At 33.0% G+C, this 65,546-nt stretch overlaps 2 protein-coding genes and 3 pseudogenes across 3 annotated transcripts; 4 read left to right on the forward strand and 1 right to left on the reverse strand.

Moving 5' to 3' along the window:
- Positions 1 to 452: 452 nt before the first annotated feature.
- Positions 453 to 1,326, forward strand: LOC120210854 (small heat shock protein, chloroplastic-like). Of its 2 annotated transcripts, XM_039209518.1 has the most exons (3): positions 453 to 742; positions 822 to 1,077; positions 1,108 to 1,326. In XM_039209518.1, the coding sequence occupies exons 1-3, from the start codon at positions 526 to 528 to the stop codon at positions 1,286 to 1,288; spliced, it is 654 nt and encodes a 217-aa protein (XP_039065449.1). In that variant the 5' UTR covers positions 453 to 525; the 3' UTR covers positions 1,289 to 1,326. The 2 variants fall into 2 exon arrangements, with proteins under 2 accessions (XP_039065449.1, XP_039065448.1); XM_039209517.1 differs by having other exon boundaries at positions 456 to 742; positions 822 to 1,326.
- A 29,472-nt stretch (positions 1,327 to 30,798) lies between these two features.
- LOC120210876 lies at positions 30,799 to 35,448 on the forward strand (annotated as a pseudogene).
- Positions 35,449 to 35,606: 158 nt separating this feature from the next.
- LOC120210858 (GDSL esterase/lipase At3g48460-like) lies at positions 35,607 to 36,224 on the reverse strand. Its single transcript, XM_039209521.1, has one exon. The coding sequence runs from the start codon at positions 36,222 to 36,224 to the stop codon at positions 35,607 to 35,609; it is 618 nt and encodes a 205-aa protein (XP_039065452.1).
- Positions 36,225 to 48,117: 11,893 nt separating this feature from the next.
- On the forward strand, positions 48,118 to 51,207 carry LOC120210877 (annotated as a pseudogene).
- A 1,252-nt stretch (positions 51,208 to 52,459) lies between these two features.
- Positions 52,460 to 60,347, forward strand: LOC120210878 (annotated as a pseudogene).
- The last annotated feature ends 5,199 nt before the right edge of the window (positions 60,348 to 65,546 follow it).

The following is a 65,546-nucleotide window of genomic DNA, read 5'->3' on the forward strand; positions in this document are numbered from 1 at the left end:
TACCAATAATTAGTACTGTGCTATAGATGTAAAAATTACCTTAATTTTTTAGTTAATAAAATCATCTTTAAAAAAATTGAGATTTAAAGGCGTCTTTTTAAGAATTTGCACAGGACTTCTAACGTCCTAGCCCCGACCCTGACCTAAGTGTCATCAACGTATTTTTATATGTTAGAATGAATTTGTGGTCGTTTATACAAATGTGATGGATTTTGAATTGGGCATATCAATTGAATATTCAGCGGAGTTATTGGGCTTGAATTTTGTTCTTATTATTGTTATTGGTACTGTTTTCAGGATTATTGAACTTTGGACCCAGAAATAAAATACACCTATTTTGGGCAATTTAATCAAGGGGCCGAAGCTAGCTTGGTTTCTGGAGAAATCTGGAAATTAAAAGACTCAACTGGATCTTTAATTTCTCCAGAAAGTCTACTCTTCCTTTAAAACATAACCCTCCATTTTATCATCTGTACTTGTATGAGCTAAGCAAGGGGAGACGAAAGTAAAAGCTGTAGAAGAAAAATGTCTGGAGCAATTTCAAATATCACCATTTCTTTCCCTTTACACTCTTCAAACCCACGCAGAAATCCTTGCCACTTCCCCTTTACAAACAACCGAATCTTCAAATGTAAGAACTGCATCGGAGCCATGGCAGCACAAAACAGAGGCAACCTCGACCACTTGCAAAGAGCTACTACCAGACCCGACAAGAAAAGAGTTGACCCGCTTGCACCGACAGGTTAGTAACATGACCCAAAGCTTAATTTCTTCTCTCTTGTTCTAGGATGCTGATCGAATCTCGAACTCGTGTGAAACAGGGTCATGGGACAGGTTCCCAACAGAGAGAACAATGCAACAGATGATGGAAACAATGGAGAGGATAATGGAAGACCCATTTGCATACTCGACGCCGTTGCCGTCCTCACCCGAGGACAGCAGAGGAAGGAGGACGCCATGGGAGATCAAGGAAAGAGAAGGGGAGTATAAGGTGAGATTTGATGTGCCCGGGATGAACAAAGACGATGTCAAGGTTTGGGTTGAAGAAAACACTTTGGTTTTCAAGGCGGAGAAAGTAGTTGGTAAAGAGAAGATTAATGGGGACGAAGACGAAGACGAAGACGAAGAATGGGATGCTAAGAGCTTCGGAAGATATGGTAGCAGAGTTATACTGCCTGAAAATGTTGAATTTGAGAAGATTAAAGCCCAAGTGAAAGACGGGGTTTTGTATATTACGGTTCCAAAGGCAAGTCGTGATGGTAGGATCTTGAACATAAATGTTAATTGACAATTTTGAACATTCGTTGTAATTATGCTATTATTATATAAGATAATTTAAAATTAATTTTACTTCTATAATATTATTGTTTCACTTTTTTTAACCATAAGGGTCATCATTAAATCATAGTTAAAAGTTACTTTGGTAATGATGATTTGTTTCTATCGAACCATTCAATTATTTAAATGATTCATTTAAGTTATTTTCTTTCATTGTTAAAAGAGATGATTTGTGTTGATTAATAAAATTAACATAATTATATATTTAATGTTTAATATTTATATCAATTAAATTTTAATTTTAATTTAGTTTAAAAAATTAACTCTACTACATGTTAACATGTTAGATTTAATTATAGTTTAATTTAAAAAATTAACCTTGTTATATGTCAACATGTTAGATTTAATTTAAAAAATTAACTTTCCTATTATGTCAATTGTTATTTCGACACATATATTATATTATTGGAGGTTAATTTAATTAATTTCATTATTTTAATTAAATAAATTTTATCACTTATTAGTGAGGATTAACCCGTGTAATAACCTATGTAAAAATAAAATAAATTAGAATAGAAATATTACATGGGATAATTAAACCAGAGCAAATCACCTTTTTGATTTTAAATTGTATAAATTTTATATTTTTTATTTAAAATTATAAGATAACAAAAGAAAATAATAAGGAATTTATAAGATTTAAACTCCAAAATTTTCAATCGGATTGAAAAACTTTAATCAACTAATAACATAATTAAAGTATATATATATATATATATTTGTACAATAACGTTTGAATCATGGATGGTTCTTTCCGTTCGGATTAGAGTATCTCTCCTTTCGAATTAAAGTATATTTAAGATCCAATTAGAATTTATATAAGAATTTACAGATTACTTATTAAGAGTGACGATAATAGGATTTAAATTTAATTTTATAAACTTAAATTTTTGAATCTCAACTATTTATACTAATATTAGTTGGCATATATAATATTTGTTAATGGAAAAATAAATTTTTGAAAAAATTTCATAAATAAATTATATATTATATATATATATATATTAAATTATAGTTAATGAAAGTTTTTTTTAAAATGAATATGATATTTTTTATTCTTTAAATTAAATTAAAATTTTATTTTTCATAATTTTTTGAATAATTGTAAATTTAAAGTAACTAAGAATTAATTAAAAAGGTTTTGAAGACGAAAATTTAAGATTCAGATTATAAATATTTTTTATGATTTATGTTATTTTGTGACTTTGAATTTTCTAATAATTTTCTATATAATTTTAATTTTTAATATAGTTTATTTATTATTATTTAAAAATAATTTAATTTAAAAATATAATATTTAATTTTTAAAAAAAATCTTTCATTAACTATATATATATATATATATATATATATATATATATGAAAGAATCTCAAACAAAATATATAAACAATTGTGCAAATTGGAATCAAAAGGGTGGTTTGCCCCAGCGGCAAAGGCATGGCCATGGGGCTTCGTTAGTCCTTGGTTTGACTCTTTCTTTACATAAGGGGTTATGTGTGTCAATTTGATTGGTAAGAAATTTTATTTAATTAATATATTAAAATTAATTAAATTAACCCTTCAATACTATAGTGATATGTGTCATTTAAAAATGTCATAATAATATGTTGACATGGAGTACCTTAAAATTGGAGAGTTAATTTTTTAAATTAATTAAAATTAAGACTAAATTAAGATAATGTGAAAGTGTTGAGGATAAAATGTATAATTATGTCAGATTCATTAACAAACATGTTATCATTCCTGCTAAAAATTAACCTAGAGTGGTTTGAATGAACCATTTAAATAGTTGAGTGGTATGTTGATCGAAACGAAACGTTGGTGGTAAAAGTGATTTTTGACCATAGTTTAGTGGTCTCCCATATAGTTTATCTTCTTTTTATTAATTTGAGTAAGTACAATGTAGTATCTGTCTAAACATATCTTTCAATAATTTGATATTGAACGTTCACATCTATGATATTCTTAGTATTTCAAGTCTTCAAGGAATAACAATAATTTATTTATCACTGAGACTGATTGGTTTGCGTTTGTCTTACTTTCTATGAATTTAAATTTTAACAATTATCTTTAAATATAATATTTTTATTTAATAAAAAATATAAATTTTAGTTAAGAGGTTAAAAGTTTAATAAGTTATCATGATTCATGTGACGAATTATACCTTAAAAGTGAAAAGTATAATAAAAATATATTTGTTTAAGAAATAAAAAGGAATTAATTTTAAATTTTAATTATTGATCGGATAGTTAATCATGTTTATATTATTTTAAAAGTGTAGTTTGTAATTTTTCTTTAGTGCCAAATTCCACTTAAGTCCTAGTCCTAGGCACAATTTTGTAAAGAACCTTAGCTATCTTTCTGCACTTCTGGCTGGTTATGTGGTTTGGATTACGTTAGCTGTCTATGCTAAATCTAAGAGGAGTTTATACGAGCACGTTAATACATCAGTTATATATGCATAGTACAGGTCAGAAAACATGTAGCAGTGTACAAGTATTATGTTTTAATGTTTTATCACCATTTGTATTATGCATGTTTTTCAACATCCAAGTCCAAACTGTTTATGGAAATGGCATACAAATTGAAGTAACTGATATAGAAAAGGATGGTTTCTTCAATCGAAAATCAGCCCCGATCATTTGGATTATGTTTGTTTACCTCTTAATGGAACCATTCAGCGTTGAATGCTGAACTGTTCAACATTCAGCGCGTTTGTTTCGCACCTCTGACTGATTCAACAAAACAGTGTTGAATGATTCAGCACATAAGTACATTCTGAATGATTCAGAGTCATTATCAAACAACATGTCACATTCATATCTAATTCATACAGAGCATCCAAATAATTCAGTATTTGAATCATTCAACGCTTTATAGTCATTCAACCGAATGATGACATGTGACATCATTTAATTGGAGGGCTGAATTTATTTTAATTTATTAGAAGTATGACTAAATTAAAAGAGTATATAAATATAACAGGGATCAAATTAGTGGTTATAAGGAAATATCAGGTCACCTAATCAGTTAATATTTAACTTCAGTTAACCTGTAGTGACCACATATCAATTAAATAAAATCGAAAGTGACCATGTCTTAATTAAATAAGAACGAAAATGACAATATATTATGGTTTTAGAAACTAATGAGAAAAAATGAACAAAACACAAACATGAGTGATCAATCATGTAATTAACCATTTGATATATAATTATAGTAATGAACTTATTGTAAGCACAATTTAGACCATTGTTAGGCGATTTTAAAGTCATATACTAATGGACCCTTTCCCTATATTGGACCTTGTGGCCTAAGATGAACCAGAAATAAGAAAATATAAAAGCAGAGCAGCTAAGCATAATGTCACGCCCTTAGAACTTTGACGTCTCGGAACGTGCTGCCTTAGTGGTATATCAATAACAACTAGTTCTCTTTGTCAAATCGGATGAGTAGTCCATATTAAATTGACGTTAACATCCTTTGAGTTGCATTTCAATTCAGGTCCATTTTAACAATTTAGTGGTAAATGTCTTTAGTTTGAATTTGAGACGCTTTTCCCACTTCCAACTATTCGAATGTGAAGGCATCAACCCTCACGAGCGGCCGCCTTGTGTCGTTCACACTACCATCTCCTCATTAAAACCAAACTTGTCTTTATTCTTTGACAGAGACAACGCGGTCTCGAAGCTCATGCATCCGCCTCATCGTTAATTGATTGCTTTATTTGTGGGGACCCTTAGATATTGCACCGTAACACAACTTAAAGATCCCCCTTTCAAGTTTTCGAAGCTCCCTGTAACGTTGAACACTTCTATCCTTGCAATAATTTGTCATTTTCCAAGAAATTTCTCTCCTCATTTGCTTTACTATTAATTGTTCGTAACACTTTATGATAGCTATTGATGATGTAAGATTTTGATTAATTTTATAGTTTGGGAAAATAAAGAACACTAAGAATTTGAATCACTTTAAATGCACATTTCTCTTTTAATATCTAAAGATGCATATATATATACATATACATATACATATACATATAAGGACGTGCATGAGGTGGGACGGTTGTATAAGATCGAAAGTGAAAAAGTTAACTTTAGATTTAGAGAATTTGATGAATTTCTTAGAAAGTCTAATCTCATACTGTTGATGGACAATGAGCAATAGTTCATGGTGTTTCAAAAGGTCAAAAATGAGGAGGTTAAGTCAATAATTGGTAGTTTAAAATTTTAATTTGGATAAAGAATCATTGATTAGCGGATCTTTAAGTGAGAAGAAGAACTTGATTCTACTATGGAAGTAATAAACTATGATATTTAAGGAAGAAGAGAGAATAGAGAAGAACGCATTTTATAATGCACAGATACACATGCAGCCAGTTTTACTTAACAGCCTAACCGACCGCCTAACCACCTTAGCTAATAATCAAGAGACACGTGCATGCCTAGCTGTCAACGCTACTATGTTTCAACATCCCCCAAACTTTTTCTTATACTTGTTGAATGTTAATCCACTCTCGAAACACTTCAAACGCGGCTCGAGCAAGTGGTTTTGTGAACCCATCCGCTATTTGGTGGTTGACAGGAACATAACTAACCTGGAGTTGTTTTGTAGTAATTTTTTCACGAACGAAATGGATATCCAAATCAACGTGTTTGGACTAAGCATGGTAAACCGGGTTTCATTGCAATCGCTCTAGAATTGTCACACCACATGATCGGTCGGTCAACTTGTTCCTCACCAAGGTCAGAAAGTAGAGTATTAACCCAGGTTATCTCAGCTGCCACGTCGGCGAGGCTCTTGTATTCTGCTTCCATAGTTGAACGAGAGACTGTCTTTTGCTTTTTAGCTAACCAAAACACCATGCAATTCCCTACAAAAACACAATTGCCTGACATGGACCTCCGATCATCCAAGTTGCCACCCCAATCATCATCCACGAATGCTACAATCCGAAGACCCGTGTTAGTAGGAGAAAAAAACTAAACCATAATCTAATATCCCTGCTAGATATTGCAATATCCTTTTGACTACAATCAAGTTAGACTCTCTTGGTGCTTGCATGTATTGAGCGACCTAGCTCACACTATAAACAACATCTGATCTCATATAAGTAACATAGAGAAGTTCTCCCACAATACTACGATACTCATAAGAATTTACTAAGGGATCACCTTCATTCTGAGACAGTTTCGAGGACACTACCATGGGAGTAGTAGTTAGCGTTACCCTAGCTAGATTTGTTTTGTGTAAAAGGTCGATAATGAACTTCTTTTGATTGAGGACAAGAGACTGTTCACACCTTCTGACCTCTATCCACAGGAAATATGTAAGTTATCCAAGATCTTTTACCGAGAACTACTCATTTAGAGACTTTATAACCCTCTCAACTTCTGCTAAAAACTACCCTGTAACGATAATATCGTCTACATACACCAGAATATATGTTCGTATGTCATCACTGTTCACAACAAAGAGAGAGCAATCTGCTTTGGATTCCTGAAATCCTAGCTGAACCAAACTATCCTTCAGCCTCGTATGCCAATTTCGAGGGGTCTGCCGCAGTCCGTAAAGAGCTCTCTGCAACTTGCACACAAGTTTAGTGCCATCAGTAGCTTTTTCCTCGAATCCAAGTGGTTGTTCCATAAAGACAATTTCACACAACCCACCGTTAAGAAACGTTTTGTTCACGTCCACCTGTCTTAAAGCCTATTTCCTTGTGACAGCTAACGACAATAGGACATTCAACGTTGAGAACTTAACCACAAGGCTGTAGGTATCCTGAAAATCTTGGCCAGGAATCGCGAGTAGGCCTTTGCTACTAACCTAGCCTTGTAACGTTGTATCTTGCCATCAATATTTCATTTTAGTTTGAACAACCATTTGCATCCCACGACAGTCCTTCCTTTTCCACCAAAGTCCAAGTCTTATTTTTCTTCAAGGCATGCATCTAGCTCCTTATGCACGACTTTCTTGCAATTGTCTAACTGCAAAGCTTCATGAACTATCACTGGGGTCGAGTCATTAATACCACTGATGTAGATTTTTTGGTTTGTACATGCCACTTTTGCTTCGAGTACACATTGGATGATAATTCACAATAGAAGGTACAAATTGGAAAGCTGAGTGTTGTTTTGTGGTTCAACAGTCTCGTCATCCAGAGAAAGTAAAGAAATCTGTGGACCGTCAACCGCACCGTTATTGGGAATACACCCAGTATCATGAACATGTACATGGCTTAAGGTACGAGAATTTATCACTTTTGGTGACACTTGGCCTTGCACAATATTATTTGACAACTGTTGATGAGTAGGTGTGCAGGCTACAGCTGGTAAAGGTCCATCTATTGGTTGTATGACTGAGAGTGAAGGAGTCCCATACACACGTAAACTACGAATGTTGATGACTATATTAAGGGGAGCAGACCTTTGACCACATGTAGGTGACTGTTGATTACAGACGGAGCTTGGATTTTGCTCATTCCTCATATCAGTAAATGGAAACGCAACCTCATCAAATTTAATGTGTCTTGAAATTTAAACAAGACCATCTGGTGCCAGGTATTGAAAGCCTTTATGATGGGGGCTATAACCCAAGAATGTGCATGCATGCGATCGAAACATCAACTTATGCTTCTAAAACAATCAGAGATGTGGGAAACATCAACAACCGAAGACACAGATTAAAGAGTAATCAGGCTTCTTGGCAAACAGTTTTTCTAAGGGTGAAATACCATTCAACACTCTTGTTGGAAGGAGATTTATCAGATGAACTGTAGCAATTACTACATAATACCAAAAACCCATAGGAAGAGAAGCTTGTGCCCAAGAAAACCAACGTGTCCAAGAAAACTCCTAAAGCCCTTGTTAGAGGTCGGCGAAGGCAATTTCTCAATCACGTCAATTTTGGCTTTATCCACCTCAATGCCCTTGTGCGAGATCTTATGGCCTAACACAATGCATTCAGTCACCATGAAGTGACATTTCTCCCGATTAAGCACAAGGTCAACCTCCTCACATCTCTTGAGCACTCATGCCAGATTGCCAAGGCATTTCTCAAAGTTATCTCTAGAAATGGAGAAGTCATCTAAAAAAAATTCTAGAAAATCCTCAACCATGTCGGAGAAGATAGCTTGCATGCAGCGTTGAAAAGTTATCGGGGCATTGCAGAGTCCTAAAAGCATCCTCCTAAAGGTATAAGTACCATAGAGCCAAGTGAAGTTTGTCTTCTCTTGGTCTTTTAGCGCTATGGCAGTTTGGTTATACCCATAATAACCATCTAAGAAGCAATAGCATGCATTGCCTGCCAATCGATCCAGCATTTGATCAATGAAAGGTAGAGGAAAATGGTCATTCTTGGTAGCTTTGTTTAGTTTGTGATAGTCCATGCATATCCTCTATCATGTGACGGTGCGAGAGGGAGGAGGTTATTGTCCTTATTACTCACCACAGTTGTGCCTCCTTTCTTGGAGACGCATTGCACCGGGCTCACCCATGAACTATTGGATATAGGGTAGATCACCCTAACATCAAGCCATTTAATGATCTCTTTCATCGCCACCTTCTTCATAACAGGGGGTTGAGCCTTCTTTGTGGCTCAATGAATTTGCCATGGCATTTTTCTAGCATAATTTTGTACATGTAAATGGTGGGACTTATCCCCTTCAAGTCAGCCATAGTCCAGCCTAATGATTTCTTATGATGCGAAAAAACACTTAGAAAACTATGTTCCTGGTCAAAAGTAAGGTTAGAGGAGATAATCACAGGTAAAGTGTCATCACCACATAAGTAAACATATTTAAGATGCTTTGTCAAACTCTTTAGCTCTAGGATAAGTGCATCTTGGAATGATGGCTTAGGTGGAACAAATTCATCAAAATCAATAGGTTCAAAGTGTGTACCTGGTCTAGCGTGAGTAAGCTAGACTACTCCACCTCCAATGGAAACTCCTTGGGCTCCTTGATGCTTTATTCTTCAATGAGACTCTCATAATTTGCCAGCTGTATGAAATTGTTGTGGCAAAATTGATCAACTTCCCCTTCTATCAATGAATCCACTTCAATAATGCTCTGGCATTCTTTCAAGTCATCAAAAAATTTGAAAGTATTAATTACATTCACAGTCACACATTGGTCGACCACTCTCATGGTGAGTTCACCCTTTTCACGGATGCGACCAATGACTAGGAAAAGCCTCCCAAAAATTATGAGTACGTTAGTATCAACCTTGCAATCAAGTATAAGGAAGTCCACTGGGAACACAAATTTGTTCACCCACACAATGGCATCTTTGACTCCACCTCCAATGGAATTTCCTTGGGCTCCTTGATGCTTTATTCTTTAATGAGACTCTCATAATTTGCCATCTGTATGAAATTGTTGTGGCAAAATTGATCAACTTCCCCTTCTATCAATGAATCCACTTCAACAATGCTCTGGCATTCTTTCGAGTCATCAAAAAATTTGAGAGTATTAATGACATTCACAGTCACACATTGGTCGACCATTCTCATGGTGAGTTCACCTTTTTCACGGATGCGACCAATGACTAGGAAAAACCTCCCAAAAATTATGAGTACATTAGTATCAACCTCGCAATCAAGTATAAGGAAGTCCACTGGGAACACAAATTTGTTCACCCACAAAATGGCATCTTCGACTCTTCCTTTGGGACGAACATGGGAATGGTCGACTAGTTACAAAATAACGGAGGTAAGTCTTGCATTTCCTATTCCAAGCTTAAAAGATATTAACTTGGACATTAAGTTCACACTAGAGCCAAGATTAAAAATTGCCTTCCCAACATAGTTGTCTCCTGTAGAACATGAAACAATAAAGTTTCCCGAATCTTTTTGCTTTGGTGGCAGCTTGTTCAATACTGACCAAAATTCTTTTGTCGTGGAAAATGTCTCGTACTTCTCAACTTTCTTCTTCTTGGTGACAATTTCCTTGAGAAATTTAACATAAGTGGGCATTTGTTCTATGGCTTTAAGAAAGGGACGTTAATATAATGTTGGTCAAGAATGTCAACAAACTTCTTGAATTGGATATCATCATTGTGCTTTTTCAATCTTTGCGGGAAAGATGATGGGGGTCTAACTACTTCTATTACGATGGTAAATGATCAAATCAGAACTATAATAATGATAGATAAAATCATATCATAAAAGAGGGCGAACAAATCAATATGAAGATGATGTTTATTTAGATTTAAATCAAAAGAAAATTAAGTAAAAAGAAAAAAAATATTAAAAATAAGATAGACGCCTAAAATATCACTTTGAAAAAAATAAGAACCCTTTCAATGAAAAAAACTAGGGTTTAAAGTTTATTTTAGTTGCTATTATTTTTATTGTTATAGCATTTACCAAGAAAAAGATTTAAACGTATTTAAGTATATAATAATTATTAGGTTTAATAATACATATTTTATATTTAGGTGTTTAAATTCTGTTGATTAATGTATATATCTAATACTACAAATCTTATATTCTAAGTACTTACATTAAATGCTTCAAATCAAATGTACTAATGAATTAACGTAAATTTTGGTTAATTTACCCATGTTTTCATCAAATGTTTGACTTACCCTCCAAATTTAAATGAAATTGAATATCAGCTTCAAGTTGCGTTTAACAACAAATAAATAGTTGACAAAGATAAAGGAAAGGGTGGTACTGAGGAAGGATTAGGAGTTGTGTATAAGAATTTTAAAGATTTTGGAGATTAAGATGATAATAAGAGTAATGGTTGATCAGTGGGTGGTTGATAATAAATGGATTGCCGTTTAATGGTGGCGGTGATTATCGATAATGGTGGATCGATGTTCGATAATGACAGTAGTGAGCAACAATGGCCGACGAAGATAATTGGGCGGAATTAAACATAACTGGAATCGGCTGCTTACTTAGCGAACTAGTTGTATTAGCTATCCTCGAGAGCAAATAACACAGAGTAGAGACCTTCACAATCTTCATTCTGACTTAAGGATTATGTGACTCTATGTCTTGCACTCACTATCACTTACCACCACTAAGCTATTCGATGATGGCTAATGCCAATCAATCGAAACTTAAAGTACTTGGCCTCCTTTAGCCTTAAGCACTAAGATCTATGGTATTGTATAATGTTGTATACCCTACGCGTTATATATAGATCACACTCATATACCAACACAAAGGCAAGACGGATAAGGCTTGGCTTACCTAGCTAAATCACTTAATGGTCATGCACAAATACATCAAGAAAAAATATGAGGGTTCTCTACACCTCGAGACTCGCTACTCGTTATCTTACCTATAGTACCCTTAGTACTTAGGGTGAGATATGAGACTGTTGTATCGGAAACGTACACCTGATTAACTTACTCTTTATGAGTACATAGGGCATCTACACCCAGTTAGCAACTAAAGTGTCTTGGAACTAGCTGAGGTATATCCTAATATTTCCAACAACAAGGTGATCATTATATTGGCTAGGGTGATTTGGGTATTCTCAACACTATCATAGAGATCTTCATCTCCAATGTTAAAATTAAGATTATTAAATCTCTACGGTCGGTCACACGAACCCTTTATTGAATGCAAAAACATCCTTAAATTCTCATATCTAAATTTGACAACCCACACGGATTTTCCCTTAGGGAACATGCAAGGGTGGAGGATCCTGGGACTAAACATTTTCTTACTTTAAATCAACAAGGAACAATCATTTATTCTTATAATATCCTCATACGTAGTGTAACACCCCCAATCCGTATCCGACCCGGATACTAGTCCGAGGTGTCACATTATTATTTTTTTAAAACACTTTTCTTACCAAAATCATAACATTTGAACTTATATTAAGAAAATACGATCATATACATATATTAATACACTTTACCAAAATACTCAGAGCATACACAACTTAACCATTTAGTTACATGCCAACCTCCATTTACATAACAAAATGACCTACTGATTAAGTTGTTTCTGATCTGATAGTTGCAGGAGTAAGGTTGTCCAGCCGCTTAACCTCGACCGTCTATTTTATCGGATCCTAGGTGTGAAACACTCACACGCTAAGTCATCGACTTAGTGAGACAATATAATAATAATGATAACAAAGAAATGTACTGGAGATGCTATAATTAAATGGAATGATATGAAAATCAAATACTTAACCATGCAATTTATATCATCATGTTCTTTACCTGTCATCATAATATCTTGACATTCATGAATTTATATTAATAAGATTGTTTGCCCATGATACCATACTGAGAACCTAAGGTATGTGAGTACTGTGAGGTTGTACACTATGTTGTCACCACAGCTCGTATAAATGCACTGAAGTCCCACGTAGAATTGCACCATAGTGCCGCATAGAAATGCACCGAAGTGCCATATAAAGTTGTCCCTAAGGACCACATATCATTCCTTAAGAATCATATACATATGCCAAAGATCAAGTATGAGTCTCAACAGACCTCACACCTGTTCCAAAGAATACATATATGTCCCGAAGGACCACATATCATTCCTTAAGAATCATATACATATGCCAAATATCAAGTATGTGTCTCAACAGACCTCACACATGTTCCAAAGAATACATATATATCCCGAAGGACCACATATCATTCCTTAAGAATCATATACATATGCCAAAGATCAAGTATGTGTCTCAACAGACCTCACACCTGTTCCAAAGAATACATATATGTCCCGAAGGACCACATAGACCCTCTACCCTTGGCATGCCAACTATACCTATAGTTATCATCTACATAACATGGGCTTTCACCATTCACATAATTTATATCACATAGGCATATTATTTTCATATATTTATCACATAACTCATATAACTTTTCTTGCATATTCAGGTCACATAATGCATATGGTATGAGTTCATGTCAAGTATCATAATATTGAATCTAGACTTATCACAAGTCTAGAACGGAATAGAATACATATTTTTGCTATGCATATGCACTCACCTAGATTTCTTTGTCTTTCTCTCGATTGATCCTACTGGTCGATGGTTCCAGAACTCGTTTAGGCTCGGTATCTATAGTAATTCATTGATACTTATCAGTATACTAGTTAGTATATTCTAAGCTATCATTCTTAGGCTAAAAGAAAAGTCATTTTCATCTTTTAATGGAGGTATCCATCGATGCATTACACCATGCATCGATTCATAAATCTTATTCGATGTTTGTATTTAATGGGGTGCATCGATGCACTCCTCATGCATCGATGCATCATGGCATTCGATGTTTTCTTTTTAAATTAATGCATCGATGCACTTCATGTGCATCGATGCACCTTAAACAATTTCTGGGATTTATCATTGATGATCGGTGCACAATGAATGTGCATCGGTGCATGTGTGCATCGATGCACATTGCCCAGAATTGTCATTTTAGCACGAAATCTCTTCTTAGTCTACTTAACACTTTATATTACCCCTCTTTTTATATCCTTAACTTACATACTCTTACTTAAACTACTTATTATTCATTCCATACTTTCAAAACTTAGAAATCCGATTCTCCATGTAGAGTTTAAGAATCTAACCCAAATTCCAACATGTTCTAATTTGAATTCTAACACTTCATACCTCTTAGTTAGCTTAATGACAAGTCAAATTTCACTTCTAATTCTTATTAAGAACCCTATTCCAAAATTTCACTTTTCTACTTCCTTTCTTTAATTCTTCATACACTTCTCATCTTATGGTTTTATGATAATCTAAGCTTTCCTTAAGCTTAGTTATTAACTAAGGATCAATAAGAAACCTTAAATTCATCAAGAATTTGATCACAAGAAAACTCACCTTTAGCTTGGCTTCACGGCAGAGAAGGAGAAGGAAGAAGAAAGAAATATCCAGAACCTTGTTTCTCTCATAAGCTTACCACATGGATTTAAATATCCTTAAAAAACATTTAATTTATTTCCTTGCCAAAAGACTCATTTGCCCCTTTAGTTCCCCATGCTTTGCTAATTGATCCTACACCAAATATTTCAATTAATTCCTTTAACTTTAAATTTATCTACTTTGATCAATAACTTTTAAAATTTCACAATTTAATCACTGAACCGGTATAGAGGATGTTACAAATCTCCCTCTTTTAAGAAAATTCGTCCTCAAATTTTCATTGTACGAACCAGGGTTTTAAATAGCGTTCGCGGCCGCGTTTTCGGTCGCGTTGCGTTTATCGCGGTTGCGGACATAACGGCTGCCATCGTGGTCACTGCAGGTGTCGCGGTCGTGAATTTTTTAAAATTTCGCACAACTTATACTAAAACATATAATTATAATTATAATGAGTCATTTTCAATATCTTTAGAATGTTTTCTAAACGAAAATGACATATATATAATATAGTTTAATCAAATAGAAGACTTTAAAAATCCGATGATAGGGTAAGATAATTAATAATGAGTTGATGACATTGTGAATATATTATTATTTAAAAGAAATAAGCTATTCAATCATTAATGTAAGAACATAAAACTATGACGTATAATAATTAAAGCCGCAACACGACTAAATTGAATAGAACACGACTAAATTGAATAGAATTAAAATAAAAAGTATAAACTTAAAGAACACAAACTTAGGATTAAATTAAATAAAAATTAAAGTTTATATTCTAAAATAAGGATTAAATTATAAATTCTAAAAGATTGGAGGGATGATAAATTAATATATCCCTTAAAATATTTAAGAATTTATTTAAAAAATTAAAAAAATAGAAAATAGGAAATAGAAGTAAACGGCCCAAAAACAATATACTTATTGTTTTTTGAATTAAAAATCAAACATAAAAACAAAAGAACTTACCAGAAGCTATTTAATATTTTAATATAATTTTAAGTCTTATATCTCTATTCTCTTCTCACTTTTAAGTTTAACCTTTCGTTTTTCATAGGAGCTGAGGAGCATACTCTAGCATATTTTTCACCGGCGAAGCTCATAAGACTTCAGATTTTCCTCAAAATAGCTTTGTTTTGTCGGCTTGTTCTCTTTTAGGTTTGATCTTTGCCTTGATGACCTGTAACCGGTGAGTCTTCCTGATGATGTGTTTTCTATTTTTTCTAGAGTTTAAGAGTTTTTTTGAGTGATAATTTCAGCTTTTTTACGTTTTATTCCTATAGTGAGTCTTTTCCGGTTAGATCTTTGCGTTTTTGGGTGAGAATTCTATTTTTTTCCAGTAACGGTTGAAAACGGTGATAGCGCTCCGTTATTGGCGCTATCCACCGTTATCCCATTAAATTACGGGCGTGACGGACCGTTACCGACGTGAATCTGTTACCTACCGCTAAACTCAACAATATCAGTTTCGGACGACGGCGCGACCGCGAAATAGCGGACGCGATCGCGTTTGCGTCCCGCTATTTGAATCCCTGGTACGAACAGATGGGGATATTGAAGTCGTATATCTTCTTCACGTTCCTACGTGGCTTCTTCTACCTTGTGATTTCTCCAAAGAACCTTGACCAACGGAACTGTCTTACTTCTTAACTATTTGACTTCATAAGCCAATATTCTCACTGGTTCTTCTTCATATGTCAGATCCGATTGGACTTCTACTTGTTCTGATGCAATGATGTACAAGGGATCGAACCTATATCTTCGTAACATGGACACATGGAAGATGTTATGGATCTTCTCCATTTCCGGTGGCAAGGATAACTGATATGCCACGGGTCCTATCCTCTTAACAACTTCATATGGCCCAATGAATCTAGGACTTAACTTTCCTTTCCGACCAAAATGTAATACTTTCTTCTAGGGAGATACTTTAAGGAAAACTTTATCTCCAACCTCGAACTCAATCTCTTTTCTTTTAAGATCAGAATATGACTTTTGCCGATCATAGTCCACTTTGAGGTTATGCTGAAATTCTCGAACTTTGTTTTCTACATCTTGAATTAAATCCGAACCAAGAACACTTCTATCTTTGAGTTCATACCAATTTAATGGAGTACGACATTTCCTCCCATATAATGCCTCATAAGGTGCCATTTTAATACTGGATTGATAACTATTGTTGTAAGCGAACTCCGTCAGTGGTAAATATTTCTCCCACGACCCTTTAAACTCAATAACACATGCTCGCAACATATCTTCCAATATTTGAATAGTTATCTCTGATTGCCCATCCGTCTGAGGGTGAAAGGCCGTACTAAAGTTAAGGCGAGTTCCAAACGCTCCATGCAAAGCTTTCCAGAATTTAGAAGTGAATCGAGGGTCTCGATCAGAGACTATGGAAATAGACACTCCGTGCAATCTAATAATTTCTCTAATATACAGCTCAGCGTACTTTTCCATAGAGAAATTTGTTCTAACCGGAAGGAAATGTGCTGACTTAGTCAATCGATAAACAACTACCCATATTGATTCTCTTTTGTTCGGAGTCAAAGGTAATCCCGAAACAAAATCCATCGTGACATTTTCCCATTTCCATTGAGGAACGTAAAGCGGTTGTAATAATCCTGACGGAACTTGATGCTCTGCTTTGACTTGGTGACATGTTAAGCACTTGGACACAAAATCAGTAATGCTTCGTTTCATCCCTGGCCACCAAAATCGATCCTTCAAATCCATATACATCTTGGTTCCACCCGGGTGCATCGTCAATGTACTGCAATGAGCCTCTGCCAATAAATCTTTCTTCAACTCTTCATCGTCTGGTATCACAATTCTTTCTTTATAATACAATTTCCCATCAAACTTCACCTCAAAATCCTTAATCTCTTTATTCTTTACTTGCTCTATTCTTTTCAAACATATTTCATCTTGGCTTTGCAATTCTCCTATTCAATCCAACCATGCTAGTTTAAGTTTTAACTCTGCACATAGACCACCGTCTCCAGTTAAAGATAATCTTGCATCCATAGCTCGCAAGGCTGCAAACGTTTTTTCTACTCAAAGCATCTGCTACCACGTTAGCCTTTCCGGGATGATAGTCAATTATCACATCATAATCCTTTAAGAACTCTACCCATCTACGTTGCCTCAAATTCAATTCTTTTTGAGTCATCAAATACTTCAGGCTCTTATGATCCGTATATAAGTAACAACACTCCCCATATAGATAATGACGCCAAATCTTGAGAGCGAATACTACAGCAGTCATTTTTAAATCATGGGTGGGGTAATTCTTTTCATGTGGTTTCAACTGTCTCGATGCATACGCTACCACTTTCCAATTCTTGCATTAACACACACCCTAATCCATTATATGACGCGTCACTGAACACTATGAACTTCTTGCCAGTTTCAGGTTGAACTAATACAAGAGCTTCTGTTAGAATTTCCTTTAAAACTTCAAAACTTCCTTGACATTCAGGAGTCCAACTAAACGGTACGTTCTTTCTCATTAGCTTTGTTAGAGGCAGCACAATCATCGAAAAATTCTTAACGAATCTTCGATAGTAACCGCAAGTCCAAGAAAACTCGAACTTCAGACACATTCTTAGGAACTTCCCAATCCATTATAGCTTTAATCTTTTGAGGGTCCACCCTAATCCCGTCTGCGGAGACCACATACCCCAAGAAAATTACTTCATTTAACCAAAATTCACATTTGGACAATTTGGCATACAACTTCTTATCTCTTAAAATTTGCAGTACGATCTTCAGATGTGCTATGCTCTTCATGAGATTTCGAGTACACCAGTATATCATCAATAAAGACAACAACAAACTGATCCAAGAAAGGCTGAAAAATCCTGTTCATGAATCCATGAAAGCAGGTGCATTCGTTATTCCAAATGGCATTACAATGAACTCATAATGACCATATCTCGTTCTAAAAGCTGTCTTCGGAATGTCTTTCTCTTGAATCTTCAATTGGTGATAGCCGAACGTAAGTCAATCTTCGAGAATACCGAAGCTCCTTTTAACTGATCAAACAAATCGTCGATGCGTGGAAGAGGATACTTATTCTTGATTATCATTTTATTGAGTTGTCGATAGTCAATGCAGAGATGCATTGATCCATCATTCTTTTTAACAAATAACAGAGGAGCTCCCCAAGGTGACACACTAGGTCGAACAAATCCTCTTTTTAACAACTCATGCAATTGATTCTTTAACTCTTGCAATTCTTTCGGAGCCATCCGATAAGGTGTCATTGCAATTGGAGCGGTTCCTGGCATTACTTCAATTTGAAATTCGACCTCTCTATCTGGAGGTAATCCTGACAACTCAGCCGGGAAAACATCAGGGAATTCTCGAACTATTAAAATCTCATTCAATCCTTTCTCTGTAGATCGTAAATCTATCACATTTGCAAGAAATCCTTGACCATCCTTATAGCAACAGCTTCTTAGCTGACATTCTAATATTACATTTACTAAAGGGTTAAACCTTTCACTACTCACACTTATCTCTATTCCTCCTGGACTTTTCAGGGCTACCTTTTTCGATCTGCAATCAACATCTCCATAATAACGGAACAACCAATCCATTCCCAGAATCACTTCAAACTCGTCAAAGGGTAATTCCATCAGATTAGCAGGGAATTCAATTCCCTGAATCTTTATGGGACACCCCGTACAGACTTTGTTCACCCAAGCACTATGGCCTAAAGGATTTGTTACTATAATCTCATTACTCGTAGTTTCTAAGGGAATCCTTAATTCTTTACTAACTTACTTGTAATATAAGAATAATTAGAACCTGGATCAATCAGTACCAATACTAATTTATCGTATAGCTGAAAAGTACCTGCTATAATATCCGGATCATCACGGTCTTCACTTGTCTTTAGATTGTACACCCGTGCGGTTGACCGAACTTCAGGTTGAGTAGAGGATTCAGACTGGTTCCTTCTTCTGCCTCTTCCTCGTCCTTTTTGTGAGGTAGAACCAATTCTTTCAGGTGGTGTAGGCTCACCAACCCTCAATGGACAATCCCAGATAAAATGTCCAACATCTCCGCATCGAAAACAAGTTCCAGCAACCATCCGACAAGCCCCAAAATGATTTTTCCCATAGTACTGACACTGTCTCGCTTGACTCAGAGTAGATCTCCCAACACCAGATCCCACTAACTGCGTTTGTCTAGGTCTTGTCTGACTTGCTCCCCTAGCAGACGATGCAACTGATTCTGATCTAGCTTGAGATCGAAATCCGGAGTCTCTTCCTCTTTTTGAGGGTGGAGCTAGAAGTGCCCGTTCTTTTTGATGTCTGAACTCTAAAATCCCCAAATCTCTCATTCTGAACTCTTTCAAAGCCTTGGCGCGATTGATCACCTCTTGGAATGAGGACAAATTCAACACTATCAGCATCTCTTTCAATCTAGGGCGTAAGCCCTCCACAAACCATTCGCAAGCCTCTTTTTCAGTAGACACAAGCTCGGATGCAAACCTACTCAGCTTGTTGAACTCACATTCATACTCATATACAGAGCGGTTCATCTGTTTCAAATTCAAAAACTCCTCCTTCATATGCCGAATGAACTGTTCTCCTATGTACTTGTTCTTAAATTATCTAAGAACAAAGACCAAGTCAACTGGTCACTGGGCATCCTTATGGTGACGTTCGTCCATCATATCCTCACCTGACCCCTCAATAAAGATACAATTCCATCTAACTTCTCCACTTCAGAACAGTGGAGACCATCTAGCATGATTTTCAAATCATTCAACCAAATATTCGCTGACACTGGACCTTCTTCAGCTTCTCCCTTAAATTCAGGAGCTCCTAAGCCTCTCAACTCTTTTACTACATTCATTCTTTGAGTTAGTGGAGCAGAAGGTTGAAGACGCGTCAGAATAGCGTCTAACATTCTGAAGAACGTATCCTGATCTTGCACAGGCACTCCTTGAGATATCTGTTCTTCACCTTGCCTACCAGGGCAGGTGAATTACTGCTTTCAGTAGACCTATCTTCTCCTGCATCACTTCGGGAGCTATTATGTTCCGACATCTAATAAGAATAAACATATTATTCTATTAGCAAAACAACATACTCATACTATACCATATCAGAAGTTCTACCTATTTGTTGGCATGTATTCCATTTAAAGACTCTATAGACTCTGGTTTATGCCTAGAATCGACTAAACCATAGCTCTGATAACATTAAATGTAACACCCCCAACCCGTATCGACCCGGATACTAGTCCGAGGTGTCACATTTTTTTAAAACACTTTTCTTACCAAAATCATAACATTTGAACTTATATTAAGAAAATACGATTATATACATATATTAATACACTTTACCAAAATACTCAGAGCATATACAACTTAACCCTTTAGTTACATGCCAACCTCCATTTACATAACAAAATGACCTATATTAAGTTGATTCTGATCTGATAGTTACAGGAGTAAGGTTGTCCAGCCGCTTAACCTCGATCGTCTACTTTATCGGATCCTACGTGTGAAACACTCACACGCTAATTCATCGACTTAGTGAGACAATATAATAATAATGATAACAAAGAAATATACTGGAGATGCTATAATTAAATGGAATGATATGAAAATCAAATACTTAACCATGCAATTTATATCATCATGTTCTTTACCTGTCATCATAATATCTTGACATTCATGAATTTATATTAATAAGATTGTTTGCCCATGATACCATACTGAGAACCTAAGGTATGTGAGTACTGTGAGGTTGTGCACTATGTTGTCACCACAGCTCGTATAAATGCACCGAAGTGCCACGTAGAATTGCACCGTAGTGCCGCATAGAAATGCACCGAAGTGCCATATAAAGTTGTCCCTAAGGACCACATATCATTCCTTAAGAATCATATACATATGCCATAGATCAAGTATGTGTCTCAACAAACCTCACACCTGTTCCAAAGAATATATATATGTCCCGAAGGACCACATATCATTCCTTAAGAATCAAATACATATGCCAAAGATCAATATGTGTCTCAACAGACCTCACACCTGTTCAAAGAAACATATATGTCCCGAAGGACCACATATCATTCCTTAAGAATCATATACATATGCCAAAGATCAAGTATGTGTCTCAACAGACCTCACACCTGTTCCAAAGAATACATATATGTCCCGAAGGACCATATAGACCCTCTACCCTTGGCATGCCAACTATACCTATAGTTCTCATCTACATAACATGGGCTTTCACCATTCACATAATTTATATCGCATAGGCATATTATTTTCATATATTTATCACATAACTCATATAACTTTTCTTGCATATTCAGGTCACATAATGCATATGGTATGAGTTCATGTCAAGTATCATAATATTGAATCTAGACTTATCACAAGTCTAGAACGGAATAGAATACATATTTAAGTTATGCATATGCACTCACCTAGATTTCTTTGTCTTTCCCTCGATTGATCCTACTGGTCGATGGTTCCAGAACTCGTTTAGGCTCGGTATCTACATAGTAATTCATTGATACTTATCAGTATACTAGTTAGTATATTCTAAGCTATCATTCTTAGGTTAAAAGAAAAGTCATTTTCATCTTTTAATGGAGGTATGCATCGATGCATTACACCATGCATCGATGCATAAATCTTATTCGATGTTTGTATTTAATGGGGTGCATCGATGCACTCCTTATGCATCGATGGCATTCGATGTTTTCTTTTTAAATTAATGCATCGATGCACTTCATGTGCATCGATGCACCTTAAACAGTTTCTGGGATTTATCATTGATGCATCAGTGCACAATGAATGTGTATCGATGCACATTGCCCAGAATTGTCATTTTAGCATGGAAATCTCTTCTTAGTCTACTTAACACTTTATATTACCCCTCTTTTTATATCCTTAACTTACATACTCTTACTTAAACTACTTATTATTCATTTCATACTTTCAAAACTTAGAAATCCGATTCTCCATGTAGAGTTTAAGAATCTAACCCAAATTCAACCATGTTCTATTTTGAATTCTAACACTTCATACCTCTTAGTTAGCTTAATGACAAGTCAAATTTCACTTCTAATTCTTATTAAGAACCCTATTCCAAAATTTCACTTTTCTACTTCCTTTCTTTAATTCTTCATACACTCTCATCTTATGGTTTTAAGATAATCTAAGCTTTCCTTAAGCTTAGTTATCAACTAAGGATCAATAAGAAACCTTAAATTCATCAAGAATTTGATCACAAGAAAACTCACCTTTAGCTTGGCTTCACGATAGAGAAGGAGAAGAAAGAAGAAAGAAATATCCAGAACCTTGTTTCTCTCATAAGCTTACCACGTGGATTTAAATATCCTTAAAAAAACATTTAATTTATTTCCTTGCCAAAAGACCCATTTGCCCCTTTAGTTCCCCATGCTTTGCTAATTGATCCTACACAAAATATTTCAATCAATTCCTTCAACTTTCAATTTATCTACTTTGATCAATAACTTTTAAAATTTCACAATTTAATCACTGACCCGGTATAGAGGATGTTACACGTAGAGCTGGGTATATGGGCTAAGGTCTGCAAGCTAACTATAAACTTAAAATTTAAAATTTTTAAATTTAAAATTAGCTTTTAATTTAGCAATAGCCGTTAAATTAAGCCACGGGTTTAATGGGTCCCGCAATAGCCCGCTTAATTTAAAATTTATAAAATTTTAGAGAAAATAAACTTAAAGAATTTTATAGAAAAAGAAAATAAATTACCTATAAATATGATGTTACTTATAACCATTGTAGTTCTTAAATTTATTAGGGCATTTGTCATAATTCTACCGCCGCTGCTTGATATTTTTTTTCATTTACAATGTATCAATTAGTCTTCATTTTAAAAAATAAAAATTAAAAGATTTATATAGTATTTTAGTTTTATAAAATTTACATAATTATCACTTTGGTATTTAAAGATTTTATTTATTTAATTTTGACCTTTATTTTTTTCATGAAGTATGTTATCATTTGTTCTTTAACTATAAAAAGTCATGTGATATTCTAATAATATATTGCATGACACGTAATATTTGAATTAAAAATAAGAAAAAAAAAGTAAAAGAAAAAATTGAAAACATACTTTTCAACTTTTAAAGACTTTTACAAAATAAATATATTTTAACAAATTAATTACTTATATTTTATCAATTTTAATATAACCGTATCTTTCAAATTTACTCTTATATTGTAATTATTTTATTTTATATTTTCATATTATGTTTTAGTCTTTCTCTAAAGTATCTATAAAATACAATTATTAGGATCATTTGACATTTTTTTGTTAGATTTGTATAATGTTTGACTTTGTTGAATTTTTATGTTTGAATTTCTGCTTGCAGACACTTCTGTGTCTTCATATTATAACCTTGAATAATCGTGTTTTATAAAAGTATAATGTGGTTATTGTTTTATTTGTTTTTCAATTTGGTGATATAAGTGAATATTGTTTTTTAATTTGATTTTAAGTAATTATATCGTTATATATATATATAAATGATTAAAAATTAAAAAAAAATATTATTTTATAATCATTTCCAGCTATTTAAAATAAAATTTAAATATTATTTATTATTTTGACGGTGCTACCTTCCTTTTCAAGTTGTTGGATCATTTTTAAAGGTGTAACAAGTTAGAACATTATTTTTATTGCATTTAAAGCATTTAAAATGTTGTTATTTAACGGGTCGCGGGTAATCTCGTTTAGCCCGCAGGTTAAATGGACGGGTCACGGGCCTTAAAATTCAAAACCGTTTATGAATGCGGACTTTTTAAACCGCTCCGTTTAAGCTCGCACCATCAAAACCCACGGGCTAAACGGCGGATAGCCCGTATACCCAACTCTACTCATACGTCTCTAAACTTGAAACTCCAAGATCAAAGTAACACTTGTTCTAATAACTTCCCTTAGGTCGACTGCTAAGTCTGAATCAACTCCTCGATGAGCATCTAATGTAACCTTGTATATTCTACTAAGACCCACCAACTAGGCACTTGGATCTTCACGCTAAGATCCTATACACGAATACTCTCCATACTTAGTTCACTTAACACCACAAAAGAATGCACACATTTATATCTACTAGGGTATCAATATTTAGGTGTTTTTCAAAACATCAAAGCCAAATCTGGTATCTATACTCAGGAAAGTATCGATACCTCATACAGGAGTATCAATACTCGAACAAGAGTATCGATACAAATTATTTTCTATTAGCCTTTAATAAGTCAATAACATATACCAAAGGATATTATCGATACCCAAAGACCAGTACTGATACTAAGGGACTTAGTATTTGTACCCATAAATAATTTTGGGTAAAAAACCCAAGGATTTTAAGGGATAGTTTTGAGGGACCCAATTACACCAAAAACCACGAAATAAAACTACAAGTGAGAAAAATAATAAACTTAGAACAACTAGAAATAATAACAACTAGGATGACATAGAACTAGTCTTGTTTGACACTTGGGAAACAGTCAAGACACCAGAGTCACTTTAACAGGCAATGATCGTACAATTCAGATATATCCTAGTCAGTGTCAGGCACTTCAACTGCCAATTGGTCGCATATGTCCCAAGACTTAACGGAGTAAGTTGGTCGGTGTACGTTTCCAATGCAATTCCGGATCTCACCCCATATACCTAAGGGTATATAGAAAGCCTAAAGGTGTGTGTAAGCTCCAAGATGCAGAACCCTTAACCACACCATGATGCCTTCATACTATGCCTCTAGCATGCACATTTAGTGAATGCATGCAATATAGTACAATTATTAGTGAGACACTAAGCTCCTAAGCTCAACGTTCGGAATGTGTTTTCGTGCGTAGGTTCTTAGGAGGTCATCTGTGGAGCGTTGTCGTCACCAGATAGTCCAACACAACTGAGGCATCAGAGTACGTCTTGATTTGTATTAAATGACATATTAGAACCCTTTTGTATCCAGTCGTAAATATACTTGATTTAAACTTAATGTGTTACTTTGGATTATTTAAGATATTAGATGACATATTAGAACCCTTTTGCATTTTTAAACTTGAATTATTACGTTTTATTTCAATTATCTTGGATGGATTTCTTTTTATATGGTGTGTTACAATTATTTTAAAAGAAAAATTGGGTTAGCCACTTGAGTGGTCCCGTGTGACATTGTAATTTATGGATCTTCAGGCCGAACTAGATTAGGGTGTTACATACGTAGTTTTCTTAAGAAAATTTTTTGGTCACTCATTGGTGCTTGAGATCGTTGGTCTTCAATCTCCTAGGAAACAAAAACTATATGATCAACTACAATTGCATTTGTACAGAGATCACAAGTTATTTTCTTGTTTTTGTCTATTACCAAAAACAATTAGAGGAGAAGAAAAGAATTCTTTTGAGTTGTTTTAGTTGTAATAAGTTGTGTTTAATCTAACAGGTTTACACGGTATTTATAGGGGTTTCAAATTGTGAACTATTAGATTTTTGACTTAATGAAGCATTAACGAGAATCAAACAATTTCAAAAATTCTTGTTTTGATTAAAGGTACCTTTTAATCTTCATCATTTTAATTCTAAAACTGAATTTTAAAAAGATATACTCTTTTTGAGGAAAAAATATTTTAAATTTGGGTTAAAATATTCACAAGCCCACGGAGGGCACGACTGGTTCAAACATTTATGTTACCCACATTGTGCATATCTGCACATTTACGAACCAACAATTGATTCCACGTTTTCCTCAACAACGTTTAGATCAATTTCTCATTCAAAGATCCAAAATTATCATTTTTTTTCTAACATTGATTATCGAATAGGTCATTATAAGTAAAATGCTTAGGGCACACATTTCAAGTCTATTTGGTTTTAGAAAATATAAGTTATTTTCATTTTCATTTTCTTAGAAAATAGAAAACATTGAAGAAAATATGTTTGGCTGTAAAATTAGAAAATAATTTCTATAAAAAATGAGTGAAAATATGAAAACATAAAAAAAAATTTCAGTATTTTCATTAAAATTGTTTTGAAATTTAAAAGTAGAAAAAATAAGATCTAAAATTTTAACTTATTTTACGCGAGTTCAAATCATTCTAACAATAATTTTTAATTTAATGGTATTTAAAACTCTCAAACTTTTATAAAAAAACATTATGATCCTTGATTTTTTATACATAATGGGGTCCTTAAATTGATTTTTTAATAATTTAATTTAATAATATCTTAAATTTTAAATTTAAATAGCATGTTATTTTTTTCTTAAAAAAATAAATATGTCCTCAAACTTTCTAAAAAATGAATTAGGCCCTCAAACTAAACAATTAAATTCATCTACCACATCATTTTTCATTGTGTACTGCCACAACAACAATGTAAAATGTTACATCCGGTGGCGAATCTAGAAATTTAAGAATGGGGGTCCAAATTTTAATTTTCTTTTCTTAAAAATAATGAGTATGCAAAAATTGAATTTTTTTTCCTTAACACATTAAGCTAAATTTAATTACATTTCCAAAATAATGGGGATGCACTTGGCCCCTATGGGTAGGACTGTAAATGAACGAGACAGATCGCGAGTTACTCGAGATCGACTCGGTCAAGGCTCGATAAATATTCGGATCGAATGGACTCGACTCGAACTCGAGTTCGACTCAAATTCTTAACGAGCCAAAACGAGATACTTAATACTTAACTCGAAAAGCTCGTGAGCAGCTCGAAAATATAATATATTAAGATTTTATTTTTTTAGAAATAAATTATTAATAATATTAACATTTATGTGTTGATTTTTTTAAAAATACAATAAGACTTTCATGTATTTAAGGTTCAGGTTCGAGTTTGAGTTTGAGGATTCAATATTGTTAAGTTTAAGAAATTGTTTTTCATTTCGAGCCTTTTCGAGCTGCTCATGAGCTTCAGTTCAGGATTTCGAGTTCGAGTCGAGCTTCATTTCAAAGTTTTCGAGTCGAGTCGAGCTCAGCAATACTCGACTCGACTCGTTTACACCCCTACCTATGGGGGATTAGTGCATCCGCCACTGGTTACATCAATATTGTAGATTACCATGTAAGCTTTGTGACATTTCATATAAGTGTCATGGTAGTTTGATTATGTTGGTTAAAAGATTAGATAGATTTTTATCTCTATTTAAGCCTCACATTGAGTCAAGACTATCCTAGTTTTTCGTCAAAAGTTTGAGGGTCTTAAATATATATATATTTTAAAGATACTTTTGTGTGTTCTTGTTTACAATAATATTTTATGTATTTTTTTAATTTAATTGATGTCCAATATGTATTGAAATTTATTCTTATTATAAACTAAAATAATTTATGTTTTGAAATTTCTTATAAACTTTACATGTTATTATACAATATTTTTTTAATAATTATATTTTAATTTAATTATTTAAATAGATACCAAATATATTTCTATTATTTTGTTTTTAAAATTCAGTTTTCATTTATATTAATCAAACAGTTTTCAAATTTTCAGAAAACTAAAAATAAATACTATTTCTAAAAAATAAAAATTATTTCTGGAATCATACATACCCTATTTTTTGTGTTACATATTTAAAGATAAACTTTCGTCATTTTTATTTTTCATCCCACTTTATTATGAGTTATAAGGTGACAGGGGGTTAATGTAACAAGGTTTTATGGTTAAGAAATATCAAGGTCGAATAGAGAGCCTGCTATCGTTAAGGAACTGACCATCGTTGTAGAATTTAAAAATATAGTCACAATTAATTTATTTTTTTAGTTTTAGCTTTTAGCTTTAACATAGGGAGTTATTGTACGAATCAATCGATTTTAATAGTTAAGATATTATTTTATCTTCTAAGGTTTTGAGTTCAAATATCGCGTATGTAAAATGATGACGTTCATTATCAAATAATTGAGATTATTTAAAAATATTATCTTATATGCAGCGTAATTTTTTTAAAAAAATAGAGCCCAGAGAGTTGTTGAAATATCATAGTTTTAGGGAGGTGAATCATTGATTTGAAAATGAAATTGAAGGAAGTCACGGTTCAGTTCCCTTAAAAGAACACAAAAGTCACATTATTGAAGTTGTGGGGGAATGGCTCAAGTTTAACCTTCCATTTAATAAATTAACATTGTTTGAACGGAATTTGCTTTCATCTTTCTTACTTTCCCCCCAAAGCTTCAAAAAGTTTGCAGCCAAGTTGGGTCAAAAGCAAAAGCAAAATCTAAAGTTATCAATGGTTCAATTAAATAATGTCATGTTTGTGTTTTCCTATTATAACCGTATATTTTAAAAAGGGTAAATACAAAAATAAATTCTCCAATTTTATCGAAATACGTTTTAGTTTATAGATTTTTTTTTTGTTAAAAATAGACACTTAACATTTTTTCAGTTGTATTTTTAGGTGTCTACTATTTTTTTAAAAAAATTAATAATAAAAATGTTATTTTTAATTTAAAAATAAATAAATAAAGTTTAATTTATTTATAAAAAATCTCAATTTTTCATGAAATTATAAAAAATACCCTAAAAACTAAAATCTCTTATTTCAGCCGCTTTGTTAACTGTCGTTGGCCATCTCCGGCCACCATCGTCATCGTCGAACGGTCACCCACCCATTGATGAATCGTCGTCTTTATCGTCACCCAAAATCCCTAAATCTAAAATCTCCAATATCCATATTACTAATTCTCAATTCCAATTTTATAACCCAAACGGGCACCAACCATCTCCGGTCATCATCGTCATTGTCGAACGGTTGGATTTTGATCGGAATAGCACGATGGTTCAAATAGTGGCGACGATGTGACTTATGGACATCGAAATCTGTCAGAATCGACGAAGAAAGACAGAGACTTAAAATCCGATGAACCTTTGAACACTCCTCCACGACAAACAGTTGCATATTACGACAAAAGGTCAACGAGAGTTTGATCAGGGGTCGACACAGGTGATGATGACAGTGGCAGTGACAATCATTGCTGACCAACCGACGACTTTTGGAAGGGGGAGGGGAGCTGCATGATTTTGGGTTTTTTATAAAAAAATATTTTTTTAAAATTTTAATTTTTTAAATAAATTCTCAAAAAATTATGAATGTGACACGTGTCTTTTAACAGATATATTTAACGGCGGTTAACGTCAGGACACTAAAAGTATTTGGAAACTTTAGACACCTAATTTTAGTAAAAAAATATTTAAACACTAAAACATATTTCGAAGTAAAGCTTCGACAGTTATTTTTGTATTAAGCTTTTCAAAAATTATATTTATATAATTTTGGATAAATTAACGCTTTGCAGCGATGGATCTCTGACCCGTTTCACGGATATTTTTATTTTTTTATATTTTAAATATTAATATATTTTTATTGATAATTTATTTTTTGAAGATTTTATAATTTCATTTTCTTATCATATATTATAAATTTATTTTTAACAGAGCCACGTATAATTGAAGACGAACACGTGTCTATCATAAAATTCAAATTTTATCCTATAAATACATTATTTTACTGACATTATCTACCGTAAAATGTTGTTTGTAATTACCCTATTCAAAAAAAATTATATTACTAATATATATATACCTACTCTTAATTTTTTTTTGAATCTATATACTGTACATAAAAGTTGATGCCAATTTGTGATCATTAGTACTAAAGAAATTCGAATATAATCGTTATATTTAATTACTATTGTTTTTTCTTACCTTGTTTGTAGATGATTTTTGCATGGACAGCCTTTCTCCATACTCGGTCCCACATTAAAACGCAGCATTAACTTTCTCCGATGGTATAGTAATTCTAGGGACCACGTAAAATTAAAATACCATAATAAATATATTTTATACTCAAATATTTAAGAATCATAAATATTTCTTAATTATTAGAATTACTTGATTAATACGATGCGTTTTATGCGTGTACGATATTTGTGATTGCTACTTTTTTTTATACTTTAATCCTTTATCTTTAGCTTTTGTTTTTGTCACATCCTCTCTTTAGAGGTATAACTACATATGCTATTCTTAAATTATGACAATCATTTTAAATTACTCTTTAAATTTTAAAATGTTTTATATCAATCTTCAAATTATAATTTTATTTTTAATTAGTCTCTAAATTTTAGAACATTTTATATTAATCTCGAAACCATCGATATCATTTTTAGTCATTTTCTTAACATACCATTAACTCTATTGGATTTTGAAGGTTTTGAGAATTGAACTCGTGACCTTCTAAAAAATATATAATTTATTTTTAAAGATCTTGAGAACTTTTTTTTAGAATATCACATGTTCAATTCCTATGGCTTCTATGAACTAATAGAGTGAATGACATGTTAACAAAATAGGTCAAAATAAAATGATATTGAGGATTAATATAGAATATTTTAAAACTTTAAAGATAAATTTAAAATAAAAATTATAGTTTTGAAATTGTTATAAAACACTTTAAAATTGGGGGACCAATTTAAAATCATATTTTGAGATAGCCCAAGTCTTTTTTTTATAATATAAATTAGCTTTTTTCCCCTGAAAAGTAACTCTTGCCTCTTGGGAAAGGATATTGGAAAATCTAAAAGAAAAGGAAAATAAAAAAGAAAGAGACATGAATGTACATTGCATAAACTGATAAACTCATCAATCAGGGAGGGGGGGAAGTGGAAGGTTAGTGGAATAAAGATGGGTTAGATTTTGAATAAAAACCCACATTTTCCTTTTTCATCTACTGGAAAATTGTTAGTCTACCGAAAGAATCAGTTTTGCCTTGTTGATGATCTTCAATGGCTTTATTTACACAGTTGTTTATACTATATTTCTACTTTATATCCTCTGTTGTATCCCAAGTTTCAGGTATGTTTTTTTTATCATGTAATATGGTTTTATGAATCAAGTATTAAGCAATAAATCTTAGAAAAAAAAGATGCTAAAATGAAAATTTTGTGTATTATAATCGTCATGATTTTGATTGTGGCTTGCAGAGTTTATCAGTATAGATTGCGGAAGCACTAGTGATTACACTGATCCAAGTACTGAGCTTTCATGGAGTTCAGACATGGGTATCATGAAACATGGGAACCAAGTGTTGGTCGAAAACCCGACCGGGAACTCGGTGCAGTATCGAACTCGAAGAGACTTTCCTTTGGACAACAAGAAGTATTGTTACAATTTGAGGACCAGGGAGAAGAAGGTACCTTGTTCGTGCAACTTTTCAGTATGTAAGCCCTGGAGATGTCGATGTATACCCGAAATTCGAGCTCTACTTAGATGCAACCCTGTGGGGGACTGTGACAATTCAAGATGGCTCCAGAACATATGTGAATGAAATGATCATAAGGGCTCCTTCAGATTCCATTGATGTTTGCTTATGTTGTGCAACAACTGGTTTTCCCTTCATTTCGACACTCGAGCTTCGTCCCTTGAATCTTTCCATGTATGCCACTGATTTTGAGAATGATTTCTTCTTGAATGTGGCAGCTAGAGTGAACTTTGGTGCTTTGACTAAGGATTTAGTGAGGTAAATTATGATCCGCTATGTATCTGAGAACTGTTGATGTTTTGCTTCATTTGCAAGGCATTTGATGGATATCTTTGTTGATTTATGAAAATCAAATTCGCATTTATAGGTACCCTGATGATCCATATGACAGATTTTGGGAGTCTGATCTCGATAGGAGGCAAAATTTTCTTGTAGGAGTGGCTCGTGGAACAGAACGAATCAAGACGTCGAAGAACGTTGATATAAGAACCAGAGAATATCCGCCTGTTAAAGTGATGCAAACGGCTGTTGTTGGCACCGAAGGAAATCTTAGCTACAGATTGAACCTCGAAGGCTTCCCTGCCAATGCTCGAGCCTATGCATACTTTGCTGAAATTGAAGACTTGGCTCCGAATGAAACCCGGAAATTCAGATTGCGAGAGCCTTACATCCCTGATTATAGCAATGCTGTGGTCAATATAGCTGAGAATGGCTACGGGAGCTACACGCTTTATGAACCGAGTTACATGAATGTCACGCTCGATTTTGTTCTGTCATTCACTTTCTCCAAGACCAATGATTCTACTCGAGGACCGCTCCTTAATGCAATTGAGATAAGTAAATACCAGAAGATTGCTGTGAAAACTGACAGGCGAGATGGTAAGATGGCCTTGGGGTGTTTTGATTTTATTTAACTTTTGATCGTATTGCACATTAGCGTGTACGTTCAAAGAATTTGATTTATTCAGTGAGCTAATAACTCATCATTTTCTTGATTTGCTAGTGACTGCTCTCGATGCCATTCGGAATATGGCTGCCGGAAGCGTTTGGGCAAATGAAGGAGGTGATCCTTGTGTTCCTACTCCCTGGACCTGGGTAAATTGCAGTCCAACAACACCACCAAGAATAAATAAAATGTAATGCATTCGAACTTGGTAAAGTTCCTGTTCATTTCATAACTACATCACACTTCACTGCATTACCTTTGATTATTAAAACAACCTTTTTAAGTTCTTTTTAGACCAGTTGCTCTATTGTTCATAGAATTTGATGGATTTTTTAAACCTGATGAACAGTGCTCTGTCAGGACAGATTCTGAAGGGCCAAATTCCATCCGAGATTAATCTAATGGAGGGATTGATTGAGTTGTAAGTCCTATTCTTCAACATCTCGGATTTGATCTTCATGAATTTGTCCGATTACCTTCGACTGAAAAGCTCCCATCTTCTGTAGGTGGTTGGACTCCAACTCCTTAATAGGGCCATTACCTGATATGAGTAGCCTTATTAATCTGAAAATTGTGTAAGCTCTTCACTATGTGCAATACGTATATATATGTAATAATTTTGTTTAGAAATTCAGGATCGGCATTTCACTTTGGTGCTTGTTCTCTCGTGAGCTTGTCCCAACTCACATCATTTTCCGGTGCTTGCAGACATCTGGAGAACAATAAACTTAATGGTTCACTACCTTCGTACCTCGGTCGTTTGCCTAACGTACAAGCGTTGTAAGTAGAAATCTCAATTTTGTATCTCCTATTTCCAGATCATTTAACAGAATTAGATGTTTTGTTTATAACAAAAATGCTATTAGAAGCAGATAGTTTAGGGTAATCTATATATTTCAGGTACATACAGAACAACTTGTTTTCTGGGGAAGTTCCTGCAGCATTGCTAAGCAAGAAAATAAATTTCGAGTGAGTACGTTGTAGTGCACTACACCTTAAAACTCTTTGTGATCCTACAATGCAAATTTATATATATATATATCTTTCTGTTGTAGCTATGAAGGTAATCCTGGACTACGTAACGAGACACAGAGAAAACTGCGTTTTAAGTTGATACTTGGAGCCTCAATCGGAGTGCTGGCAGTTTTATTAGTTCTTTTCTTGGCAAGTTTAATATTGTTGCGCAACTTCCGAAAGAAGATGTCTCACCGAAAATGCGATGAAAATGGTGCGAGCACTTTAATTACTCATTGTTTATCATTTATAAATGTGCAGACCTCAGTATTTTCTATAAATCGTTATTGTTTTCATCAGGTACCCTGCAACCTGACACAAAACAATCAACGGCAGGTTCAATAGTACGGGCCGGGAGTTTACTGGACGAAGGCGTGGCTTACTGTATCTCACTTTCTGATCTAGAAGAAGCAACTAACAATTTCACCAAAAAGATTGGCGAAGGAAGTTTTGGATCTGTCTACTATGGTAAAATGAAAGACGGAAAGGAGGTTGCAGTCAAGACAATGGGTGATTCATCTAGCCATTTGAACAAGCAATTTGTGACTGAGGTAGTGTCCCATAATCCCCTCAACTCAAGTGCTCTCATTGCTTTATGGGAGGAATACGTAAAATACGACGATGACTGAAGCATGCTTACAGGTTGCCCTCTTATCAAGAATTCATCATAGAAACTTGGTTCCTCTAATTGGTACTGTCAAGAAGCTCATCAACGGATAATAGTTTACGAATATATGCACAATGGAACTTTGAGGGATCACATACATGGTTAGCTTCTCTACAAAGAAATCAAAACGTCTTTTTCCATCATTCTCTTTTTTCAGGATCTTATTGTGGTCAAAAGAATTAAGAATATATGGACGCATGATGGCAGGTTCAGTCAACCAGAAGCCATTGGATTGGCTTTCTCGTTTACGAATTGCAGAAGATGCAGCTAAAGGTTTAGTAACTGAAGCTCTAAATAATTGATGCATTGGTATTTGGTATTTTTTTTCTAAGCATAAACATAAATTTGGAGTCCTGTAGGCCTTGAATACTTGCACACCGGCTGCAATCCGAGTATAATTCACCGAGACATAAAAACAAGCAACATTCTTCTAGACAATAACATGAGAGCAAAAGTGTCCGATTTTGGACTTTCCAGACAAGCTGAGGAAGATTTAACCCATATATCAAGTGTGGCACGAGGAACAGTCGGTTACCTCGATCCCGAGTAAGCTATATAGGATTACCGTTCATTAACAATTTATTTTGGAAAAAAATCATGTGCTTAGCCAATCATTTATATGTTGTAACAGGTACTATGCAAGTCAACAACTGACAGAAAAGAGTGATGTGTATAGTTTCGGGGTTGTTCTTCTGGAACTCATCTCCGCAAAAAAACCAGTATCAGTAGAAGATTTTGGTCCTGAACTTAACATTGTTCACTGGGTACATTTGTCTTCAATTTTCATCCATTTATTAATATACGGGGTGCTTAATTTACTTGAGGCACTGAAATATAAGCCGCTTGTCTTTTTTCGCAGGCAAGATCCTTAATACGCAAAGGTGATGTAATAAGCATTGTAGATCCATTTCTGGTAGGAAATGTCAAGATTGAGTCAATCTGGAGGATTGCTGAAGTGGCTATACAATGCGTTGAACAACGCGGATACTCCCGCCCCAAGATGCAGGAAATCGTTTTGGCTATACAAGATGCACTGAAAATAGAGAAAGGGGATGAAGGCAATGCACATATAGTTTGTGGTAGTTCCAGGGGTCAATCTTCCAGGAAAACTTTACTTGAAAGCTTTCTCGAAACCGAAAGCCCCGATTTTTCAAATGGCAACCTAGTAGTCCCATCTGCTAGATAATTTTGCAGCTCAACCAGTTGATAACTTAATGGCCTATGTGGTATGATGGTAATAGCACTGTCGTTTAAAACGAAGTTTGTATATTCAGAATGTAAACAACTGTATCACAGGCTTACTGTCTTTAGATATGCAAAGTTTCTGTCTTTTTTGTACCAAATGAAACATTTGGAAACACAAGAATGAATTTTTGGGTTATAAAATTAAATTTTAATCCAACTTTTTAATTGATTTAATCATGTGTTAATTACATTACATCTTAATTTACTAATTGACAAACTCCATGAAAGAGTGGACGATCATCTATGTACGTAAGTTTCTTTGCCCACTAATTATATCATAAAAGGATGGTTTGCAGAAGCCTTCATGGAGGAACAGTCGAGTTATTTCCTTATGCATTGCTACCTTCAAATGAAATCCGTCCCATTGAACATGGTTATCCGGGATTCCGCACACGGTGGTGCCGGCCATGCCACAAAGGTTGTGCAAGTTACAGTTGAGAATTCCACCTCCGACACCACAACATGCTCGGGATCCATCGGAAAACCAGAAGCCAGAAAGGTTTCTCGTGATCGTTTTGTATGCTTTGAAATAGTCAGTATATGAAATTGTAACCTCAGCTCCATGCTTTATCCTATAGTCATCCAATGTCTTCTGGAGGAGCTCGTTATGAGCCATTACTGCTCTGTTGATACTTAATGAGGAGCCCATTTCATCTTTTTCGGATTGCGGTGTCAATAGCTTGGCCAACGGACAACATCCCACCGGTGGCATCCCTTCAACCATGAAGAACTTCCCACCGCTGTCCAAAACCGTCTGCATCGCACGATCAAAGAACAAAACCGGTGGCAGGGTTACAGTTGTCCCCACTGAAAGTCCAAAATCACAGAACAAGGAGAAGAGAGAACATAAACATTCCATTAAGGTTAGCTTAAGCTCTCCATAAATCCGATGATTTGTTCGGGGTTTACTCGATCATTTTTCATTACAGACTTGTCTTGTTTCAACCCCAAATGCAGAGAAATGGTTTTGCTTTGCTTGAAAAATCTGGAGATCACATTCAGTCTACTTGCTTGGGGGGAAGCCATAGTTGAATTGGTACTACTTTACGGTTAATGATGTCATTAATTGTTTAATTTTGATTTTTTTTAGTGCTTATAGTGTTCTCCATGGAATTTTGCTATGCACTTTCTTATTGTGTACTAATATTAGAATTAGAGTTCATGTATCTTCCTACTCTTAAGGAAGCGATTATAGCTACAAACTTGCAATTTTTTTAATGTCATTTGTCTATGTTAATGTTATGGTGAGGAATTTAAACTTTTATATTTACCACATCATGCCCTATATTTAATCAAACATTAAGAAATTTTTCGATAAAATATAATGATAAAATTACCCTTAATATTTAAATAAATGTTCACTTTGTCTCCTATCATTTTTTTAGTATTTTAACCCAACATTTTAATTTATGATCAAAATAACTATGTTGGATGAAAACCATTAATTAATTAACAATCAACACATATTAATGATATAATATTTTTATGTACGTTTAATTGTTGATGTGGAATATAACACATCACCACTTTAGATAATGTGATACTTTAGATGATGCATCATGATAATAATTAGACACATGTGAAAAATATTATGACAACAACATGCGTTGATTATTATTAACGATTTTCATCTAACAAAATTTGTTTTGACCAAAATTAAAATATTAAAAGTTTAAATACTCAAAAAAATAATTATTTGTACAAACGTCGAGAGTAATTTTATTTTCTAAAATTATATGTAAAAGAAACTATGATAGGAACACGTGTCATCAGTGAATCCGTGGGCTTTCATGTTAGTACGTGAATAATACGGACAATGATGAGTAAAAAAACAAAAACGCAGACCGATATTGAAGCTCAACAAGCCACGTGTATAATTTACAAACACCTAAAAAAAGAAAACCTTGGTTTGGGCAACTATTGCTTTGGTTAAATCATTAGTCAAAGTGTCAACACACCTTTTCGTCCTACTAGAATTCAAACTCCTAAAGATAGGATAGAATTTTGCTAGGATTCAAAAAATAAGATAGAGTTCTACTATTATTTAAATTCCTAAAGATAGGATCTACAAGCACTATAAATAGCCATTGTAACTCACCATTTGAAGACAGGATTTACACACAAAACATAGAGGAAAGCACGGGAATATACAAAGGCAAAACTATTGTAAAGGATTCGAAAAGGAAATAAAAGGTAACATTTTCTTTTTTCTTTCTTTTGCATGTGCACGTTATTTTTCTTGAGATTTGATTCGAATAACCCAAAACGTGGGTTGTGCCGATGACCAAAATGGGTGGGGTTTCGAAGCTTCGAACCTAGATCTACCCCGAGGCTTATTTTTAAAATCCGGTTTGATTTTCGGTTAAAGGAGGGGAATAGCTTTTTAAAAATCTATATTAGTCCCTTTATTTATTATATGGATATTTTATTCATTTATTTTTATTATTCATGTTATTATTATGTATGTATATATATTAAATTATTTTCATTTGATTTTTTTACTATATTTTATTATTATTATTATATATATATTTCTTTAATATTTTACTTATAAGTCTAATATTACTATATATATATATTGTAATTATCTTTATCTAGTCGTATATATTCTTTATACTTTTAATAGTTTATTTATATACATATTATTAAATATATATATTCTTAATTATTTTTATTTGATTATTTATTTGTTTATTTAATATATCTTATAATTTTATATATTTATATTATTTTTTATTATTTTTATTTTTTTATTCATTATTATTATATTATTATTTTTTTAAAAAAAACCTTGTGTCTTTATTATTATTATTATTAAACATTATATTATATACTACTAACCTAGAGGGTCCATTTTTTGTCTTATTTCTTACTAAAGCCCCCACTTTCGATGAATTGAGAGGGTATCTTTTCTATTTTTAAGTATTTGGTGTACATATATAGCTTATTTATTTTATTAATACTTTGATATATATATATATATTTCTTTTTTACAAATATTACTATATACAATTATTACTTTACTATTTTTTTTTCTTATCTTACTTATTTATTTTATTTTTTCCTTGTATCTTATTTATTTTCTTTACCTTGTTTATCTAACACATTTCTCGATTTTTTTTTCAAATCAATCAAGGGTAAGTAATTAGGATCGAAACTTTACCTTTAAATTTAACTTGTCATTTTTCTTAATTAAGACAACTGGAAATTACGTAGTACCGAAAGGGCGGTTCAAGGGTGCTAATCCTTCCTTGACCGTAACCGACTCCCGAGCCCGACATATTTCTGGTAAGACGCGGATCAGGTAAGAAATAGGGTATCCGATCAACCCATTTATTTTTAAATAAATGATCGGTGGCGACTCCAATCCACATTTTTCAAGTCGAAGCCCAATTCTGGGGCCCAACCGAAAGACGGTTGCGACAGCTTGGCGACTCCGCTGGGGACACAGGTAAGTGAGTCAGGCTAAGGTAATTTCCAGTTGTCTTTTTAACGAAAATGGTAAGTTTAAATTTTAAGGTAACCTTTCGATCCTTATTGCTTACTTTTGATTATATTTTTTTCGAGTAAATAGTTGTAATAACCGTTTTCTCAATGATTTCAGCCCTTAAAGTCTTTTTTCATCTAAAGCTCTAAACCCGAGCTCTGAACCCATTTTAAATGGGGGTGAAAGCGACGCATTCGTGTGAATTTATTCACCGCATATGCCTAGCAAGTAGCCTTCGGGATTCATATACCTTATGTCTTCGTGTGAATTTATTCTCCGCATAGACATAAGGGAATGTGTCCTCTCGAGTTTAACTTAGTCCACACAAGCTTGTAATAGGCTTTGGACTAAGGGTCTGGCAAGCCCAAGGGGCACCTGCAATGAGAACTCGGGTACCATTTTTTTAGAACCTAAACCGGAAGACGATGGAGAATTAGAGCCCACCCCAAAACCTCATTCCAAACCTTAGACTACTTTGATTTTATTTCATGCCTTACTTTCTGTTCAAAGCATGCGAACTAGACAAATATGCGGTTAGGATTTGTTTGAGATTAGCATGCGGGATAGAGATCATGTCCGGGTAGGAATAATAAGCATGTGGGGTAGATATCATGTGGGGTAGGACTTTCATTTTTATGATCTTTTTTTATTATTTTTTTCACCTCACTAACTCTTTTCATCTTTATTTTATTTTATTTTATTTTATTTTCATCACTTGCATCATAAAAGAGTTCATTGATCCACTAAAACGTGTTTGTTAAAACTCGAATAATCTGAATCCATGGACAAAGGTGTTGTAATACAAGAGATTAAAAACCCCGAGGTACGACTATGGTCCGAGAAGACTCAGAAGGAAAATGGAGACAGTCTTCAAGGAAGCTATGTGTCAGAGCTAGTTAGCTACGCCTCTATCAGTTTAAAACAGAATAATGTGCAAGAACTTCGAGACATCTGAGATAGTTGGAAGAATGATCGGAAATAGAAGTTCAATCAGCGGTATGGTGACATTGCACTTTTGCTTCATGTTAAGACCAATGAGCCCTTAATCAGAGTCTTGGTTCAATTTTGGAACCTGGGATACAGTTGCTTCACTTTTAACCAGGAGGACATGGTACCTACCATCGAGGAGTATACTACACTATTGTACTGTGAAAGCATTAAACTGGAGTGAGCCTACATCAAACACATCAATAGTCAGCCTTTCAAGAACGGACTGGCTAAGATTGCAGGAGTTGATGAAAAATGGGTGACTGATCGACTCCGAAACAAAGGTAACGGGCAAGGAATTGAGTGGATCCACATAAGGGAACTAATGAAGGACCACCCTGATGAATGGAAGACTATAGACCTTTTTGCACTAGGTCTGTATGGCTTGATCATCTTTCCGAAGGTTTTGGGATGCATTGACGCAGCTGTGGTGGAACTGTTTGAGCAACTTCCGAAACGAGTCAACCCAGCACCGACCATCTCAGCCGAGACCTTTTGGTCTCTCAACCATTGCCGAAGAGCTGGCGGAGGTAGATTCATTGGATGTGTTCAATTCATTCAAGTCTGGATTCACATCCACTTCTAGAAGACTAATGGGGTTGCCTACTGTAGATTTAACACTACGTATTCACCTTTGAGAGAGTTCATCACCATGACAGGATATGAAGGCGCTTCAAAAGAGAAATGGATGAAAGTCTTCACTCATCTACAGGACCGGGATATTACCTGGAGAGCCCCCTGGTTGTTCCTCAGTGATGTTCTTTTCAAGTGTGGGAATTCTGACACTATGACCCTATTTGGACTTTGAGGTACAGTTGGGTATGCTCCTTTGTTGGCACTTAGACAGTATGGGGCACATCAGTTTGTCCCAGCAACATATGGATTATCTATATCAGAGTTTATGTATCACGGTGACAGTTATAAGAAGATGATCAAAGAAGCAGTCGAGTCATGGAAGAAAGTATCTCGGATGGATGTCTAGAAGATTTAGTCCGAACATACCTTTTATTATTTTTATGTCTCTTACAAGATAAAACATTTTTGTCTGAATAAGGATTATTTATGATAATGGACACTTTTCTGGATCAATGCCTCGAACATTTCATGCATTCTTGCATTTTGCATTTTTGCCTTTTTGTATTTTCATCTACATTTTAAGCATTTTCACAAACATGAAATTAAGTCGTGAAGGGCTCGATGAAGCGAATTTAACCACATGGAAGCAAGATTGTAACAGTAGGAGCCTGATCAGCTGATTGTAGGACAAAGCTTGCCAGGATGATCTAAGAAAAGAATTTCCATATCCTAAGGGCCACGATGTTGAAGCTGCTAGCTGTTACCACGTAAGAAGCCCCAAACATTCCTCTGAAACCTGTAAGGCGCTTGCCGAAGAAGGGGGCATGGCATATACCATTTGCACTTAGAGAATTGTTTTGTTTGAACACGTCTTTGATCTTTCATGTTTTCTTAATCTTTTGAATTTATGCTACTTTCTAAGGTAGAACAATTGAACAAATTCTAATCTTTAGTTCTTCGAATATTAAATGAATTAAGGATTCTTTTAATTCTTCAAGAATTATAGATTTTTGACATGTGACAAGATTAGGCCTTTCTTATCCTGTTTCAAACCCCAAAATAAAATACCTCGATTCTTTACCCAAAATAACTCATGGTCATTACCAAAAGACCAAATTTTGACATACCTCCCTTTGAAATTCTTGAACATTGCCTTTATCTTTTTGATACACCCATACCTTTCTTTGAGTCAATAAGATCACACCACTGTCTTTTTAGACTCAAAATTGACATTTTAACCCAAGGCGTTGAGTTGTTCATCTGAACAAGAGCTTTATTCTAAAGACACAACTTGGGGCATATTGCGGGGAGCTTGAACATTGAGACATCTGGGGGAAAAAGAAGAATTCATCCGAAATAATTCTATCACGCGTTAATTACACTGTTTTCATGTGAATAGAATTAATCCTGAAAATCTATCCCCCTGGGGATACCTTTCCTGTGAGGACTTCCATGTATGAAATGATGAACGGCTTTCTTTCTTTATCCCTTCACAACAGGAGAAAATATATATCCCTTGTGTCCCCTTTTGAGCCTGTAGTATTTTTCTTCTGATTCAACCCTAACCAAGGATCACCCTCCACACTGGGGGGCAAGGTGGAGAAAATCTGCTCACATGAGTGAAGACATTGATTCAGATGAGATACCGAAAGGTAAATCAAATGCCAAGTGCGATGATTCAATCAGAACAAAAAGGGCAAAAAGAAAAAAAGAAAAAAAGCAAAAAAGGAAAAAACAAGAACAAAAAAGAAAGAACAAAAATAAAAAAGGGAACAAAAAACACATGCAAAAATTCCCTAAAGACAAATGGTGCATCAAGCTTCAATGAGATTGATCAAGCACAATCATTCCCGAATCACTGAATCCCTTCACTCAAAGATCATAGAGCATCAAGAGAAAGAGACATTTTGAGCAAGACAAGATCGATGGCATCAGAATGAATTGATCCTTGGTTCAATACCCTGAAACACTTATTTGGGCCTATTTATCCTTTTCTTTCATAACCACGAACCCTGGCCTACATTACGTGCCTTAAAAGTCCCTTCTAATCATACATGGATTTCTAAACAGAAGAGACTATCTTCAGATTTCATCCCGCCCATCAGGATTAATCTTTGTTTGCAAAAAAAAATAATGTAATTAATGTATGGTAGAGAAAAATAACAAAGGGGGGTTCAAGACGTAAATCCTGAATAACGTCTTGAAACCAAAGGAGGATTCGAGTTGAAAACCTGAAAAGGCGGCTCGAATATAAAAATTGTGCAACTGAAGCGATCACACAAATTCCTTGATAAGGCATCGCACAATCCGAGTGTGACAACGAAGGTTGGGAGTCAGAGAACACTTCCAGTAGAGAAGCATGCAAGCTACCCCATCAATCCTTTGAGCATCAAATGCCAAACCTTTGACCAAACACAATGACCTGAGACTTTTTATCTTTTCCTTACTTGACCATCTCTCAAAGATAGCTTTGATCTTGACACTTGTCAAATAGCTATAATTTATTGAAGGATTAACATTGTAATTAATTATTTGATATCCAATGAACTCTAGTTTTATGATTTGTCTCAATTGTAAAACCGTGAAAGGGGCAATATTTTTAAAACTTGGGATTAAACATTTTTTGAAACTCTTTTAATTGATATTAAAAGAGAAAGAAAAACATTTTTTTCAAACAAGACAGTCTCTCTAGAGTGGATCTTGGTAAATGATATGCGACTCTTAGACACAAACCTCATGCTCAGAATCAATGCTGAGGTAAGAAATGAGGAACATTTGGGGCATCTTTGAAGATTCAACATGAAATATTGGAGCATTTTTTGGGCATCTTTGGGGATTCAACATCCTAATGCGAATTATCAGGCCTTTTTCAAGAGATAAAATATAACCAATTCATGTTATATGCATCTTATGCATACATTTTAGAGTATCATTTTTTCCCACATACATAATTTTTGCAGATTTTAGAGTCAAGTTTCGACTTCAAGACGAAGGATACTCGAATCAAAAGCACCTTTAAAGATTTATGTTGGTTGCTTAACTCAGCAGCAAGAAGCTACACTTCAACCAATTTGACATATTGAAAGATCGACAGATCTTAGAATCAACTTCAGACGAGTTCGAGAGATAATTCAGAACCGATCCAGTTCGCATTTTCAAGTTGGATTTCAACTTCACGACGAAGGATATCCAATTCCTGGCTCAACTTCACGACGAAGGGGCCACCCACGATTTCAACTTCACGACGAAGGGAATCGTGCTCACCATTGTCTCTCTTGAGACAGTTTCCCTTGAAACAAACTTTGTCTCTCTTGAGACAGTTTCCCTTGAAACAAAATTTTTTCTCCCTTGAGACAGTTTCTCTTGAAACATAAACATTGAAAACATTTCCCTTGAAATGAGTTTGGTCTCTCTTGAGATAGTTTCCCTTGAAACAAAATTTTTTCTCCCTTGAGACAGTTTCTCTTGAAACATAAACATTGGAAACATTTCCCTTGAAATGAATTTTGTCTCTCTTGAGATAGTTTCCCTTGAAACAAAATTTTGTCTCCCTTGAGACAGTTTCTCCTGAAACATAAACATTGAAAACATTTCCCTAGAAATGAATTTCGTCTCTCTTGAGATAATTTCCCTTGAAACAAATTTTGTCTCCCTTGAGACAACTTCTCTTGAAACACAAAACCTTTGAGATTGTTTCCCTCGAAACAAATTTTGTCTCCCATGAGACAGTTTCTCTTGAAACACAAAATCTTTGAATTTATCTCCCTTAAAACAAAATTTCGTTTCTCATGAAACAACAGATATCTTTGAAATCGTTTCCCTTGAAACGAATTATGTCGCTTTTGAGGCAATTTCTCTTGAAGCGTCATCTTTGAATATGTTTTCCTTGGAACTAATTTCATCTCCCCGTAAGACAATTTCTTTTGGAACTAAGTTTTATCTCTCTTGAGACAGTTTTTCTTAAAACAAAATTTTGTCTCCCTTAAGACCGTTTCCCTTGAAACAACAGATATCTTTGAGATCGTTTCCCTTGAAACGAATTCTATCTCTTTCAAGACAACTTCTTTGAAGCATCATCTGAACTGTTACACTCAGCTCAGGCACATACTTGAGATGGTCGAGAAGCATTTCTCAAATCAAAAATAGAATGTGCACATCAGATTTGAACATTTGAAGAATTCAAGATCAGGGATCAAAATTTGAAGATTTAAGAATCAAGATTCCAGACAGGCAACTGGAGATCGAGATTTCTCTCCAGAGCCCCAAGATAACATATGTTGCATATGCATTTTAGGCACACCTAAGAGCATTGCATCCATAACATCACATATATGCATAACTTTTTCAGGTTTTAGCTAGAGTCAATTTCAACTTCGCGGCGAAGGATATTGCACTCAAAGCGACACAATTTGCTCGAGAGTGGATTTCAAATTCACGACGAATGATATCTAGCTCGAAGCTAAACTTCACAATAAAGGGGTCTCCACGGTTTCAACTTCACGGCGAAGGGAATTGTGTCCACCCGCAACATACAATACTTGGATTTCAACTTCACGACGAAGGATATTCAAGTCAAGGCTCAACTTCACAACGAAGGGGCCATCCGCGATTTCAACTCCACGACGGAGGATATCGTGGCACTCAAGACAACACAAGTTCAACTTCACAACGAAGGGACGGCTGGTTGTCAACAAACAACTTCTCAATTTCAGAGCCAATTTCAACTTCACAACGAAGGATATTGGACTCCAGACAACGCAAGTTCAACTTCACGACGAAGGGACCGCTGGTTGTCAATAAACAATTTTTCCAATTTCAGAGCCAATTTCAACTTCACAGCGAAGGATATTGGACTCCAGACAACGCAAGTTCAACTTCACGACGAAGGGACCGCTGGTTGTCAACAACAACTTCCCAATCTCAGAGCCAATTTCAACTTCACAACGAAGGATATTGGACTCCAGACAACGCAAGTTCAACTTCACGACGAAGGGACCGCTGGTTGTCAACAACAACTTCCCAACCTCAGAGCCAATTTCAACTTCACAACGAAGGATATTGGACTCCAGACAATGCAAGTTCAACTTCATGACGAAGGGACCGCTGCTTGTCAACAACAACTTTCCAATCTCAGAGCCAATTTCAACTTCACAACGAAGGATATTGGACTCCAGACAACGCAAGTTCAACTTCACGACGAAGGGACCGCTGCTTGTCAACAAAATTTCATTCAGAGCCAATTTCAACTTCACAGCGAAGGATATTGGACTCCAGACAATGCAAGTTCAACTTCACGACGAAGGGACCGCTGTTTGTCAACAACAACTTCCCAATCCCAGAGCCAATTTCAACTTCACAATGAAATATATTGGACTCCAGACAACGCAAGTTCAACTTCACGACGAAGGGACCGCTGCTTGTCAACAAAATTTCATTCAGATTCAATTTCAACTTCACAACGAAGGATATTGGACTCGAGACAACACAAGTTCAACTTCACAACGAAGGGACGGCTGGTTGTCAACAAATAATTTCCCGGTTCCAGAGCCAATTTCAACTTCACGACGGAGGATATTGGACTTAGAACAATGCTACTTACTTGGATTTCAACTTCACGACGAAGGATATCCAACTCAAAGAAAGATTATCTGCCATCAAAATTGTCGAGTTCGACTCCATTCAGCTCGATGACACATCAATCACACTACTTTCCGGTTGCAGTCGAGGTTTTCAAGTCGAGAAGAGGACCTGGGTTAGCCGTGCCTTAGTGACAAGCAACCATTTTCAAACAGCATAGCTTAAGTCAAGAAAAAGCTATCTGTCAATGAAGATTTCTGAGTTCGATTCCGATCCAAGGTCTTTAAACCGAGAAGAAGACCGAAGGGTAACGGAAGCCACATGCTGATTCAAATTCCGAACTACGGCTTTAATTTCATATCATTTCAAGATGAACTCGACTTCACGATGGAGGAGTCATCCGTAACTCAATTCGCCAGGGAGTTATTGAAACATCAGAGTCCATTTTCAACTCCACCGAACGAAAAGTGTGTCTTTTAATCTTTGCCATATCCCCGTTACACGACTATGGGCAAAGAGGGGCAGCTGTCAACACACCTTTTCGTCCTACTAGAATTCAAACTCCTAAAGATAGGATAGAATTTTGCTAGGATTCAAAAAATAAGATAGAGTTCTACTATTATTTAAATTCCTAAAGATAAGATCTACAAGCACTATAAATAGCCATTGTAACTCACCATTTGAAGACAGGATTTACACACAAAACATAGAGGAAAGCACGGGAATATACAAAGGCAAAACTATTGTAAAGGATTCGAAAAGGAAATAAAATGTAGCATTTTCTTTTTTCTTTCTTTTGCATGTGCACGTTATTTTTCTTGAGATTTGATTCGAATAACCCAAAACGTGGGTTGTGCCGATGACCAAAATGGGTGGGGTTTCGAAGCTTCGAACCTAGATCTACCCCAAGGCTTATTTTTAAAAACCGGTTTGATTTTCGGTTAAAGGAGGGGAATAGCTTTTTAAAAATCTATATTAGTCCCTTTATTTATTATATGGATATTTTATTCATTTATTTTTATTATTCATGTTATTATTATTATATGTATGTATATATATATTAAATTATTTTCATTTGATTTTTTTACTATATTTTATTATTATTATTATATATATATTTCTTTAATATTTTACTTATAAGTCTAATATTACTATATATATATATATATATATTGTAATTATCTTTATCTAGTCGTATATATTCTTTATACTTTTAATAGTTTATTTATATACATATTATTAAATATATATATTCTTAATTATTTTTATTTGATTATTTATTTGTTTATTTAATATATCTTATAATTTTATATATTTATATTATTTTTTATTATTTTTGTTTTTTTATTCATTATTATTATATTATTATTTTTAAAAAAAAAACCTTGTGTCTTTATTATTATTATTATTAAACATTATATTATATACTACTAACCTAGAGGGTCCATTTTTTGTCTTATTTCTTACTAAAGCCCCCACTTTCGATGAATTGAGAGGGTATCTTTTCTATTTTTAAGTATTTGGTGTACATATATAACTTATTTATTTTATTAATACTTTGATATATATATATATTTCTTTTTTACAAATATTACTATATACAATTATTACTTTACTATTTTTTTTTCTTATCTTACTTATTTATTTTATTTTTTCCTTGTATCTTATTTATTTTCTTTACCTTGTTTATCTAACATATTTCTCGATTTTTTTTTTCAAATCAATCAAGGGTAAGTAATTAGGATCGAAACTTTACCTTTAAATTTAACTTGTCATTTTTCTTAATTAAGACAACTGGAAATTACGTAGTACCGAAAGGGCGGTTCAAGGTGCTAATCCTTCCTTGACCGTAACCGACTCCCGAGCCCGACATATTTCTGGTAAGACGCAGATCAGGTAAGAAATAGGGTATCCGATCAACCATTTATTTTTTAAATAAATTATCGGTGGCGACTCCAATCCATATTTTTCAAGTCGAAACCTAATTTTGGGGCCCAACCGAAAGACGGTTGCGACACAAAGAAAGCCTTCACGTGGAAATAGAAACGATGGCGACTCACAGGCACTGCAAGACGAGCTAAACTTGCGTGTTTTTCTTTTACTTTTACTTAAAGAATATTCAACATTCAATTCCTTTATTTGATTTCATACCGAGTCATATAAGTTAAAGGAAAAACGATGTCCACCTGTTCCGCCGTTCACGGTGGCTGCCCCTCCGATTATGTAGCCGTTTCCATAGCCATCCTCTCCGTGATCCTGTACGTCCCTATTCATTCTTTATTAAAAACCCATGCTTTATGTCTCATAAAGATTTCATTTTGAAGTTCAAGTTCGTCCCTTTTTGGTCCTTAGATGTGCAGTTTTGTTTGGTGATCATCTGTTTGATGTTATTCCCTCGGTGAAATTAATTTCCCTTTTTTCCCTGCAGACTTTTTGTGAGGTCAAGCTTTCCGTTTTTGATACACAAAGTTCCGAGTGCAAAAGGAAGTGCCTTTTGGATTCCAGTCATTCAAGTTATTGCCAGCTTCTACTTTATGCTAGGAATTGTGGTAAAGCAATATAGACTTCAGTTTCCTTGTCACATATATATATGTATATACAGTAAATGACTTCATTATATTTGTTAACCATATGCTTGTTTACAGATGGCTGGTAATTTTTCTCAAGTACAAAAAGAACCATTGGTGGCTGTCTTGCTATGTTTGGGCAGGTTTATAGATCTCAAAACTACTTTGCGATTTACTTTATAGTTTTTTCCATGAAATAATCTCAAGTATGTTTTGATTTCAGTATGGGTTGAAGGTCCACTCGGATTTGGTTTGATGATGAGCTGCCGCATAGCACAGGCCTTTCACCTATACTATGCTTTTGTTAAGTAAGTGAATATTCCTTCTATTTGCAGATTCTAAGACCTACTGTAAAGATCGAAACTAAACAAATGACAAAATCGAGAATCGACTCACGGTTGTGTCAATTTTATGTGAGACTTTTCACTCATAGGCCCTGCTGTAAGTTTTTAATCAATGAATTTAGCTGCATTTTTCTATGGAACTTTGTTAGAGAGCAAATTTCTACTCAATCTGATAATTTACTTGAGTTTTGCTGCACCCCACAAGTTTGTATCACATTGGAGGTGTTTAGTTGTGGCAGAGATGTTTTCTGGTTAAAGACGATTAGTTTCCATGTCGTTGATTTTTTCAGGAGGCGTTTACCACCGATTCGATCTCATTTTTTTCTTCCAATAATTGTCTTGCCATGGATAGCCGGCGCTGCAAGTAAGAGTCTTAGAAACCTATCTATTCATTAGGTTGAACAGACTGCAATGAAGTTTGAGTGCCCTGTTGACAAACTTTCCCCCAAAAAGTTGTTTCGATTGTTTATCTGAACTCATTTATACAGTTAACAGATTTAGTATATGCTATTATTGCCTACAAACATTGGGGAGCTTAAAATCATTTTTTGGTTGCTTAATTCTTAGTGACAAGTTCAAATAAGACTGTTACACTCGAGTAATTCCTGCCCCGACTAAATACACTCTCGAATTTGCAGATCAATCATCAAGGCTCAAGCTTGTTTATGATAATTCTTTTGACTCGTTTTGCTTTCACTCCTATGTGATTCGTATTTTTAACTAGAGTTACTGTTGTGTAGTTGTTCACATGATGAAGCCTCTCAATTACAGATGTCACTTGGGAACTTACTGGATAATTGCTGCAATATGTCTCCACACGTCGTATATCGCTGTTTTGGTCATTTCACGGGGGCGATTAGGCATATAGAATTTAGGTTTGATGAGCTCAAAGACCTGTGGCGGGGAATACTTGTTTCGGCCTCACTAATTGGTACATGTTTATCCATGTTCCTTGGAAGGCATGCGTTTCCTTCATTTTGTTCTGCTTATGTGCTCATGTTTATGCCCTCTGTTCTTCTCAGGACTCTGGATTTCCGCGTACATCTTGAATGAAGTTCATGATGATATCTCATGGCTTCAAGTCACCTCCCGATTTCTCCTTTTGAGTACGGTATGTTTGTTATTGATGCGGTTACTACGCCTCTTGATTGGCTTGCCATACAAGTTATTGGAGTCTTATGTTTTCATGTTTCCCTTGACATGGTTCAGCTATGTTTCACAGGCAAGCATTCTCGTACTGGTTTTCTTTTCCATGTCGATTTCTCAGCCTTTGCTCAAACAAATCAGCTTCATAAAAAAGGAACCTTTAGAATTCAAAACAATGCGTCAAGCTCTGGGAATACCGGATAGCGAACTGCTATTGCGTAGAGAACAAGCTGTTGTCATTGATCCTAATGAACCATTCGATAAGCTTCTTACAGACAAAAAGTTCCGTCAGTCTTTTATGGCATTTGCAGACAGGTAAACTTCACATGTGCCCTAAGCTCCACTTGGTTAGATTTTTGCAGAAAACCTTTATCACTATTATAGTATCATAAGCCAAGAACACATTATTTATGACCTTAAAAGATTAAAAGAAGATTAAAATCGAACATTTTTCATCTTGATCGTAGTTGTTTGGCCGGGGAAAGCGTACATTTCTTTGAAGAGGTGCATGAGCTTGGCAAAATTCCGATGGATGACCCTGTAAGAAGGATTTACATGGCACGGCATATCATCCATAAATACATAATTGCAGGTTTGTTATCTTCCATGATGGTTTCATTCATCAAGCTCAATTCGACCTTTATTGGAGCCTCATATTTCATTTGAGAAACCATGTTTGCTTTAATGATTACTATTATCCTTTTATATAACCTTGAACAACTTTGTCATACAGGTGCAGCAATGGAAGTCAATATATCTCATAGAAGCCGGCAAGCGATCTTGAACACCACTGATCTAACACATCCCGATCTCTTTACCGCTGCACGAAACGAACTAATACAGTTGATGAAAACGGTAGGTTTTGTTTGCATAAATCATTTTTATCACTTCCATTCATGAAATAAATTTTCTACTACAGAACTTGGCAAAAGATTACTGGTCATCCATGTACTTCCTCAAACTCAAAGATGAAACCAGTGTAAGATCCAACGGCCGCGAAATGGAACAGATGAGCTTCTCACCCAGGTTGAGTTGTGTTCATGCTATTGATGATCCCTTTCACCATGACCATTTTTCATGTGGCTCAAGCCAAGATGCTCATGATCCATACCCATAAGAGATGTAGGATTTGTAAATTATCAGAATTCTATTGGTATGGTGTCTGTCTCCTATTGGTGCACCAAAAGCTTTTAGTAGGTATACAGTTGCAGAAATAAATCCAGAATTTATTTTGAATACACATTTAGGCGACGGACAGGTGTCTCCTTTTCACCTCAAACTATTCAATGACGTTTAATGAATTCTTTACCCCGAAATACGTCAACATAAATAAAGTTTAAAATTACAGGGGTAGTATTATTTTATGTTACATATATCAAACACAGATAATTAAATTAATATAATTTTATATCTTTAAAATATGTATAATCAAATTACAACAAAATTCTATCTACGTAATTAAATAAAAATAAAAATTTTATATATATCATTGTAGAAGTTTACGTATCACATTAAATAAAAGTTGTTAACTGTAGTAGAAAAATGATATTCAAAATTACAATAAATATTTATGATCATAAATGTAAGCTAATCATATAATTATAACATTTTTTATAATCATTAATATCATTAATACAAAAACTAGTCACGTGATATTACATAATGATCATACAAATGAAAGGTTAAAAATCTAACCAAAAAATTCAAACAAAAGATAGATACGAATAGATCTGATCGGATTAATAAACGAACTACATAAGGGGATAAAACTATTGGTGGATCACCAACAAACTGCAAATCAAAATCGAGCAAAGTGAAAAAACTATTCACGAACGTAAAATACGTATCCAAAGCCAATTTGATGATTCAAAGTAAAGAAGAGCAACATGATAATAAATTAATGTCATATTGATCAATTATGACAATTTAAATCGAATCTTGATAAAAAATAAACTAAAATGACGACAAAACAACAAAAAATGTATCATAAAAATAGAGAATTTTTTTTCATAAAACAGATAAAAATATGTCATAAAAATAAAATTATTAAAGACTACAAAATAAAATAAAAATAAAGATATAATACAAGAAATTAAAAAAAATAAAAATATCAACTACGGAAACCATCAAAAAATTGATGTCGTCGTCTATCGACTAGTATAAAAAAGATAGACAATCTTAATATTTTTTAAACAAAAACAGTTAAGATTTTAAAAAAATATAAATGAAATAATAATTAATTTATAGAATATATATATAAACAAATCCGAATAATTAGAAAAATGCAGATACTACACACGAAAGGCATTTATTACTGTTCCATTAACGTTGAACAGCTGAATTTCAGCCAATATTAATAAACCCGAAACCTTTTGCAACCAGCAAAGGCTCTCTGCATCATCAACCACTCGAGCAATGCAACCTTTATGGCTCTTTGCCGTCTCATTTATCGGTTTCCTCTCCTTCCTCAACCACTCCATTTCCCTTCTCCGATGGCTTTCCGCAACCTTTTTCCGATCCCCCAAGGACCTCTCTAACTACGGTTCATGGGCTCTCATCACCGGAGCCACCGATGGCATATGAAAAGCCTTCGCCGACCAACTTGCTCGCCGAGGACTCAACCTAATACTAGTCAGTAGGAACCGGAACAAACTCAAAACAGTTTCCACTGAAATCCAAGCGGAATTCCCGCGTGTAAAGATCAAGGTGGTGGCCCACGATTTCTCCGGCGTCGTATCCGCCGGCATTTCTTTGATAGAAGAGGCTGTGAAAGGGTGGAAGTCGGGGTGTTGATTAACAATGTGGGGATAACGTACCCCAAAGCCATGTATTTGCATGAGGTGGATGAGGAAGTTGTGAAGGGGATCATTAGGGTTAATTTGGAAGCTATGACTTGGGTTAGCAGAGCGGTGATGCCGGCGATGATAAATAGGAAGCGCGGTGCGGTTGTCAACGTTGGCTCCGGTGCATCTGTCGTTGTGCCTTCGCATCCTCTTTTCATAGTCTATGCTGCCACAAAAGCGTAAGCAGCCTATCCATTCTATCTTATTGGTTGTTACATCTCTCTTTCCTTTGTTTATCGGGTAGAATTTATTCCATAAAATATTAATTTTGGTTTGTTTTAATATTTAAATTTTATTTTTCTAAATCATATTTAATGTTTAGTTTTTATTTTATTTTAGTATCTTCCCGTTAAAAATTAGGTGATTTGGGCATCTCTTTTATGGGTAAATTGCATCATTCATCTTTGCTCATATTTTAGTCACTAAAGTTTAATTTTTTTAATTTAATTACTTAAATTTCAAATTATTCCAAATTTAATTACTCTAACTGTTAAATTTTAATTTTTTATTCTTAATTATATTAATAAAATAATAATAAAAATGTCATGTCACACAAATTATTAATAAAATAATTAGAGTGATTAAAATAGGAGGAATTTGAGTAGATAAATTAAAAAAAAATCTTTAATACCACAATAGGAGTGAGAAGATAATTGAATGATGAATGATGCAATTTACCCATAAAAAATACAACGTTGTTAAGTTTTTAACAACGATGTACTAAAATGAAACAAAACTAAATGTTAGGTATAGTTTAAGAAATTAAAAATTTAGGTACTAAAAAACCAAAACTAATAATTTAAATACTAAGCCTATAATTTATCCTTGTTTATTCTCTTTAATGTTTTACTTCCCCGATTTTTATTTAAATTTAGGATTATATATTATTTTTAAAAAATAAACAAGCTTTTTCTTCTTATTATTTTAAGGAGATTGCACAAGAGATCTCTAAATTATTATCTTTATTTAAGACATAATGTTAAAAAATATCTTTAAAATTAATAGTCACTTTAATTCTTTTTTTATAAGTATTTTGACCCTCTAACATTTTATTTAGGATAAAATATATCTATTTTAGAGTATTAATCATTTATTGACTAATGGTTTCCATCTACGAAATGATCTTTTTGTTTCAAAATGAAATGTTGGAGCCAAAATGCTCTAAACAATATAGATCAAACTGTATATTTAGTCGAACATTAGAGATATTTTTTTGTCGTTGTACCTATTTTAAATTGATCTCTAAACTTTAAAAAAGTATATATCAATTCTCAAACTTTGGCTCATCATAGATTAGTCCCTAAATATTAAAGTATTTTGTATCAATTCTCAAACTATTGATATCATTCTATTTTGATAATTCTATACTTATTTTTAGGATCTTGAGAATTGAATCTATGGCACCTTAAAAAAGATATTTTATTTTTTAAGGTCACGAGATTTTTTTTAAAAAAAAGAGCACATGTTCATGAAATTATATTAATAGTTTCAGAACTAATATAAAATATTTTAAAGCTCGATGACTAATTTAGTATTAGAATTATATTTTAGAGGTTGATATAAAACATTTTGAAATTAAAGGACCATTTGAAAATAAAAGTAATATTTTGAGGATAATGTATACAATTATCTTTATTTTTAATAATAAAAAAGTTTAATTACATTTAAAGTTAAGATTACATTGTTATTTTAATAGAAGAATACATTATTAAAATAAATTCGGTTTTTAAATATTGCATTATTGAAAAAATAGTTGCAAATCTTAAAATCAAAATCAATAAATTTTATAAATCGTAAAATAAATATAATAGAGACCCTAAATCTTATTGATGTATTATAATATATATATATTAAAATTTTAAATATCAATATAATATAGAAAAATAAGCATATACCGTTACCATATTATATTTGGATAAAAGATCATTGTTATACATGAAATGCAGGTACGTCAATCAATTATCGAGGTCTCTTTACGTGGAATATAAACTAAGTGGAATTGATGTGCAATGCCAGGTATGACCTTCTTTCATAATCCAGTTTACTGCTTAATTTTCGGTTGATTTAAATATATTAGGGGTGTTTTTCGGACTTGCACAAGTATTCTAAAAGTTTGTGTCTAATTAGTTTTTTTTTTTTAATTTTAACTTATTATTATTTAAAATTTATTATTAATAAAAATATGAAATATATTTTAAAAAGCTTAAATTAAATAGTTTTTAGTATATATTTTATAAAATTTAATTATTTTAAATATTTTAAATAATCATGATCAAAGATTTCGCTGTTTTAGATAATGAGATGTAGCTTATAATTTTTTTAAAAAAATTAACTTTTTAAAAAAGTCAATAATAAACATAATTAGTGGGATAGAGAGAGTATTATATTACTATATTGATTAATAATATTTGTTCTTTCTGCTAATTAAATCAATTAAAAACATTATTTATTATTTTAATAAAACTTAAGTAGATTCGAATAAGTTTAAGTATACTTATTTTTATTATTTTAAAACTACTAACATAAAATAAATGTGTGATTAGATTATTATAAATACATTTTTTAAATTTTGGTGTAGAAAATAAGAGTGAAGAGATATTTGATTGATGAATGATATAATTTACTTATAACAAATGTAGTGTCGTTATGTTTTTAACGACAATGTACTAAATGAAACAAAAAGTAAATATAAGAAATGATTTTGAAAAAAAATAAAAGTTTAGGTATAAAATCAAAATAAAATTAATAGTTTAGATACCAAACATGTAATTTACCCTAATTAATTATATCGTGGTGGTGTAGTATAATTTAAATATAAATGATAATGGCATTACAATAAGTATCAAGTCTAGTTTACTGGTTAATATTATAAAATAGAAAATATAATATTAAATATAATTTTTATAAATAAATGTTGGTAAACAACACAAAAATATAAAAATAAGTGGGTTTTTGAATATGTAATTTACCCGAAAACTGATGTTATTTAACGAAAAGGATAATCAAACCCATGACCCCTAGTATCCGGGTCGAGTACAACGCTTTACCATTGAATTATTATATTAAAAAAAGACATAATGCAAACAAATACTCCTAGCGTTTGACCATATATGCAATTCTACCCAAATCGTTTTTTGGAGCATTTGACCTCTCCACGTTTTATTTTGGGTCAAAAAGCACCCTCGTTGGATGAAAACCGTTAGTCAACTAACGGTCAACGACTCCAGCTGACTAAGCAAGCACAGGTGGACAACGTTGATGATGTGGCGTGTCCACGTCACTAATATATACTGACGTGGAATTGAAACGTCAGCAAATTTTGTTGTTTAAAAAATAATTTCAATTAGAATTTTACACCAATAAGAGAGTGACACGTGTCACTCTCCTATTGGTACGTATTGACAAGAATAAATTAAAGGCTTCTACTTGTGTGAAAGGGGATTCAAACTCGGGCAAAGGCGTGATATAGTATTGCCTTTGCCACCAAGCCAAGCATACTATTCAGTTATGTAATAAAACAAAAACTTATTTAACTCATATTAAATCTTCAATTTAATTAAATCAAATAAAACACGTTTCAAATATCTTAGAGGATCTTCAAACTGATTTTCCCCCTAAACTCAAGTATCTCCAAATTTAAATTGATCTAAAATCCTAATTTCATATCCCCTTTCAATTCCATCTCCATCAAATTCGAAAAGAACAAATTCCGGATCTTTTCCCCTTTTAATCTCTCCATCTCAAATGCAATAGAAGGTGAGTTTAGTTTTTAAATAAAAACCTCGAATATTTGGGTTTGTTTAGGATTAATGAGTTTGGTTAAATGTTTTGGTTTATGCCTTTGTATCTAATCATTTGTTAAATATTTGGGTTTTCTAACTTGTGGGTTGTTAATAACCGTACAAATTGATGTGAACATCTGTTATGGTTATTTTTTTCGAATTTGGTTTTGTTTGGGTTTTGTACGAAAGGGTATATATTTGGGTTTGTGCATCTATTATTTGAGTTTCCAGTAATGAATCGAAGGTGAAAATCACAATTTTGATGCATATATCATCGGTGGGGATTGCACTTTGTAGGGTATATGAGTGGTGAGGACTGCATGTTTGGATTTTTTAATGGGAAAGTGGTCCTCCATGTTAATGCATCCATTGTTTGTTTTTTTATTGCGAAATGGAAGGCAAACCAACTATCTTTCTTGGGTTCGGTTTTTTCAGATGATGATGATTTCTGGGTTTTTGTTTGATTCAATGTTGTTTCATAGTTTTATGATAGATCAGTTCCTTTATACAATTAGTTTTAGATACTAGTGTTTTTTGGTATTTAAATATATAGATTCTCGTTCGAGCTTGTTTGCTTAATAGTTTTGGAGAATTGAAGACCCGGTTTTGCATTTAGTAAAGCAGTTCGAAATATGTCTTATGTTTGTCATTTTTTTCCCTTTGTGTGTCTGCTGAGGAATGCTTCGACTTGAACAGACATTTCCCGATGAAGTTCTTGATCTGGATAGTTCAGTGTCAACTCTTGATTTAACTAACAATAAATTAGGTATGGCCTTTCTCAACTTTAATTTTTAATAATTACACTCTTAAACGGCTTAGTGAATCCTTAGTTTTCCCCTTTATCTTTTCATTCCATGCAGTTGAAATTCTTGTGGATATGCAGCGTTTGGTAAGAAATATGCAAGTTCTGTTTGCAATATTTATAGCTTCTTTTGACTCGTAAATGTTGAATAATGTTGTTCTGATGTAAACGCTTCCTTATTTTTAGCCATTTTTTGCACATTCATAAGTTTTTGGGACACTAAATGCGTTGTTATGTTTGGAAAATGCATTTGATTAAAATATTTTATCGAGCATTTGTATGTCCTTGTTAGCATATTGACTTTTTGTGATGGATGAAGTGATTTAACATGGGTTAAATAATCTTTTGTTTCATCACATAATAGAATAGCATGCTTGGCCTGACGGCAAAGGCAATCTAATATCATGTCTTTGTCCTAGGTTCGAATCCCCTTTTACGCAAGTAGCAACCTTTAATTTATTCTTGCCAATACGCACTAATAGAAGAGTGACACGTGTCACTCTCTTATTTGTGCAAAATTCTAATTGAAATTAATTTTTAAACAAAAAAATTTGCTGACGTGTCAATTCCACGTCAGCATATATTAGTGACTTGGACACGCCACATCATCATCGTTGTCCACACGTGCTTGCTTAGGCAGCTGAAGCCGTTGACCGTCAGTTGACTAACGGTTTTCATCCAATGAGGGTGCTTTTTGACCCAAAATGAAACGTGGGGAGGTCAAATGCTAAAAAAACGATTTGGGCAGAATTGCATATATGATCAAACGTTAGGGGTATTTGTTTGCATTATGCCTTAAAAAAATGGGTTAACTACACGGATGATCATTTATGTTTGTGTTTTGTTCACTTTTGATTACTGATTTAAAAAAACATAAGATATGGTCACTTTCGTTTTTATTAAATTAATATATTGTCACTTTCGTTTTTATTTAATTAAGATATGATCATCACATGTTAACTTCTATTAACAATTAACAGAATATGTGACGTGATAGTTGGTATAATCACACATTTGGTCCATATTATTTATATTCTCTCAATTTAGTCATACTTTTAAATAAATTTTAACATAAAATATATATTTTAAATGAAAATAAAAATATTTTTAAATTAAATTATTAATAAAATATATTTAATAAATTAATAAAAAAAATCTTAAACCATAAAAAATATTATGAATTTAAATATTTATACATTAAGATACAAAATATATACACCATGTTGTCTACCTTAGACCAAGCAATTGTCTTAGCTTAATGGTTGATACATGTTTAGTTTTTTAAGTGACCAAGGTTTGAATCTTTTTACCCCAATTTGCCTTCCTTTGTTTTCTTTATACCATAGTGTAAATAAATATATCATTCAATTAAAATTAAAATAAAGTTAGTTCTCCAACCGAATAGTGACATGTGGCATGACATGTGATATCATTCAATTATATAATTAAATTTATTTTAATTTATTAAAAGTATGACTAAATTGAGAGAATTGTGTAAATGACATAGCCTAAATGTGTGATTATATTAAAATATTTAACTATTGTTAACTGTATTTTTAAATTTTTTAAAATGATAATATTGATATATAATTTTTTTATACTCTCTATCCCAGTAAAGTTCCTTTTTATTGATCTTTTGCTAGTCAAATTTTTTAAATTTGATTATAATATTTAAGTAATTAAATTTTAAAAAATATATATATATATTTTTAAGAAAGCTACTAAAGATTTCTAAAATATTTTTTACTTTTTTATATGAATATATTTTAAATAATAAAAAATTAAAGTTCAAATTATTTATCAAAAAGTCAATAAAAATAATTTTATTAAGAGATTTTTTCACATTATTTTCTATTTCCATATCAGTAGTCCACACGTCATTTTCTAATAAATAAAATAGTTGCTTAATAAGGTGATGGCACCGTCTTGTTAATCAAATAAAATCAGTGAAGATATGTTGCCTGTTAAGAAGAGGAATAGAACAAAGTAAAAAATAATTCTACTTTTGTCTTTAATTTTAATCACAATTTAAGTTAAAAATCAATTTGGTTAAAAATATAATTAATAAATTAATCAAAAATTATAATAAATAAATATATTTAATTCCTTTGTTTCCTTTATTTACATATCTTGATGGTTGATACATTATATTGGTAGAAATAAATATATTAAATTAAAATAAAGTTAGTCATCCAACTAAATAGTGACACATGACATGACATGTAACATCATTCGATTAGAGAATTAAATTTATTTTAATTTATTAAAAGTATAACTAAATTGAGAGGATACGTAAATAACAGAGATCAAATGTGTGATTATATTAAAATATTTAATTAATATTAAAAAGTATGACTAAATTGAGAGAATATGTACATAACATGTGATCAAAACAAAATCAAAACGTAATGTTAAACATGATTTTAAAAAAGAAAAAAGTTAAATGATTAAAACACAACCACACGAATTACCGGATGACTAAAATGGAACCACACAAATTTTTGAATAACTAAATAAATAGTTTACCAAAAGAATATTGCATAAATTTTATTCATCAAAATCTTAAAATGCAAATAATTCTTTTGACACAAAATGTTTACTCGCAGGTGCCGTTATACGTGGCAACAAATTTAACATCAAAAGTGGCATCAATCGAGAAATCATCGATGTTCGTGCCGTCGCCGGAAGATTATGCAAAAGCGGCCATCCGTCGAATAGGTTACGAAGCACGGTGCACCCCTTATTGGTCTCACGCCCTTCAATGGTGTTTTGCACGGTTGCTACCGGATCACCTTCTTGATGCTTGGCGTCTCTCTATCGGCCGCCGAAGGAGAGCCAAGCTTCTTACATGATCTTATTCTTGACATTTGCTGCTATCATACTTTAGGATAAATTATATTATAAGCTATTAAACTTTAGTTTTTATTATATTTGTGATTGAATTTTAAACTAATATAATTATAGTATTTTTTAGGAGAATAATGTCTCAAAATTTATCCTTCTAATTTGAATGCAAAGTCATAATTGGTAAGATAATGTCATTGGTCAATATTTTTTTTAATAAGAAAGATGAAAAGATAAGGAAAAGGTAAGGGTTTTCATAAGAGAAATGGTGGAAAAATATTTTCTATCAGTCGTAATTGATAGATATTTATAGTGACTCTAACTGGATGTATTAAGTATAGAATAATTATGACTGCTTGTAGGTTAATATGCTAAATAGATCTGGTCGTTAGATCTTTGAATTTCGTTATGATAAATCACATGATTCTAATAAATATATGCACTATGATTTGTTCTAATGTTATAGTGCTACTTAATCCAGAAGGTATGAATTCCTTACATATTCTAAAGAATAATGGGTTTTATCACAAGGTCTTTATAGAAAAAAAAAACTAACAATTTCCGAAGATAACTTTTTAAGATATAATAAATATTAAATATTAAATTTAAATTTAATTATATTATTTTATCATAATAACATAATAAATTTTAATTTTAAATCCAATTATATATTTTTTATCATAATAACATAATAGTTTGAAGGTAGTGTGAAAACAAATAAAAATCTCTCACTTATCATTGATAAATTTTGATCTCTCATTAAGAATCCATCAGTTCTTATTGTTTTTTAGCCTAATATGGTTGTCCGATAAAAAAAAAAGCCTAATAGGGCACAAGGAAATTTATTTTGGGATCTATGATATTTGCTATGGTCTTCATGGAGATTGTCATGTTGATGTGACGAGTTTCAATGAAAAATATATCTTATTGGACTGATTTGTTTGGTCCAATAATTTATTATTTTTCTTGGAACTCGTCATACGGATATGACGGGTTCCATTATAATAATACTTTTGAGTTTAAACTGTTTTTTCCAGGAAAAAAAATCTGAAAAAATAAAACGGAACTCGTCATGTCAAAGTGACGAGTTCCAACAGTTATATTGATTATTGTTTTAAATACAAACATTACATTAGAACATTAAATCCTACATTACATTACAATACAATAAAAGCATTAAGTTACCCACACATCTTAGTCTTCATAGTCCATTCTTTTTCTTATTTCCTTCTATATATAAATAGTTCAAGTTCTTGAAGTTCAACTTCTATATTATCATATACGTCAAGAAATTTTGTTTTTGATGTGAAAGGAGTTGCGGCTTGCTTGTGATACTCAACACTACTCACCGAATTGGTAATGTATGTGCAATCATTGTTCGAACTGTAACATCATTATTCAAATAACCCATTGATGAATGTTGTAGAACCAAAGAGATTGAAAACATGAATTGTAGTAAAGAAAATGTTGAATCTTCAGTAGTTCCAATGTTTTTTGAAATTTTCTTCATGAAGTCAAAAAGTCTAATGTCTCCCTCGAATGAGATGGTGAAAGATTTTCCATCATAATAAATTGTTTTCATGGAATTTTTTGGAATATGAACTTGAACAATGAAATTGTGTATGATATATGCATGTCTATATATGGCACTGAAAATGTTTTGTGAAAGATTATCAAACATGGGTAACTTCTACATTTTTTTGTCATTTATGTTCTTCATTTATTATTCTCGAATCCAATTTTTTAAGGATATGTTTTACTACAACCAAACTTCCACTCAGGTTAGAAATTTTGAGAAGATACAAAGAAGTTGTTTATAACTTTACAGCATACCTTGGGGAAAATGATTACAGGCATATGATGACCAGGGTCGACATTATGGTCATATGAAAACCAATCTTGCTGAATGTATCAAATTCGTGCTTAAAGGAACAATGCATCTTCCGGTAGTAAATATTGTTAGGGAGACTTACTTCAGATTGGGTAAACTTTGGGCAGACAAATGTGCAAAAATAGAGGTCATGATCAACGATGGTAGAAATTGGGCTCCAAATTTGGAGAAGGCAATGACAAAAAATCAAACGCATGCAACATCAATGTTTGTTCATAATTTCACCAGACTTGATTATGATTACGTTATCCAAACAGTTGTTCGACCACATGAGACTAGGAATTCTACCATATACACTAGTAATCTCAATAGATAATGGTGTGATTGCAATCAATTTCAAGCTTTTAGATACTCATGTTGTAACACCCATAGCCCATATATATATATCGATATACAAGCCACAGATGTCACATTAACATGACGAACATTTGCTAAGCATAAAGACTTAAAATCTCGTTTTAAATTTAAACCTTCTCTGCTTCAATTTTTAAAAACCTTAACCTTATTCGTGTAAAACCATAAAATAAATTTAATAACTGAAAAGAAGTCCAATTTCAGTAAGTAAGTAGGCAGTTCAGAGCTGATCATAACTATATATATATTATTGCCTAAATACTACTTAATTTAAAAACCATTTAAAACCAGTCATAATAATATTCATTCATAAATATGATTATAAATAAAATTATCCAAAAATCAAAACAGTTCTAAATTAATATTACATATTCCTTTTTAAAATAAATCTGATAAAACAACCCAACAAATATAATGTACATGTCACTAATAAGTCAAAGTTAGGATGTCTTATTGATACTATCGATAATTTGGATTTCCATAAGATGCTAACAAACTCCTTACTTCACGTCCTCTACTTTATTTGAACAACGCATGAAAATCATAACGCTCTAAGTAAAACTTAGTGAGGTAGAAATATAACTAAAACATAAAATCCTAAATATAAGCAATAATTGTAATTTAAATAAAAATATTAAAACTTCAAATCGTGCTTTCCAAGCCGTATTTTTCCTCATAAGAAACCTGAAATCATGCTTTCATAATTTCATCAAAATCACAATAATAAACATCATCAATAATATACTTTGCATATAATTTCCATTCAGACACATTTCAGAACTTTCATATTTTTCATTTCTATATTCTTTTTCCGTCACTTTCAGAACTTTCCTTATTTCATTTTCTACCCAATGTATATTTATGAGAATGCAGACACATGAGTCAGACGAGTGTATATTTATGAGAATGCAAGACACATGAGTCAGACGAGTGAGCACAATAATCACTTCAATCCTATCATCATAATCAGAATATATAAGCACACACAGTGCTATCATATCAGAATCGTAATGTGCACACAAAGTGAAATAAGATCATAGTATATATATATATATACTAGTGTACCCCACCGATTCACCACAGTATATCAGAATCAGAACATATAAGTACACACAATACTATCATATCATAATTGTAATCTGCACACAAAATGCAATCACATCAGAATATATATATACTAGTGTACCTTCAGGTAACACCACATTATATCATAATCACTCCACCTCATGTACCCACGACTCTTAATACAACATACAATAGGTTTTACTTTGATTCATAACCATTTAATAAATATCATGCCAAACCATAATTATTTTCAAATCATAACCGCGAAATATAACATGGGCAGTTCATACCCGAAATCATTCATGAAACTTGATAAAATATTATAGAAATAATTCCAAAAATTAAAACATAAATTATACTTTTAAAATAAAATAATACGAGGTTGACTTATCGCAAGTCATCATCCATCAAAATAATTAAATAAACTCACATTAATACTTTATATACAAATCAAAACATAAACCCCACCAAACTTTAGGCTTAAGTTCTTGCTTCCAATTCACTTCTTCACGAATTTATCACAATTTCATATTTCGATAGTTTGTGCTACCTTTAAAGAAATATTATTATGTATTAATCTACATATTTAAAAATTATTTTGTTTATAACACTGGAAACTAGAATCGAATAAAAATCTAACCATCACTTTTCTAGTTCAATTTGTGCAATTTATAGCAAAAGTTCAAAGTTGACCGACAGAAGCTGTCTTGGACAGAATCTGTTGTCCTGTTTTCTGATATATAACTGATTAAAAATTATTATCTTTTTGTATACTTCTTGAAATCAGTTTATATTTGTTCTAAACGAAACTATAATGATATATGAATCCAATGGTATAAGATTCATCCCCCAATCATTTTTGTAGAATTTCTGATGATTTTCTAAACTTATTGTTCATAAAATAATTTCTAGGCAGATTTCACCAACAAGTGTCCTTAACTTATTCACTAATTCTATTAGTTTACTAAATGAACATATAAGCTTAAATTATACTTCATATAACACTATGAGTCACTTCTTAATATAACTTCAACACTGGCTCATCGCAAGCCAATGTTTATTCGAAACATAAATACAAATTAATTGCACTCACTTGGTGTCCTTAGTTTGTAAACCTTCCTTAGAAATTCACATTTCATCCTTAAGATTCTCCTTAGATTTAATATTGTTTGATATCGATTCCAGCACACAATCTAAATGAACATCATTGCCAAATATATACAAATTCAAACCACATGTTAGAATCTTCCTAACATAGACACACATAGAAAATAAACTCCTAAAAAAATTCAATGCTCATTCAATAATAATTCAATGTCACAACATAAATGTTGACCTTAACACTTTCAATTGACCATTCAAATTCTATTTAATCCAAATTTCACAAACATTTTCACTTAAGCTTCCAACTTTTCCATTTTTGTGATTTTATCCTCAACTTTGACAAACTTTCCAAAATAATTAAATTTCACATTCTAACATCAATTTCAACACTCAAACATTAATTTCCAAAATAATACATAAACTATTGCATAATTGGACATCAACCCATATTTTTTCCATAATTACCAAATAGGTCCTATAACTTTTCATAAATTACCAAATGGTCCCCAAATTTTTTTAAGGTTTGTGGAATACTTCTTACATCATTTTCAGCCCCTACATAATTTTATAAAAAAAATTCCATTGTTCAAGCTTAGGCTGAATACTTTAAAAGTTTAAGACTGGGGCTTTCATGGTTTTACTCAATTTTGATTCGATTCAAGCATGAAATCAACATCGATTCAACCTTATACAAACTCTAAAATCAAAGCCCTAACTTAATTTCATTAAACACATCTTTCCCCTAAATCTAGGGTTTGGTCGTAACTTTATATGTTCATATAACCATGTATAAGTGATTTTAATCATCAATC

Source organism: Hibiscus syriacus, unplaced genomic scaffold (assembly GCF_006381635.1).
Source record: "Hibiscus syriacus cultivar Baekdansim isolate YM2019G1 unplaced genomic scaffold, ASM638163v2 tig00109937_pilon, whole genome shotgun sequence".
In the NCBI taxonomy this organism is placed as follows: Eukaryota; Viridiplantae; Streptophyta; class Magnoliopsida; order Malvales; family Malvaceae; genus Hibiscus; species Hibiscus syriacus.

Excerpts from the sequence above, each read along its gene's own strand:
- LOC120210854 (XM_039209517.1), top strand. The coding sequence starts at position 526 with ATGTCTGGAGCAATTTCAAATATCACCATTTCTTTCCCTTTACACTCT. Across the intron at positions 743-821 it reads TGACCCGCTTGCACCGACAG|GGTCATGGGACAGGTTCCCA; the intron begins GTTAGTAACATG and ends CGTGTGAAACAG.
- LOC120210858 (XM_039209521.1), bottom strand. The coding sequence starts at position 36,224 with ATGGAATGTTTATGTTCTCTCTTCTCCTTGTTCTGTGATTTTGGACTT.